Genomic DNA, 72,089 nt, shown 5'->3' on the forward strand with positions numbered 1-72,089 from the left:
TTTTTACATAATGTATAAAACATGAGCTTGATCATTGTAACCCATCACTTTTCAACCTGCCAATGAGATAAGACTTAAAGTGTTTACCACCAGCTCACCGCTTCACATTTTGTTGATGTACCAAAGTTGCACCACGGACTTAAAGGGGAAAACTCAGGTTTGTTTATGTGTTGTTGTTTTGTTTTTTTTTGTTTGTATGGTTTTTAAATTAACCTAACCTGACATATGCCAGAGTATACAAGACAATTGCTTTGTGATATTCTGGTTCCACAATTAAAATAATGCTCACATTTTCATTTGTAAATGTGCTCTCATTTTGTGATATGATGAAGGGTCTTTTTGGTTTTGGTTTTATAGGAGGCCGATTTAAATTACACGCAAAAAACATTCCTGATAATCTGCTTGAATGCCACCTTTTTAACCAAACAGAGACTACCTAGAACAGGGGTGCCAAGCGTACAGCCAGGGTCCAGTCCATACTGCAAGATGAAATTTGCCAGCTGTGAGAAATGTTGACATTAGTCTTTAGTCTGTATTATGTGAAGAATCAGTACAGGTGATAAATGTGTGAACATTGAAGATAATTCATCATATTTTATTCTAGTCCATAATAAGAACTAGCCCACTGTATTGAGTGCCAGCTACATGTGGCTGAAGGTTTTACGCCTTTGAAGATGTAAATAATGTAATTAAAAAAAAAACACACTATGATCTCGAAGTTGTAAAGCACATGGTAAAATGAGGCACAGCATTGTTAAAATTGCTGTTCTTTTTTTTTCAAATTACAGGTTTGTCTTGGGTTGTGAAAGGATTCAATGTGAATTTCTTAATGATATACTAACACTTTTCTGCAGTAAAACAAAGACAGAGACTTAGAGTTCTAGTTATTTACTACCTTTAATACTATCATTTACTGTTCTGGCCAACTTGAGATGAGATTACCCTGAAGAAAAATTAGTTTGACACCCTTGATCAAGAACAATTTAAGAAATTCAGATGATTTAAAAACATATCTGAGAAACAATGTGTTGTTACTTTTAATGGCCTCAATTATGAGGGAATGTATGTGCTGTGCAGTCAGCAAATTACCAATAGATGTGTGTCCAAAAGCACATGCTCAGCTATGTCCGTGGTTCAAAGTCGACCAGAAATGAAGGTTTTGTCTGTAAAGTTTGGCAGCCAGTTATAAACGCAAGAGCTTACAGCTTAAGAGCTTAATGGGTCATCTGATGTGAAATCAACACAGGCCTCCCAACTGCCCATCTTAGATTTGGGCCATACTTTATGTAAACACTTCACATCAACCTGGAGATTAGGGTGCACATTTTCTCGCTTTTGTTTCTGCTATTTTCTGCCATTTAAACATCGGATAGGATCTTGGTCAACATGAAACCACTTGAACAGTATTGAAGGTTGCACATGTTTACATTAAACCACCACAAAATATAAATGTAGCACCCTAAAGTCTTTTTTTTTGGTTTGTTTGGTTTTTTTCGCATTTCGGCTGCTGTCTTCTGGGTAGCTCCAGTGGATCACGTAATCAGCATGTTTGACTTTACGCCCTTTGTGACGCAACCTGAGCAGTTGGGGTTTAAGGGCTTTCATTATGGACCCACAATTGACCGGATCAGGAGTAGGGTTCAAGCCAGTTAACTTCTGGTCACAAACTTGCTTCCCTAACCTCGGGACCACCTCGAAGATGCTACTTCAAACGACATTACTCCAGAGGTCAAAGCTGCCACACCATTCTTGAGTGTTTGACATCATAATCCTGCAAACTTGTTTGAGTATTTCCAATAATTGTTGCATTCTTTAATTAATCTGTAATTAAAATGGAGAGTGTCAGCACTACTTCTTAATGGAAAATAATACGAATGAAATAACATGAATCCATATCAGAGAGCAACATGCCTTTGTAAGACATACACGTGTCCAATAAAGCTCAGTTCCAATATCTGGACACGCGCAAAGCTGAATTTAATTCAAAAGGTGCAGATCAGAGTGTGTCTGGATGTTCGGCTTAATCCTTTAAGTTGATCAAACTAAGTTAAGGCTTCAGTTTCATTGTGTACTTCCATGTTCTGATTTGGCTCAGACAGCCAGTGATGCTCCTCATTTTGACAACTGAAGTCGAGGCAGTATTGATAGTTTTAGGACAGAGCTCCTACTGAAGTAATGGGTTTTGGGAGCATTCTCACAATACATCTTGGCACAACCACATGCTCTAATTTATCAGTAAAACACAGCTGCTTCATTCGTGTATACTTGGTAAAGCTTAAAGTGTGGTTGTGTAACAGCTGCTGCTGCTGCTGCGCGCTTGGCCATGGCAGTGGTGGTGGTGCAGCAGTAAAGGTGAGTGAGCAAGTCTGCTGTTCTCTGAACTTCATTCCCTATGCATGAGTGCAGCTGACTGCTTGCGAGGGCAATTCCCAAAACATCTCTGCTGTTGACAGCAAAGCTACACTTGAGTTGCTAATCCCTCTGTCTGCTGCTTGTCCCCATGCCGCACGGAAAGAAAGAAAGAAAAAGAAAAAAGATTTTTAAGAGGTAGGGCACTAACATGACATATTTTGAAACAATCTTATTTTTTTTGGTAATTGTTTTGATCAATACAAAGCATTTAAAATGATTCATTGAATTGTACAGGCAGAGGTGCTGGAGCAGCTGTAAAGACGAGAAAATGGCTCATTTCAGTTCCAGATTAAAAGGTGCAATGAACGTTCAATTTCAACACTTTAACAGAGGCTTAAGTCAGAAGACCACAACTGTGATTCATGGGTGTGGAGAAGGAGGACATGGAGGATGGAGGGCACAGGACAAAATGGTGGCAGGGGATCCCTCCCTTCTCCCACTGTATGCGTGTTTCATGTATTGTCATTGACGGTTTTTTAAGCGTATGCCACCAACACAGACATAAGTTACTGCATTTCAAAGTTGTGTGACTTAAAGCTTTAAGCTTTTCTTGGCTGTTGGATTAAAATGGTTTGATTTATATGAAATCACTGAAACCTGTTTATATTGTTTTCTACAATACCAGCTTCTTCTCTGGAGGGCTTAGATTAAACAACACCTCCTACTTGAACCACATGAGATTGGAAGCGCATGCTTTATCCCTCACCAGTTGTTGTGGTGTGTTTGTTCTCTTTTATTTTGTTGAATAGCAAAGACTTTTGTTATTATTCAATATAGTTTATTATTGATAATGCCGGGATCCATAGGCAACCGCTCTGTTCCTGTTTGTTAATGCTTTTAATTTGAAATATCTGGCCAGTCTTTGCAGATAACGTCCTGTAATACCTGCCAAAGCTTATATTTGAATTTTAGTGTCTAAATTACACTTACAATAACTTTGTTTCTTAAAAAAAAAAAGGTTTAATGAAGCAATGTATAGTTTTACCCTTCAATTGTTTTGAACAAGAAAAAAAGAAAAAAAACATCCCCTGACCAACAGATGTTTCCTTCGGGTGCGTGCCTTGGAAAACAAAAATCAAGTCTTTCTCAAGGACAATTGATCTGAAAAGATCTCACCTTCTACTTCAGCTGGGCTGTTCTCAAACCTCAGACATGTACATTTTCTCCTTAGTTGAACAGGGCTTTTATAATACAAGAGCATCGCTACCGGTTAAGAAATGTGAAGAGGAGGTCAACTGCAAAGTTTTACAAGCAGTCAGCAAAAAAAACCAAAAAGAAAAACAAACAAACAGCATCTCACACATTATACTGAGAACAGAACCGAAATGAAAGAAATCCTACATTTTCATATTCCAGCATCACAGTGCTGGGAGAATGCATTACACTTTCTCAGGTCTGTTAAACTCAGATGGGATTTTTGAATTAATCATCCACTTTTGCATGACATGGTGTCAAAGCAACACAGTGCATCAGGGCTTTGGTATTCCTGGAAGAATACTCTGTATATTGGTACTCTAAATTTCCCCTGGAAGTAAGTGCTGCGGTAAAAAAAAAAAAAAAAAAAAAAGTCAACACAGATGGCTTAAATAGATGAGATAGTCATCTGTAGCATATAGTATGAATAATTCACATGACAGGGGTCGCTTCTAAAAGCTTGTGTTACAGTGAATAAAGCACTACTGTGTATCCTGATGTAAGAAGGCAGAAAGCTGTACGGAGTAACTGGTGCTCACCAAAAAAAGGTAATTAAAAATGCGAGGCCCCGTCTAGCTTGGTATCTAAAGACAATTGGGATTTTCATTATTTAAAAAAAACAACCTGAAAATTCAAATATCCCAGGATTTTAATCATACAATGCAGATGTTATGAATCAAGGTCATTTTACTGTGTAGTTCCCTGATCAGAGTGTGATTATTAGTGATTATTCTACTTCTTTAATTCATATTTTGAAATAAATTTAAATATTTAATATTGATTTTTACTAGTCATGCCATAAACTGCCAGAAGAGAGCAGCAGCTTCTTTTTCTTTTTGCCTGCTCATAGTACACAGCAAATCAGTTGGAGGGAAATGGAGCATAAATTATTTTTGTTGTTGTTGGTAAGGACAAAACGACTTAATTGCTTGTATGCAAACATACTGATTAGAAAATGTAGAAATAATTTCTTTAAAAAAAGGCGTGAATAATGATTTGAAAAAGAAGCTGATGTAACTAAAAGGATCTGAAATAAAAACGATTAAAGCTTAGCTTTTAAATGCTGTAATTATATCTTCATATGCTTAGAAATGATATAATGAAATCATGATATCGCTGGAGAGTCACTTTCCGCATTTTTGATATAAATCGACTCAAAAAATGTGGGAACATTTGAATAAATTCAAAAAGGTAAAGAAAAAGACACTGTTACAAATAATCTTTGAAATACATAAATTAAATTATATCAAAATGATGGAAAATCAATGTCCTTGTATCATGGATACACTGAATGAATGAAACAAATGTTTGAATAATTCAATAGAGAAATTGAAAATCTCACATGTAATGTAAGAAATGTAACAATGAAAAATTGTGATATTTAATTGGATAGATTGATTGCTTGATCCATAGATGGATTTTTCAATGAGTTGTTGTGCATATCAGGCTAAATATTTACAGACTGAACTGTGTTTTCATGTGCAAATGTGAAATAAACTTCAAAGGTGGAGGAGTTTAAGTGTCTCAATCATGAGGGATACATAAAATATGACAATAATTATCATGACGAAGCCGGTTTCTTTAAGATAAAATAAATAGAAACATTTTTTTTTTATTATTAGAATATAGGTTGTATAATAAATATAGTTACTAAGGTTGTCCAAAGGATAAATACTCAAGAAAAACAAATACTTGACCTTCGTCACCCCAGGTCTGTTTCCCCAGATATACAACTGTGCTAAATACATTACTATTAATAATATCAGTAATGTAATCCACAAACAAAAACACGCAGGCACCATTGCCTCGCAGTAAGGCTGAGCGCATGAAAATGGATCTTTGTCGCCATCTATTGGTTGATAAACGCGACCACTGTGTGGACTCCAGTGGCATCTGCTGGGGAGGTTTCAGATTGAAGAGACTTCAATTCTCACCCCTGTTTCACGATAGTAAAGGTACTCGTACACGTTTCTGAGCTTGGGTTACTTTGAATTACAGGTCCTTCAAAGTCATCAAATAACCCGACCAGGGGATTAATTGATGACATTAGCCATGAGGGCAGCCATTCTGGGGTTACTTGGGTATCAGGACCTTAAACTACCATCGACTTTCATCATTTACTCGCGTGTTAAGAGACAAAACTCTTAGTTAAAAGCGATATCACATGGTTTTCATGAACTCCTAGTCCTGCTCTCATCAGCCAAGTTCTTGTATCTCTATGTTCTTGTGTCTCAATAGCTTTAAGACAATTGGCTGCCGCCTGTCACAACCAGGCTTCCCTTTCTGGTGGGGCCTTTCAATTGCAATGTCTTTGGTCAATCTGCAGCTTTTCCCCACAGGACATTCTTCACGTTCTTTTCTGTATCAGCCCATGTTTCTCCTGCCATCTCAGTGATTTCCTCCATAATCAGATCATTTCTGTGAGACTGCCCTTCCAAATAGTCCAACTTACCCTAGCAGACTGTCAAAGACTACATGGACTTGCAACGTTCTGTCAATGTAACATTGTCTGATTCAAGTCCTCCACTTCATCTGTGCGAATTGTAGACATGTTTTTAATGTCTTGCATTTCCCTGATTAGTTCATTCAAGCCGGTGTTCATAGTTTCCATTATTATTTTTTACAAATCCTTTAAGGTTTTCCTGTTGCTTGTTCAGTTGTGCATTGAAATTTCTTTTTGCTGAACTCGCAAAACAGACACCTGTGTTGTGTATGCATCAGATTTAGCTTCTGGCTTTGCCTTAGGTGACATTCTGTATTGAGACTCTCACTCTGGGAGGAAGAAGAAAAAAAAAAAAAAACCCAGTACCTGTTGACGTTTGTTGAGTTTAGCAGTCACTGATGGTGATGAAGCTTAGGCCTGGGTAGCCGTGATGATGTTGATTTTAGAGCTGTAGCCCACAGGTAAGCCCACGTGCTTGAAGTGCATACACTGCCACCTACAAAATACAGGCGGAGCGGTTGTACTGCAAGCATCACATACACTCACTTTCATTTGAAACATTATTTTTCATGGGTCCCCTGTTCAGGGACAGTAAATAGGCTGCAAACAGGCTGCATGTGGCCTGATGGGCTGGCTCTTAGTGACCAACAAAACACAGACAGTGGGACATTTGGATGTTCTCTGTGTCTACACGGGCTTTGTCCAAGTTCCAATTTCGCCCCACAGTCCAAAGACATATGCTTGAGGCCAAAATTGTGAATTTAATTTGCTGTGTGAATGTATGCTTGTGCCTGTCTGTCTCTGTCTGTGTTTGCCCTGTGATGAACTTATGACCTGCTGTACACAGCCTTTTCCCCATAGTCAGCGAGAATCATCCCGGTGACCCCTTTACAGAACAGGAATGGTTTATTGTAGAATTACATCACAGGAAGTAATGATTGCAACTCCTGCGCAGATGAGTATGACTTTAAAAAATATATAATAATAATCTAATAATTAAAAAATGTATTACTGCATATGTTTAATTTGGACAAAGCACATTAAAGCATAATATCTAAGTTATTTGATTGGTAATTTTTTCCAACACTTGTGATTCATTTAAAATGAATATGCTCTTTTTTTTATCATTACCTTCACCAACAATAGTTGGACGACCAACAGTTCTCAATAAAAAGTGTGTTAGACAGCCGCAACTCATCCAGAGTCAAGAGTCAGCACATTATACCTTATTCCTTCAATCTCTGCACTGGCTGCCTGCGTGTCCAAGGATCTACTTCAAAATCCTAATTCTGTTCTATAAAGCCTTCAATAGTCTCAAGACTAAATACATCTCAGATTCACTAGTAGAATGTGAAACATCCAGTCTCCTGAGGTCGTCAGGGAGAGATTTAGAGTCAGAAGAAATAAAGTGAAGAAGGTTTCAGTTCCAATACTCCTCACCCATGAAACAAACTTCTGCTGACACACTTCTTTTAAATCAGGACTTTAAACAGTATTTGCTTAGGCTAATATATCGGTATTTCCTTTATTTCCCTGTTAAGTCTATTTTGTCTGAACGCCATATAAATAAGTGTATCTTGCATTACATCTAATAGATGTAAACGTTGCGCATGTGTTGGTAAAAGGTAGTGAGAGTGATTTAAGAGATAGTAACCTGTTTCTGGATTAGGAATTACATCTCCAGTAGTATTTCTGATTAGTGTTTTTGATTAACGTGTAACCTAATTAGTTTGTGCGGCGATCATACTAGTGTGTATAGTATAGCATACCTGATAATGGGTGAAGACTACGGGTTTTTTTTTCTCTCAGTTACAGTTTTCTCAATCTAAACTGCGTTAACCACCGTTATCTGCCACTCGTTTTATCATTAAAACATCAAAAGACTTGTGACAGATTCTCATCCTCAACTGACAGGGACTACCGACTTCTCTTCAACACGTGCGGTTCACGCGTGAAGACGACAGCCACTTCTGCTCTCCTCCCCTATCGGCTCACCATTTTAGCCCCGCCTACTAGAAATTCTCTGCGATCCTATTGGTCAGTTCTGGTCTTCTCCTTTCCTAGATCTAGTTGTACTAGATGGTAACACACAAGCGCGACAGTATCACTATGTAGTAATACACTTGTTTCAGTTCCTGGCAGACTGAAGAAGCAGTGTGTGTTTTGAATGTCACAGTTCATAGATACTTCGGCAAAATCTTTTTTGTTGCGGACATAAAACTATCATTATCACTAAGTGAACCTTGTTGCTTTGGTGTTTACTATTCTATGTGCAGTAGTTCTAAAGCGGGAGCGGCAGTCAGAGGTCAATGCCCGGTAGTAACCCGTGTGCGCATCATCGCATCACCCCACTGTCTGCTGGTGGAGCTCCTGATGATGGGATCTTTGTCATCATCAGTGAACCCGGCCGAGATGCCCCACCGACATATTTAATTCATCCATCTGCTTGACTCGAATTCCTTCAGGATTACGTGTCGATTCATCTCCACCGGTGAGTCGCGAGCTGCTAGACGTCTATCTCAATGCGGTTGCCTTGTTCACTGTGCACCGGTGTTTTGCATTGAGTGGTCCCCCAGCTAGCTGGTGACCGTACAGTGCGTATTAGTGCCACTACTGTGTCATGATAATAGTATTATCTGCTGCCCTGGTGAGCTAACGTTATTAGCATCTGCGTCTCAGCTTATCTGTAGCTGCTGTGTCTGGGAAGCTAGCTTTGCCAGGCAACGCTCACATCGGTGCTGTTATGCGGCCAAATCATATTTATCCGGGCGAGGAGAGGTTTGGGTCTGCGCAGAAGGTAAACCAAGCCCATGCGGTGGTTTTGTGATGTCCCCTTGGCTCAGCCTCTCGGCGTGTCTGGCTGTCGTGCTCGGCTTGTTTTTCTGGTCCCACAGGCAGCTCTCTGCAGGTAAAGGTGTGCCTCAGCTGAAACTCAACTCTGCGAACTGTCTCTACAGGTAGTGGACGTCCCTGTTGTTTGCTAATTCAGCATCAGATTTCTCTGCTAACTTGGAGACAAGTGACAGTTTAAGGCAGTGGTAGTGTAAGCTGGGGATGCGCTGGAGATTATTTACTTTGTAAGGTTGCAATCGTGCTTTCTGTCTTTTATGGGTTAATGGTAGACAACACTTTTTGTTTTCCATATGCACGCTTTCATAGAAGTAGAGCTCTAAATGTAAATACCGACAACAAACGTATACATGTAGAATATGTATGCAGATATTCTCCTTCGTGCAGGTAGGAGGCATCTCAGATCAACTGGATTCTGTCATATGTCTATGGAGACGTTTCGTCCCTTATCCAAGTGGCTTCATCACTTCATGACTTATGATCAAGCCCAGCTGACCTGATTCACTTGTTTTGTGAAGTTAGTAGCATGCTTTAGATGCACATCTAAATGCGTTTGCAGATTATTCAATCTAAAAATAGCACAATATGTAATATTAGTTTTACAAATCTTGCACTCAAAAGCCCTGAAGCTCCCAGTGCAGCCTCCAGTTGTGCAATCTCCAATCTGCTTTATCACTACTGTTAATATTTATGCAGTCAAATTTTGCAATACCACAAACAGTATGATGTTCTCGTCAAGCCAATTTTGTCTCACGCTGTACTCTGATATCTGGACTTTGTACGTCGCTTAAAACTGGTGCGTTTTTCTCCCCAGTTTTTGCAGCCTGCTCGTGTCGTCCGGCCATGGCACAGCAGGACGGTGCTGCCAAGAAGTGCCCCGCGGCTGCGGCGCTGCACTCCCACTTCATCGTGGGATCGGTGTCCGAGGAGAACTCGGAGGATGAAATCCAAGGGAAGGCCGACATGCAGCAGGAGGAAAAGGAGAGTCGCTCCGTGTCGCCGTCCTCGGGCAGCTCTGACAGCACCTTCGAAATGGGATTCGACCACATTGACGGCCCGACGCACAATCTGAGGTTAGAATTTGGGTCTTTCTACACAGCAAATTAAAAAAACATTCATTTTCTCTGACAGGCGGGATAAGCAGACATGAATTTTACACAATAGTCCAACTTTTTATTTTGCATTAGTCTCCTCTACTTGCTTTTCTTACATTGCATTGTTATACTATAAACATATTATATGCAGCCTGAAAAACTTTTTTTTTTTTGTAACATGCATGCAAAACGTTGAAGTCTTTCATGGTATAGGTCTGGCATTGAGGTTTGCACGGTGTGTGTTTTTCCTTTCCTCGGTTGCCTCCTTCCTCAGCAAATGTGAAAATATGTGGTTTCTCTAGTTGCACACTGCTGAAGAGTTTCTCTGAGCACTGAGTGTGTGAGGTTGTCCGGGAGAGCAGGTATAGACTGAAAAATACTCAAGCCGACTCTGAAAAGGCGCTATTCAGTACTTATAGCACTTTTTTTAAAGCACTTGGATTTCTTAGTCTGTCGTCCAGCCCTCATGTTTTCATTATGTTTTCTTAAGAAGGAATGATGAACAGAAACTTCTCTGCTTATTAAAAAATACATTTATTTTTTAAATGTGACATCTAAATCTATTTCATCTATTCCAGTGATGTCCCCAGTGCTGCTTCATCTTGCTGACTCACTTTTCTTTCTAGCAGGGACTCCATGAAACTTGCAGTTCTCTGCTCAGCTAGAGTTTAGTTGTGGCTTTGTCCGGTTAATTTTGTGTGATGTGTTGTTCACAGTTTTTAAAACAGTTAATCCTAGATGGGGGGGGGGGGGGGGGGGGGGTCTTCCAATCCGACTCTGGAAATATCCACTCTCACAGGATGGAGCATACTCTCTCAGCTGGATATGAATCAGAGCCTTGATGTAGTAAGAAGAACCTTTCCTCCCGTGCCGGTGATCTAGACAGTGACGCAACGATGCAGCATCAGACCACATACCGGAGCCAAACACGCTCTGTCACGCCCTCTTGTTGAAAATCATCCCTCCCTCGGTGATTTCCACATGGTTTCCACATGGCTCCTTTGTGGAGCTCGAACAATTCAGCTCTGCTGAAAGTACTTGTTCTAACATGTAATTATGCTGGATTGATTCGGAAGAATTTTGTTATATGTGTGTGTGTGTGTGTTAATTTCATCTGCCAACATTCACATTTTTAAAAACAAGTTCTTTGATTAGTTGTGTTCCTCACACTGAAAGTATGACCGACAGTAGCCTCATCTTGTGCTACTGTGACAATAAATGTCTTAGCAATCGGAAGCGCTGTGTCTTTTTTATCTGCTGGCTTACAAACATGAACTCCTGAAAGCTGCGGCCGCTTCGCAAACACTCTCCCGAAATAGCTTAGTATCTATTTTTTTTATTTTCTTAGCTGGAGTAGCTATTGAGGGTTGTGGCATCATATGCATTGATTTTTTTGTTTTGGTTTCTTTCTTGAAGCAGATCAAGCATGTCAGGACTGCACCTGGTGAAACAGGGCAGAGAGCGCAGGCGCATTGATCTCCAGAGAGACTTCACCGTCGCCTCTCCTGCTGAGTTTGTCACCCGGTTTGGTGGAAACAAGGTCATTGAAAAGGTAACTGCTGATTTATAAGCGATCAACAATACAGTCATAAAATGTAGCAATTACTCGAGCATAAGGTTTCACTGCAGGATTTCCCTGTTGTATTGAACACTCCTGCTAATGGTTTTACAATTCCAGTTCAGTGACCTTGCATATATCTCGCTGAATGCAGCATTCCATCACTCTCCTTCTGTGATGTTACGAATTCAACAGTAGTAACTGTAGGCTTTTGTCGATCCAGGTACTGATCGCAAACAATGGCATCGCAGCGGTGAAGTGCATGCGATCCATCCGCCGCTGGGCATATGAGATGTTTCGCAATGAAAGGGCCATTCGCTTTGTCGTCATGGTGGCCCCGGAAGACCTGAAGGCCAATGCAGGTGAGCTTATATGAATAAATAAAACTGCAATGTGAGTGCATTGGCTTATTTGTACCTGTTTTAAATTTTAAAAAAATACTTGCGTTGTTATGAGGACAAATCCCAGTCAAAGCATACGAACGGCTGCTGTCTGTATGAAATGTTGTACTGCTCCTGAAGCTGTGGAGACATTTTCATGTCACAATTGCATTACAATGTCTCCTTTCACTGGAGTACTTCCTATTCTCCCATAAACTGGTACCATTTGGAGCAAATTCCAATTCAGCATCAGCCCGAGAAACATTGTGCATTCATTATTGTTTGTTTGTTTTTTTCCCCTGTTAATCTTTATTAAAGTTAAATAGATGAGTGAATCTGGGTGTTAAGGCTGGGGTGGAAACGCACTGCTGTAAATGAAAACACTGTGCGGGATTTCTAACGCCACAACACGAGTATTGCAAAACTGAGTGCAGAACTCTAATTGATTTTGGTTGGTTTTCCAATTTATTTTCAGTTCACTAAAATCCAAAGATGAGCAAATAATAAATAAATGCACAGTGTTTTCAAAGTCAAAGAGTAAACATTAAATAATCATTCATGATGTCAATTACTAAAGTTGACCCTTTGTTTTGGCAACAGTTTATGGAAGAAATTGCGCCAGGCTTAATTGAAGTGGATACTATTGATTTAACGATAACAAGCTGTCTTTATCCTAATTATAGTATTAAAAATTTAATCCAGCCAAAAAGTGCATTTGGAAAATGTAAATATTTTATGAATGCAGGTTCAAGTAGATGGTATTTTCATTGACAGGGTCCACGATGATTGAAATGATTCACTCGATACCACATATAAATACATATATAAAGAATATACACTGCTGAGTGAGTTGCAGCTCCCTCATGAAGCAGATTTTTACCCGCACATGTTGGCAGGGATTTTCCGCCGCACTGTGTCTTTATGTTTGCAGTGAAATGTTGCAACAGTTCAAAAAGTTTCAACAAACAGGACATTTTTCTCACTCCTGATTGTTGCTTGTTAGTCTGGTCCTGTTTGGCTTCACATGAAAGAATGCAGGTATCTTACTCATGTGTATGTGACATAGCACAGATAATGAACTCATCCCCCTCCACAGAATACATAAAAATGGCAGATCACTACGTACCTGTGCCAGGAGGAACTAATAACAACAACTACGCCAATGTGGAACTTATTCTGGACATCGCTAAACGTATACCTGTTCAGGTACAACAAAGAATTTTCTAGCAGGTTTCAAACATATTTAAACATTCATTTCTTACCTAGTCTTATATGTATGTTTTTGCCATAGGCTGTGTGGGCTGGATGGGGCCACGCATCAGAAAACCCTAAACTCCCGGAGCTTCTTCACAAGAACGGCATTGCTTTCATGGGTAAGACGAGTCTGTGCATTTGTGACTATTGCTGGTATTTTCTCTCTTCACTATCTCTTGCCAGTTCATTTATTTTTGTTTAATTTTTCATATTCTGTAGGTCCTCCAAGTCAAGCTATGTGGGCCCTTGGAGACAAAATTGCTTCGTCAATTGTGGCTCAGACTGCTGGCATTCCGACACTGCCCTGGAGTGGAACTGGTATAAAGAGTCATCTGAATAAGAAAGCTGCAATTTAACAGATTTTATAGGCTTGGCATTAAAGATGTTTGAGCAACGTCTGCTATACACAGTACAGTCTGTCACACAATTGCACAGAAAACTTAAATTCTGGATGTGGTATTTCTTTGTCAGGTCTGACTGTAGAATGGACAGACAACAACCAGAAGAAGAAACTTATCAACGTTCCTCATGAGTTTTATGACCTTGGGTGCATCCAGGATGTAGAGGATGGCATGAAAGTAAGCAAATCAGTACTGACTCCACTTTAATCCGCTTTGTATCTGAATGCATGCTGAGAATCTGTATGTTTTCCCACCAGGCTGCAGAGAAGATTGGTTATCCTGTGATGGTGAAGGCCTCAGAAGGGGGCGGAGGAAAAGGCATCCGTAAAGTCAACTGCGCCGATGACTTCCCAAACCTCTTCAGACAAGTGAGTGCGAGCTCAAGTGGCTGATTTGTCATTGGATTGCACTTCGTTCACATGCGATAAATGCAAGAATTGTTTTTTTTTTTTTCTTTGCTGGTGCAGGTCCAAGCAGAAGTTCCCGGATCACCCATTTTCGTCATGCAGCTCGCCAAGCATGCCCGCCACTTGGAGGTTCAGATTTTAGCCGATCAATACGGGAACGCCATCTCCCTGTTCGGCAGAGATTGTTCGGTGCAGCGGCGTCACCAAAAAATTATTGAGGAGGCTCCCGCTACCATCGCTACCTCGGATGTGTTTGAGGATATGGAAAAGGTTGGTGGTGTGGTTTGGATTGTTGTATTATTAATTTGACAATTCCATCTCCGTCCTATTGCACATCGGTCTAATTTGGGTGAGATGACCCTGCAGAACACACAGCTGGAGATAGCATCATGCATTCGCTCGCCATCTGGGGTGTGTAAAAATGTCCTGTTCTCTAGCTTGAGATTCACATGTGGATTCGGCTTCTATACGATTCAACTGTTATTTTAATGTACTCGCATTAAACATACTAACAAATACCTGCTAATAACAAACATAACTAAGCTCCTGTTTTGTCTTTACTCAGATTACAATTTTGAGTTTTGAATTTATTTAGCCTGTTCTGAACTCTTCTTCTGCTGTGTGTTTTAATTCACCAGAAAGTTGATTAATCCAAACAAGGTGCGTTAAACACACCACCAATGGGCCGAAAATGGTACAGTCCAGTCTAGCCCATGGAAATGCAAAGCAAACGTCACCCTTACTTTATGAATGACTCACTGGTGTTTCTAATTCATTTACGAAGGATTGAACTCTGGCTGTCAGAGTAGCAATTAGAATCAGCGCCATACTGTGGGTGGGAATTTGTTATAATGTGCATGTAAAGCAGCAAAATGCCAATCAGAGCATCGTTACAAAAGGGATTTTTTTGAGATTGCACATACTTTTCTTTAAACTGTTTGACTTGTTTAGGTTCTATGAAGTTGTTGACTTTTTTTCAAAAAAGTCTAACCCTTGGATTAAACTACGTTTGACACCTCTGAGCTAAACTCAGTATACATCACTGCAGTTAAAATGAATGTCATGTCTTCATGCATTCGTTGAAAGGTTATAGGAAAATCCTTGCGCAAACCACATTCCATCTCAACTACACCAGCATTCTTATATGAACACAGAGAAATACATTCTTATTTGACTACAGCTGTTTTTTTTTCTCCTCTTTCTCAGTGTGCAGTGAAGCTGGCTAAGATGGTGGGTTACGTCAGTGCCGGTACAGTCGAGTACCTCTACAGTCAAGATGGCAGCTTCTACTTCTTAGAGCTCAACCCCCGTCTGCAGGTGGAACACCCCTGCACTGAAATGGTGGCTGATGTCAACTTACCTGCTGCCCAACTGCAGGTCAGTCTTGCGCACACACACAGACACACACACACACACACACACACACACACACACACACACACACACACACACACACACACACACACACACACACACGCACACGCACACGCAGAAAACATACAGGAGTGCGGTTTGAATCTCCCTGGCCATCCTGCAGGAGACAAAGTTAGCATGCCTCGCAACCATTACCATTCGAACTGGCCCCCTGTCTCCATGGCAACTGACTACAAAGAAAGAAAGCGAGAGAATGAAACGGAGGAGAGTATGCAGAAACATTGTAGTAGGTTCGGGGGTTGCAGCAGCAACGTGTTCTGCAGAGTTCAGGATTGTGTGTAAATAGGTCAGTGTGAGTCGAGCTGCGAAAGCTTTGTACTCAAGCTGATCGGATGAGACTGTGGGAGTGACATTCACAACAATTATCTTTTTTTCAGAGCTACAACAGCATGGACTATGATGGATTAATGTTCTTGGCTGTTTCTCCAGAAAATACAGTTTTAATCGCGTTGAAATGATCATGACTGTGATACAAATGTAAACACATTTATTTATCTGTTTGTCTTTACTTGTATGTGCAGTTCTTTGGATTCTTCTGTGTTGTTTCAGATTGCTATGGGTATTCCGCTTTACCGAATCAAAGACATCAGGATGCTTTATGGGGTCATGCCCTGGGGCGACTGTCCCATTGACTTTGAGAGTCTTTCCAATACACCTTCACCAAGGGGTCATGTCATCGCAGCACGCATCACCAGTGAAAATCCCGATGAGGTACATTCATGTCTACATAATATTGCAGTCAGGAATAACACAAATGGTATAATGTTTGGTTCTGATGTTGTTGTTTTTTTATTTATCGTGAATTAATCCTGCTTTTGAATGTTTGCGTTTGGTGTCACCATAAAACTAGATGTTTCTGGATTCTGTTCATCCCTTGAGAAGGTCAAATGATTTGTGTGAATGTGTGTGATTGCAGGGTTTCAAGCCGAGCTCTGGTACGGTGCAAGAGCTTAACTTCCGCAGCAACAAGAACGTGTGGGGTTACTTCAGCGTTGCGGCCGCTGGAGGCTTGCATGAGTTTGCAGACTCCCAGTTTGGCCACTGCTTCTCCTGGGGAGAAAATCGTGAAGAAGCCATCTCGTGAGTACTGTCATTATTGTGTGAAAATGACATGTTTGAAAATAAACCCAAGGTATGTGTATTTTCCAAATAATCCTATAACTTCTTTTTTTTTTTTTTTTTTTATGTCTTTTTTGCTAGCAACATGGTGGTGGCTCTCAAGGAGCTTTCTATTCGAGGTGACTTCAGGACCACAGTGGAATACCTCATCAAACTGCTGGAGACTGAAAGTTTCCAGCACAACAGTATTGACACTGGCTGGCTTGACAGGCTTATCTCAGAGAAGATGCAGGTATGTAAAGATGTATTTCTGGACCCTGGATGCTCTTAAAGAAAGCACTGACACACTGACCCATGTTGTAAAGTCATGCAGTCGAGCTGTGTGTCCGCACAGTTTTGTTTTCAGATTTGGATGTCTGATGTTAAGTGTATGTTGCATGCAGGCAGAGCGTCCCGATACCATGTTGGGAATTGTGAGCGGTGCTCTGCATGTGGCAGACGTCAATCTAAGAAACAGTGTGTCCAACTTTCTGCATTCTCTCGAAAGGTAAAATAAGTGCATGTGATACTAACTAATTTTAAGATGTTGCTGAAAAAGGAAAGAGTCTTAATATAAAACACGAAACTCCTTTCCCTCCCTAACCAGAGGCCAGGTGCTGCCAGCACACACACTTCTCAACACTGTGGATGTAGAGCTGATTTACGAAGGGATGAAGTACGTCTTGACGGTGACGCGTCAGTCTCCCAACTCGTATGTGGTCATCATGAACAACTCCTCTGCCGAGGTGGACGTCCATCGGCTCAGTGACGGCGGCCTGCTTCTATCGTATGATGGCAGCAGCTACACAACCTACATGAAGGAGGAAGTAGACAGGTATGATGGAACAATCATTAGTGTTTTATTGACTTTGCCACATAGTTATAAAAGAAATAGGTCACTGAGTGGCAGAGCGGTTAAAAATTCTGTTAATCTACAGGTATCGCATCACCATTGGGAACAAGACTTGTGTTTTTGAAAAGGAGAACGATCCCTCGCTGCTGAGGTCTCCCTCTGCTGGGAAGCTCATTCAGTACACAGTTGAAGATGGCGGCCATGTGTTTTCCGGCCAGTGCTATGCCGAAATAGAGGTACAGCATGTTCAGGCTTTGCCATGTGGTGAAGGAATCGGTACAAAAATACTAATTATGTCAAGCTGCATAGTTGTTAACGTTTTGAATTTCAGGTCATGAAGATGGTCATGACACTCACCGCTGCAGAGTCTGGCTGTATTCACTATGTGAAGAGGCCCGGAGCAGCGTTGGAGCCTGGCTGTGTCATTGCCAAGCTGCAGTTAGATGATCCAAGCAGAGTGCAGCAGGTATTTGCTCTTTTTAAAATGGGCAGGTGTACTTTGTGGGTGTCTGCGTCTACATCTATATCTGAGCTGTCGTTTCAAGTGATCAGATCACATGTGGCGAGCTGTAAAGGAAAGTTTAAACAGGCACCAAAGCCTGTCATGCATTACAAATGCGCTCCAGGATAGTGATGTTGCAGGAAAATGCATCACATGTAATACATATACATCATCAGTGCACACCATGTTTTAAAGAGACTGCGCCGGTCTGAGTTTCAGTCTTTCATAAAAGTATCACGAGTTGTGGGTAAACAAAGCTGATCAAAGCACAACTTTACAATACATTTTTCACAGAAAGTATGTAGTTATAGAGCAGTTTATTTAGTTTAAGATGAGTGCAGATTGGTTTCATAGTTGGTGCTGTCATCTCACTGTCTTTGGCTTTGGCCCTCTGTGATGGACTGGTGAATATGGGTGGATGTTTAGTTGGTGCATTGAGCACTTACGACGTCTGAACAAGTATGCGTGTTTGTCTTGTAGGCCGAGCTGCACACTGGCGCCCTGCCGTCTATCCAGGCAGTAGCTCTGAGAGGGGAGAAGCTGCACAGGGTCTTCCACAACACACTGGATCATCTTGTTCACATAATGAATGGCTTCTGTCTTCCTGAGCCTTTTTTCAGTGTTAAGGTAAGATTTAACGCATCGTCATCTTCTTCATCCATGTATAGGTTTTGTTACCACAGCGCAACCAAACAAATGTTCTCCCGTTGGTGTAGTTGAAAGAGTGGGTGGAAAGGCTAATGAAGACCATGCGAGATCCCTCTCTGCCACTGCTGGAGCTTCAAGACATCATGACGAGTGTGTCGGGTCGTATCCCCCCCGCTGTGGAGAAGGCCATCAAGAAGGAGATGGCTCAGTATGCCAGCAACATCACCTCAGTGCTCTGCCAGTTCCCCAGCCAGCAGGTGCCTGCACAAGCCTTATGTTATAGACACTGTAGCACCTTGGGAACAAAGAAATGTTTCTGTAATTTCCACTATAGCTTGAAACTCTTTCTAAATGGGATCCATTCCTCACTGGAATTCTCCAACGGCTTCTAACATCTTGTTTTCTCTTTCTACATATTACTTAGTGTTACTGTCTTACAAAAATGTTATTAGTCATAGAAATACTGTAAATATTACAATTATCACATGTTGGCAAGTATTTTCTAACTATTATTGTTTGGAAGAATTGTGAAATCTACCAAATATGTCCACTTTCACTTGATGAAGAGTTACTGACGGTCCCAGATAAAAAGAAAAACAATGATATAAAACCGCTTAGATATAGTTGTGTTTGTTTTAGTGATTGATTTTAATTATGAAATGTGACAGTTTGGTGACGGGATACCTCAGCTACTCAGCTCTATCGCTCTTTTCTTTGTGCATGAAGTTTTTATCATAAATTCCACATTCTTTTGGTTTGTATAGACAGTTTGTGTAACATAGTCATATTAAGTGAAGGCACATAACCCATATTGTGACCCGGATTAAAGGCCTCTGAGTCTCGACTGCTTCTGGGATTAAATACTTATATTGATTATCTCCTTTGAACTAGATTGCAAACATCCTGGACAGCCATGCAGCAACTCTAAACAAGAAGTCGGAGAGAGAGGTCTTCTTCATGAACACACAAAGCATCGTTCAGCTGGTGCAAAAGTGAGATCCATAAACACCCCCCTTAATTGAATCATTGTTTTTCCCATTGATCATCTATAAGTTCAACCTGTTTATGTCCTCAACAGGTATCGAAGTGGCATCCGAGGACACATGAAGGCAGTGGTGATGGATTTGCTCAGACAATATCTGAAAGTAGAGATCCAGTTTCAGAATGGTACAGAGCAACAACACCCACACATTAATTGCTGCCAAAGACTCACTGTGTTGACATGTCACCACATTAAGCAGTTTAAAAAAATACTTTCTTTCCTTCCGTGTTCACACTTCTTTAGAAAGATTGCCTTGAGTTTTTCACCTCATTTCCCCTGTGCAATGGCTAACGTCTCTCCCCTGTTCCGCCCTGTTAACAGGACACTATGACAAGTGTGTCTTCACACTGCGTGAAGAAAACAAAGGTGACATGGCCAATGTGCTGAACTATATCTTCTCCCATGCTCAAGTCACCAAGAAGAATCTACTGGTGACGATGCTGATTGTAAGTTTCATTTCCTACCGAGTCAGTGAAGTCAGACAACTTTATTAGAAATGATTAGGACTGCTGTATTCTTTCACGTTAAGTAAAAGAGAGATTCATATTTTACGCTTACGCTGAGGCAAGTTGGTTTGCGTACCAGCAGTGTGTGATTAATTTTGATCACAGGAATCCATCCACACTCTGTAACTTTCCAGAGAATTGATTTACTTACTTACTCGTACAATACTTTACTAGCAAACTGTGATCTATCGTATAAAACTTACAATTTTGTATGTGTGAATAAGATGAGAGTACAGTATATCCTGCTGCTGTTTTGTAATGTCGTGCCTTCTCTTGTGTCCAGGACCAGCTGTGTGTCCCAGATCCTACACTGACAGATGAGCTCATGACCATTTTAACAGAGCTCACCCAACTCAGTAAGACAACCAATGCTAAGGTGGCTCTGCGTGCTCGACAGGTCAGATATAGACTTCTCCTACTGCTGGACAAAAAAACGATTTATCGAATTTGTAGATAAATCGATTTTCATAGTGCAAATTCTAGGTTTTTTTTCCCAATAGTGACAGACACGTGCGCCTATGAAGGGCTGAAATGTTTGATCAGTTTACAATAATAGGAAAAACTTGTGATCATATGAAATATTAAAATATTTTGGGATACTGGATTTCTAATCTTCATGACTTATCAGGGGAAATTATCAAGAATAAAACAAAAAGAAAACCTAACAAATGCTTCTCGTCGGAAATTTCAATATGTTTAATAGTATTGGTCAAATGTACTTTTCCATTTGTGCACCCATATATACCACCAGATGTCACTGTGTACTCTCCACACACACACACACACACTGGTTTTATGTACTACTTCAAACAAAACATATGTGAAAGATATGCTATCAAACCGCTAAACCTCTTTTTTAATGCAGGTGTTAATAGCTTCCCACCTTCCTTCTTATGAGCTACGACACAACCAGGTGGAGTCCATCTTCCTTTCTGCCATCGACATGTATGGGCATCAGTTCTGCATTGAAAACCTGCAGGTATGAAACAAGAACAACACGGGTTCTATCCAAGCATCTGGAAAATATAGATTGTTGACATGGCTGCTTGTCCCTCTTTCCCCAGAAACTGATTCTTTCAGAGACATCCATCTTTGATGTTCTGCCAAACTTCTTCTACCACAGTAATCAAGTAGTTCGAATGGCTGCGCTGGAGGTGAGGGCCGCAATGAGATCAGTCTACCAAACTGTTTTTCTTAAGGGTAAATTTGAAAGAAGTCTTTTCCACATCTGACTCTCTGTGGGTTTGTGTCAAACATTCCCAGGTGTACGTCCGCAGAGCATACATCGCCTACGAGCTCAACAGCGTTCAGCATCGACAGCTGAAGGACAACACGTGTATCGTGGAGTTCCAGTTCATGCTTCCCTCCTCGCATCCCAACAGGTACCATGAACCTGAATGTCTACGCTTCCCCCAAATCTGTGCACCATTTTCCTGCTCCCATTTTCTAATGGCATTGTGGATTCAGCAATTATTATAGTTGCCTGTGTTCTGTTTTTGTCATCAACTGTTACATTCATGATTTTGGCATGTCAACAGTGACATCTTTGTGTTAATATAGCAGCTATCAGGCACACTGCTGCCTCCCTCACAAAGATCAATAGCATTTAGGTGCTTCATGTTCTTGTATTTCATCTTTTCTCATAGACAACTGCATTAACTGATTCAATAAGTGTTTACAGCAAAGATGGAGGTGTGCTGCTGTATCTTAGAATCTTAACGCATCTTAGAAATCACCTGTATTTCATGCAGGTTGTCTGATGATATCAAACACGTGTGTGATAAATGGATTTTAGTCTCAGCTCATCCGTGGTGACACAGTCCCCCCCCGACATGCCAGCTATGTGTGACTGTTTATTGCTGTCCTCCATGTAAATTCCCTTCATCTCCAAAATCTTTCCTCGGTGTGTCAAAAGTATGAGCCATCATCATCAGGAGTCTCGTGTCAAATGCTCTTCCATTTGAGAGACAAAAGGAAAGTTGTGTTTACACCCTGTAAAAGTAAAACAAAAACTGCAAGAAAACCAAAGACAAAGATAGAATTTGTCTTGTGCACACACAGCATTGGAAAATGCTTGTAACGTACCCAATACTGTGGCACTCATTGTGCGATTGTGTTTGATTTGTGCTCGTGCGTGTATATTTTGGTGGATTCGCTTGCTGTCCTGCTGTGATCTTATGGAAATGCCCTTGTATACTTGTTTTATCGCATGACAGTGATGCACTTTGTGTGAATTAACCCGCATGTTTGTCTCGCTGTGAAGACAACATGAGAGCATGAGGTTACCCTTTGTCCTTGTACAGAGTCTATGACGTCTCATGATGCATGTCGTACGGGGAGCAGTCGCAAAGAGGAATGTGTGTTGACTGGTGGATGCACCAATCAGCCGTAACATTATGACCATTTCACTCGTACTGTATCCATCTGTCACTCCTCACACACCAACTGCAACTCATCATGTGCTACAGTTTGTTACAGTAGCTGATCAGTTAAATCATAGGACAGGACTCACTCCCCAGGCGCATCAATTGGTGCACTTCATGTTCTTCCTTGGACCCGTTTTGACAAATACTGAGACCAGTCGCACAAGAGCTGCACCTTTGTCCCAGTTGTCTCGCCATCACAATTTGGTCCCCGTCTCACTCAAATTCTTTTCTCTGCCCATTTTTCCTGCTTCCAACACTTCAACTTAACTGTCTAATTGTAATTCAGACGTCACTGGTCTTAATGTTACAGCATATAGGTGGACATCGCACCTTCCTCTGAATTATTCAGGCTTCAAGATAAACCAAAACAAGCACGCGCATTGCTACACCTTGACTGTCTTCCTCTCCTGATGCCTGACACTAACCACTTGGTAATCACTGTCATTTGATTGCAGAGGGAACATCCCCACTCTAAACAGGTATTGTAAACGTTCTTTCTCTTGCATAGACTTCTAGTGACTGTAGACCAATTAGCTGCACGATCCAAGTCAAGTTGAAGTACCGGTAAATTTCCCACCAAGAAGCTGATTCTGTTGTTTGGTGGAACAGATTTCTCTCCTCGAGTCTTGCTTAATGAAATGCAGTATTTCTTAATTACACTGACCACCTTTGGCATTCAACTTCAGTGTGGGTGCGTGCGTGCGTGTGTGTGTGCGCGCAAGCGTTCTTACTGCCACATGTATGTGCTTCAGCATTGAGCAGGTTTGGAATAAATGTGGGATGTAATATATTGTAACGTGGTCAAATTTAGACTTTGAGGTCAATGCTTTACCACGATGCGAATTCCCAGAACTGAAAACTCTTAACTGTCCTGCCAGGAGATTGTCAGCTCCAGTCGTGGACAGTGTAAGGGCCATGGACAGAAAATTAAAGTCAACAATACCCCAGGACCTAAAAGCACAAGATAGTGAATCTAAGGATGATAATGCTGGAAAGAAAAATGCCTCAGACTTGGATTCTGTGGACAGGTTTGACACACGAACAAATTAAAACCTCTTGAGTGCTCACTCCGGGTGTCATGCTTTTGGTACAACTTCTTGTAATCATGAGACTAACAGCCTGCAGAATGAAACTTAATTCTTCAAAGGTTGTTTCTGGTGGTTTTATGTTGTGAAAATAATTATTTTGTCTTAACTTGACTAACAGGTGATCTTTAAAGAACTCTTTACCTATCCCTGTGTTCATTTTTCACGGTGCAAACCCCATTCAGTTGTTCTACTAAAGGGGAATCATATGAGGCTTTCACATCTTTTCCATACATATTATTATATCCCAACATCTCAAACTGCTGGAGGAAAAAAACAAACCAAACAAAAAAAACCTGGTTACAAGGTTCAATAAGCTGTAATGGGGAAATCCTAACAAAGTCAGTCATGTTGTCCAGCAGACCATGTCGTGATGGTTCTCTCTCCACACTCTAGGATGTCCTTCTCCTCCAACCTGAATCACTACGGCATGGTTCATGTGGCCAGCGTGAGCGATGTTCTGCTCGATACTTCGTTCACGCCACCATGCCAGCGCATGGGAGCCATGGTGGCCTTCCGCTCCTTCCAGGAGTTCACAAGGTCAGCCAAATCCAGACGTTTGTCATAGCTGAAGGTATTTACAAGTGTGACCAACAGGTCCAACAGGTCTTTCTATTTTTTACAGGAACATTCCAGATGTGTTGAGCTGCTTCTCTGACTCGCCGCCCCCGAGTCCCACCTTCCCAGAGGGAGGCAATCCCGTCCTGTACGGCGAAGAAGACAACAAGGTGACGAGGACTTTCCACTGCCGGCCACCAGCTTGTCGTCGATCCATACGAGTGTAACTCAGTAATAAATGTGGCATCATGTTGTCATTTAGAGTATCCTGGACGAGCCCATCCATATCCTGAACGTAGCGATAAAGACTGACAGCGACATTGACGATGACGGCCTGGCCGCGATGTTCCGGGAGTTCACTCAGTCAAAGGTGGCGCATTTATTGTGTCTTGACTCCACAAAAAATGTTGAAAATGATTTAGAAAGCGTGCGCCGTGCTGACGTATCTGCTGTTATTGCAGAAATCCCTCTTGTTTGAGCACGGGATCCGACGGCTGACTTTCCTGGTGGCTCAGAAGGTGAGGCATCTGCTCAACCTCAAACAGCTCAATGTGTTCACAACCCGCTGCTCCGCACGTCACATATTCCGCAGCTCTGACTGACCAAAATGGGATAGATTAACTCAGTGTTGCATTGTTTTTCTGTATTTACTAATTGCTGATTCTAATCTCTGGAATGATTTTTTTGTTTGTTTGTCTGTGCCTCTTTCTGCATGCCTTGCTTGGTTCTTGATGACAGGATTTCAGGAAGCAAGTCAACTGCGAGTTGGATCAAAGGTTTCACGTGAGTAGTAATAGAAATGAAAAAAGAGAAATACGGCCAAGCTTAATGTAAAAACAGGCTGAAAGTGTCATTCAACAGACAACCTGTAGGAGGCAGGTTGACGACATCAAACACATTAAATTTAAAAGTGACTTTTTGATCTTTACCTTAGGGTAGGTTGTATTATGAAACTATGATTTCAACTCTGTTTTGAATAATTAAGTAGTTGTGCTTGTTTTGGTTACTGAACCTAAATAGATCATTCCGGTATACTTTTACTTCCTGTATCTTAACATAAATATAAAATTTACATTCTTAAACGGACTTGTTCTTTATTTTAACTGCCGTGTATAAGCACAATTCAGAGTTTTATTGAAATAATCAAACCAGTTGGTAACAGTTATCGTACTGAAACTGCAGAAGGCCACAAATAAAGATGGTATAAATCAATAATGGTTGAATGCCGTAAGTTTGTTTCTCCTTTAAATGGAATTCATCATGTTTTGTGCACCTGTGTTATCAGTGTTTCTGTCAATACTACCAAAGAGGCTGTAAAACGGTATTATAATAAGTCTTCTGTGTGTGTGTTCGCAAATTTCTAACAAAATCTTCCGGATTTGTGTAGGTATCAAGAGTTTGTATCCAATACATCGATTTGCTTTGATTTATAGTGCGAGAGAGTAGCTCAAAAGAAAAGCCTTTAGGTTTGTAAACGTGACACATCATCTGTAGGAAAGCCACAAACATTCAGATGAGAGCAGTCATGATGAGGATTCAGGGCAGGATTACAGTTTGAGAAAAGCCCACTTCTTTCCTGCTGCTGTCATTTTGACAATAGGCTTTGATTTCTCTCCTGATGGCGCCACAGCCTCCGACGAGAGCTAATCAAGCAAATGTCGCCGCCATCACGCCGCCCCGTTACGTGAAGGGTTGTTTTAGCAGTTTGGCACCATTATGTTCAGCCTAAAAAGACTTTTTTTTTTATTTCCTGAGTTCACTATTATGTGGAGGGTGAATGTGATATGCAATCACAGCATCAAATCACACCCGTGGAGGTTTCCAGTGCGCCTATCAATCCCTCGCTGCTCTCATTGCCACGTAGGCCGTGGGTTGATGAGAGTATCTGCAATCGGTCTGGCATTGTTTTGGCAAGTGGGACACTTCATCTGATAACGTCAAACACGGTTCCCAGGCATTATTCAGATGATCACATGTCTCCGGGGGGGGGGGGGGGGGGGGGATGTTTTATTCATTAGCATAGTGAGGGACGCTTGTATATGTAGCCTATTGCTATTACTATTATTATGTGAGTTTGCCGGTCTGAATGAATACACAGTGATTTCTTGATAGATAAATTGCAGCAGTAAAGGAGGACAAGGCCCACTGCTTGCGGACCAAAACCCCCTGATCATCACTCCTCAATACTCTCATACCTACCTATCAAGCGGTTTAGGCAAATTTTGAAGCAGCGTTTTACCTGCTGAAATTATTGTCGTGCATGTCTGTTGTGTATTTAGTTTTTTTTGTATTTTATTGCTATCCGTGCAGCAAAGCTTTTATTGTATATATTTTCATTTTCTCCTCTTTTCTTTGTGTCGCTGTTGTTTACACAGAGGGAATTCCCCAAGTTCTTTACATTCCGTGCCAGAGATAAGGTATGTCTTTTTATTTTACATGTTCTAATATGACTTCTTTAAACGTGTTTGACTAAAGAGTTGATGCATATTTTTTTTTTCTTATTCCACCCTTAATTCATAATTCAAACTCACTTTTTGAAATCAAAACTGAAAAGAAAAAACTTGACCAGCACCTAGAAATGCTGATTTTCGTTCCGTGACAATCAGTAGTAGCTCTTCATTTCCGCTTCCCCTAATGGTTTCACTGCAATGACACCACTAAAACTCATTAAAGTAATGAACTCCTTAATTATGTCTCCCATTTAAGAGAAATGACACCCATTAGGAGCTTTCTGAGATTGCCCATGATTTCATTTACTTAATACAGTGTGAGTCTCGTAGGCCTCATTGTGCTCTTAAACCAATCGAGTTCTTCCCGAATTGGCTATTTCATCCACTTCAGTGCGTGTAAGAGGTGCTGGAAGGAAAGTCTAACTTGAAAAGTGTCTTGTAAAATTCTTGAAACAATCTAATCTCAAAGCTAAGGGGTGTAGCGTTGCCGTTTTGTGACTTTCCCTCTTCTGTTTGTTTTGTTAGTTTGAAGAAGACAGGATCTATCGGCATCTGGAGCCGGCCTTGGCGTTCCAGTTGGAGCTCAATCGCATGCGCAACTTTGCCTTAACGGCCATCCCATGCGCCAACCACAAGATGCACCTGTACCTCGGTGCAGCCCGTGTGGAGGTGGGCACGGAGGTCACGGACTACCGTTTCTTCGTCCGAGCCATCATCCGCCACTCGGATCTGGTCACAAAGGTAAGAATAGACAAAGAGCTTCTCTGTGGACTTTATGTGTTTTATAGTACATTCACACCAGTTTATCCTTACAAACAAAACACATCCCCTACTTACAGTTTTGTCATTCTGTTCCTTCAACAGGAGGCCTCCTTTGAATACCTTCACAATGAAGCAGAGCGTCTGCTGCTGGAAGCCATGGACGAACTGGAGGTGGCTTTTAACAACACAACAGTTCGAACTGACTGCAACCACATCTTCCTCAACTTCGTCCCCACAGTCATCATGGACCCGTCAAAGGTTTGTGACGCAATTGTGCACATATAAAACATACTGTTATTGGTTTTCCAAAGACAAATTTTTCCCCCTCTGCCCTCAGATTGAAGAGTCCGTGCGCTCTATGGTGATGCGGTACGGCAGCCGCCTGTGGAAGCTGCGCGTCCTGCAGGCCGAGCTGAAGATTAACATTCGGCTGACCCCAACGGGAAAGCAAATTCCAATCCGCCTCTTCCTCACTAATGAATCAGGTTACTACTTGGACATCAGCTTGTACAAGGAGGTCACTGATTCCCGAACGGGACAGGTGGGGCCCAAAGACCGACAGGTGGGATGCTCATACATCTTCCATCTCATCTACTTAATTGTCCAATTAGTGGCAAAGGGTTTAAGCTCCATCCGTTAAATCTCAGCTCTCAGAAATACTGTTGGCCAAATTATCTCTTGTAGAGTCAGATATAGAAATTCCCTTTTGTTATACATAACAAATTGAAAATGCATTGATTTGGGTAGAGATCCCGAATGGAGTGTTTTACTCTTTGCCCCATGGACAATTCTTCAGTAATGTGTTTGTTCTCACAGCGGATCAGGTAAGATAACATTCATCAGGCCATCGATTCATCTAACCATCCTCACTCTTGTTCATTCAGTTAAACGTCAATGCTGAATAAATAAAAGTCTGTATGAAGCAATGAAGACAGGCCAAATTATGTGCTCATTTCTCACATTTGTTCTTTTTTCCTGTTTGCGCAGTCATTTAATTTGTTTCATAACAGCAGAGAATATGAAAGCTGTCTATCTATCTATCACGATAGGCCTTTTTCACCTCTTGGAGTTGTTTTGAAAACATTTTGTTATGAAAGGCATAAATACAGTCTTTGCTGCTTTCACTCACCGGTGTGTCAGTGGCTGTGAGAAACATTCACGATCATCACAAACATCATGCACAAACCCATGCCTTCATTGTGATGCCAAGGTTCTTTGGGGGGGAAGTCAGTTCGACTGTAAAGTAACTCCCCCCATACCTTTCGTCTAGATCATGTTCCAAGCATATGGAGACAAGCAAGGCCCCTTGCATGGCATGCTGATCAATACACCGTACGTCACCAAGGACCTGCTGCAGTCGAAACGCTTCCAGGCACAGTCTCTGGGAACAACCTACGTCTATGACTTCCCAGAAATGTTTCGACAGGTAAAGCTCACAAACGTGCTCCTCAAACACCAAATCGAAATACGGAACCATGACTTCATTTGACTGTTTTGGTTTATTTTCCAGGCTCTGAAAAAGTTGTGGCACTCGACACAGAATTACGCCCTCTTGCCCAAATGCCCGCTGCCTTCTGAGCTGCTAACCTTCACAGAGCTTGTTCTCGACGCCCAAGATCAGCTGGTGCAGATGAACCGTCTGCCAGGGGGCAACGAGGTCAGTGTTCAAAGCATCGTCGTTGCTTTTTCTGTTGTTTATTTACTCACTAGTTTCATGCAGAGAAAAATCTTTTTATCAAGAGACAAAGTATAAAACGCAAAACAAGAAAAGTATCAAAATGAAGAAAATTCCAATAAGACAAGTCCTTCCTTCAGCAGATTCATATTGAAACTTTAAACCTAACAAATGGCTGTTTCTCGCTTGACATATGTTCTGCGTTTTATTCTCAGAACATAGAAAACCTTTTTTTTTTTTTTATATATATATATATATATATATCAAATAAGAGATTACGTTCATTTTTGTGGGCCTTTTTCTGCTCACTTTGTCAAAATATGCAATTTCCTTTTCCCTCTGTAGGTGTCTCTGTTTCTTTGGCTTTTCTCTGGAGTGCTTGTTAAACATTTAGTTTTATGGCAAATTCATCATAGAGAGTGTACCGTGAAAAAAAAAAAAAAAGAAATCACTATTTGTAATGATTTTTAATCATTGAAAGATAAATAGGGCTCATTCTGTATTAACCGGGTTGCATTTAAATATGTCTCACCACTGAGGTTTCAACAGTATCTGTAGAGACTGAAAAGGCTGTTTGTTTTTGTTTTTTTTAACGCTTTTATCCAGATTGGTATGGTGGCATGGCGGATGACCCTGCGAACACCGGAGTATCCAACGGGGCGAGAAATCATCGTCATAAGTAATGACATCACACACAAGATCGGCTCTTTTGGGCCCCAGGAGGACGTGCTGTTCCTGCGAGCCTCTGAAATGGCGCGAGACAGCGGCATCCCCAGAATCTACATCGCAGCCAACAGCGGCGCCCGCATCGGCCTGGCGGAGGAGATCAGACACATGTTCCACGTGGCCTGGCAAGATCCTGCTGACCCTTATAAGGTCAGTCTCAAGCACCACGAGGCTTATTTCATTTTAAATTGGATATTTCCACTCTGCGTTATGGTAACCTAAACACACCAGTGTGTAATTAAGATGGGGATAATTCTGCTTTTTTTTTTTCTTTTCAAATGTAATCACTCCCAGAATAAATTTCTTCAGTCATTTTGATTTAATCCGACACCGACATTACAGCCATTTACAACTATTATTGTGTTAATTAAAAAGCTGCATACGTTCCACTTTTTTGCCTTTCACTGTAGGTGAATACGCTTTTTGTTTTGTGCTTTGTCATTAAATCTTCATTGTTATCTCCCCTGCAGGGCTTCAAGTACCTCTACCTCACGCCTCAGGATTACAAAAAGGTTTCAGCTCTAAACTCGGTGCACTGTGAACACATAGAAGATGAGGGTGAATCCAGGTACTTTTTTTTTATATATATATATATATATATATATATTTTAATGCATATTGATACTGAGATTTGTGTATGATGAAAACCAGTAAGTGAACAGGTATCTCGGTCAAGTGCGGAACCCCGCCGTTCTCATCTTTTCATCTCCAAAGAGCATATGTGACGTATGGAAAGCTACAAATAAGATAGTTTTTTTTTTTTTCATGCAGGTACAGGATCACTGACATCATAGGCAAAGATGAAGGGCTGGGTGTGGAGAATCTGAAAGGGTCGGGTATGATTGCCGGAGAATCCTCTCTGGCTTACGAGGAGATCATCACCATGAATCTGGTGAGACTGAAGTGTCCACTTGTGTAAAAAAAAATCCCATCCACGCATGTGGTCCACTCCTTAGCCTTGAGCTTGTGCGGTGTTTCAAGATCACACAGCTGATGAGATGTCTGCGCGGCCCCTCCTTCCTATTTGAAGTCTTAAGGTGGCTGTATTGTCCTGTAGGTGACCTGCCGAGCCATCGGCATTGGTGCATATCTTGTGAGGCTCGGCCAGAGAACCATTCAAGTGGACAACTCTCACATCATCCTCACTGGAGCCGGAGCCCTCAACAAGGTAACGTGAGCCACTCTATTAATTATTTGTGCTCGCCATCAACACACATATCATTTATTCTACAGAAAACATAATTTCACTGTACGAAGACAAAAGCAGCCTTTATTGTCTTTTGGTTGGCTTTCTCATCCAAAATGTGCAATTGCAATAAAAAAAAAATAATTCACGTGTATGTATTTTGTAATCTATTCTAATGATGTGCTGATTTAGTAAAACTACATTAGTGTGTCATTAATTTTTAGTGTAAATAAATTCAAAACATAGATTCCGAGGAAGTGAATGTGACCTAAATGGTGTGCGCGCGCACATCAAAGAAATAAAATTAGAAAAATGTGCAGTGATTTCAGGACTTGTTCCAACTCGCTGATCGGGCAATTTTGAGGCTCGTTCCTTCTGCCTTGCTCTGTTCTAGCAGGATTCCCTCTGCGATCGCAGCCACGGGCCCGCCTGCCACTCAAAGTGGAATAATTGAAAGTGAACCATGAAGTTGTATTTGCATAGAAATAGAGTGACATGCCAGGGGCTGCAGTGCAGGACACCCATATCATTTGTTTTTAATCAAAATGAAAAGTTTTGCTGATGCAGATTGTTTTTTCTGCGTGCCGTTGATTGGTATGTGGATGTATGTGTGCATGCTCCACTGCCTCCTCTTGTCTCGCTTCCCATTCTCTGTCCTTGTCAGTATATTAAGATGACTTCATTTCAAATTAGATGACAGATTGCAACATGACGAATCATGCAAATGGCCCAGCGATGGCGTATGTAGCTATTTGCTTGAATCTCAATTGTTTTTAGATGGCCTCGCTGTTTAGCTCATTTGTGGGAGCACAACAGAAATAATAGTTAGTGGCAAAATCCACAATATGCAGGTGTGTAGCTATGATGATGTGTGTTCTGGTTGTAATTAATTGTGTGTATATAAAAATGGTGAAAATCTGAATTTAACCAACAACACAGTACTGTGCATGTAGATTTCCTCCCCGCTCGTTTATCATGTGGTTTCCTGGCTATTAACTGAAGCTTAATGGAGAGCAGGAGGCTGCCACCCAGAGATCATCATTTCATTAGCTGCTGGAAATCGCTCATATTTTCATGGGGACTGGATAGTAACTACGAGCACAAATGCCCCAGTGAGCTGTTACTACCAGTTGGCCTCTCGTTTTCTTCCTCCCAGTCGCCTCCCTCTGGTCCTCCTCCTATTTCTCCTCCTCTTTCCCTCTGCTGTGGAATCTTAATGAAGGTGGCGATGGCCGGAGGCTCCGGGGTTTTGTGTATGTCAAGGTGACTGCAATGTTTCTTGGGGCTGCCGGCTTTCCTGACAGCTTTAGGAGAGTGCCCTAGATTTGTAGCCAGATACATAACCATTAATGGTAATAAAGAAAGTAAATGATGGCTGAAAAGGTGAGAGCTGAGGGTAGGGATTGAGCTCCTCTCTGATTTTTATGGAACCATGTCAGGGCCCTGCCACCTGTTCTTGGCTGCTTATGAAAATAGGGTGGGCTGGTAGAGCAATTTTATGGCTTCCGGCTGGCATAGGAGCACCGTGAAGATAAAAAGATTTTGTTGGCTTCCAGTCCATCCTCCTACAATAATCCCTGCTTTCATTGAATGCAGAAATGATTGACCCGACAACAAAATGCATGTGAAAACAAATAAAATTATATTTATTTCTCTAAATCAAATCTGTGTTTTAGGCCACCAACATCCACGCCCAGAGACATTTACACTGGCAGAAAAAGGGGTAGCTTTATTTTAAAGGACCCCACCCACGTGGGACATCACCTGTGACATACAGACTCTTAAAACTTTAACAAATAGGATCCATCCTTTAAATATGATATATGATATTATATGATATTGCTGTTGAGTAACAATGATGATGAATTATCATTCACCTCAAAGGAGGTGAACACAGTTTTTGCCTTAGAGATCACAAAATGGAGGTTTTCGCCGCGATAAATCCGCCTTCAGTCAAATTGTGCAACGAACTGCCGTCCCACTTTTTAAGCTGGTTACATAAGCAAGTGCTTCACGGTTTTCTGGTGTGTGTTGCTCCAATCAAAGCCTTGTTTGCTCTCCTGATGTTTCAGCATAAAAGCGGATATTAAAAAACTTGACTCGCTGCGATTCAACAAAGAATTATATGATTCTTCATTTTTTCCGATGTAAATCCTTCCTCTTGTCTTTTTGTTTTGTTAGGTGCTGGGCAGAGAGGTGTACACGTCAAACAACCAGCTGGGAGGGATTCAGATCATGCACAACAACGGTGTGACGCACTCCACTGTTTGTGACGACTTTGAGGGAGTGTTTGCACTTTTGCAGTGGCTGTCCTACATGCCAAAGGTAAGATGAATTATGTAATTAAAATCCTTTTTTTTTTTATTAATCCAAGCATTTTTATGTCAAAATTAAAATTTGTGTTTACATTGTTTTAGTGGAAATCCAGTCCTGTGCCCATCCTCCATGCCAAGGATCCTATCGATCGTCTCATAGAGTTTGTGCCCACCAAAGCTCCCTATGACCCCCGCTGGATGTTAGCAGGGCGTCCCAGTCAGAGTGAGTGTCGGAGTTAGTTCACACACTGCATTATCGATTGGCCAATAAATAAAGAAAATGTTTTTTCAAAATCATATTGGTACGGCTTCAATGTTTGCAAGTTCTCGCTTTGCCGTGGATCTGTCTTGTGTTTCTCTGAATGCTTTTGAACTGTCAGCATCTGGGAGACTTTTTCCACAATCTGTTATAAATAATAAGTTAAATGTTCAGCGTTGAAGCGTCTATAATCATTCCTTCGATTATTTAATCTTTTAAGAATTGCCCAAAATCAGTCCAAAAGCATTTCTCGCTTTTAGCTTTGAATTACGCTGAAAGATTTTGTATTCTCATACAGGAGCTAACCTTTGACTGTGAAGAAAGTTCATATGCGTTTACTCGACCATTCATCAATAACACTTTATCAGCAGTTGCAAAAAGTCATACCCACGTCTTCATCGTGTTATTTAAAGTAAATATAAAGATTTATTATCGCAGCCTGATATCCCAAGAGTTAAAGGTTGCAGTAATTCATTACAAGGGAGAGGCTATTAAGAAACTAAGAAACAGTGAAGCCTAACATCACGGTGCTGAAGGCAAGATCAGCACCAGAATTGATGCAGCGTGTTTTACACTGCAGGTCAGGACTGAGCAGGTTCCCCATCAGTGTAATTACAGCTCGGGATGGCAAAGAGTTCGGGGGACCGCGCGGGAAGCCAGTCAACATCTCTGGTAGTGATGAGTGGCGAGGCTTAATTGAATGGTAACCTCATAGACTGGGCATGTTTCTCAGAGTGTGCAAGCGGAAAAAGAGCTGAGCAAGCCTGCTTATACAGCCATCCATCACGCTCGCTGCCAAGAATACAGAGACCACACCGCGCAAAGAGGAATGCCAAGGATTTATAAAATGGCACTGGAAGAGAGTATTTTCTGAAAAGAGGCCGAGCTGCATTTTTAATTTGCAATAATTACTACTCTTTCACCTCCTTTTTTTTCTCTCTCTTCACTCTCTTTCTGACCACTGTGCCTTGTTTTTCTCCATAAAGCTCCAAAGGGCTCCTGGCAGAATGGTTTCTTTGACCATGGCTCTTTCATGGAGATTATGCAGCCGTGGGCTCAGAGTGTGGTGGTGGGAAGAGCCAGGTAAGACCACAGATCTCCTCTCTCTCTCTTATCTGCTTCCTCAAAACATTACAGAGCTGCAATTTATAATTCATGATAATGTAAAATCTAATTCTGACAACCTCGGGTTATGTAAAGCATCAGACCTCTGAAATCTGACACCCTCAATGGGGGTGCTGCGCGTCAGGCTTGGAATCACCGACATAGATCATCCTGTGGTATAGTGGAGAGATACTGTTATCTGTAATATATGGTCTCTTTATACAGACTGGGAGGGATCCCTACCGGAGTGGTTGCTGTTGAAACCAGGTCAGTGGAGCTGTCGATCCCAGCTGATCCAGCCAATTTGGACTCAGAAGCAAAGGTATGTGACACTTCAAGTAGATATTTAAGGGAAAACAGTAACCAGTTTGGAGATATTTATTGGCACAGAGGCTGTATTGCTGTATTATTATTTTCTTTTTCTGTAGATCATTCAGCAGGCCGGACAGGTCTGGTTCCCAGATTCAGCTTTCAAAACAGCCCAGGCCATTAAGGACCTTAACCGAGAGGGCTTACCCCTCATAGTGTTCGCCAACTGGAGGGGCTTTTCTGGAGGAATGAAAGGTAACTCTGCTTTCACAGCCGTCAGTGTTGGATTTGAATGTTATTTGTCTCATGCTGTCCTGTCTTTTTTTTTTTTAAAGATATGTACGACCAGGTGTTGAAGTTTGGAGCCTACATCGTGGACGGCCTGCGGGAGTACAAACAGCCAGTTCTGGTTTATATCCCACCTCAGGCTGAGCTGAGGGGAGGCTCCTGGGTGGTGATAGATCCCACCATCAACCCCCGTCACATGGAGATGTACGCTGACAAGGACAGCAGGTGAGTCTGACAAGAAAAAAAGGAAGAAAAAAAAAAAAAAAGAGCATCGGGTGTCATTTTTATGAAACGGCCCTTTGTTCATCTAAATCACTGCCGTCTCCAGAGGTGGTGTGTTGGAGCCTGAAGGAACAGTGGAGATCAAGTTTCGGCGAAAGGACCTGGTGAAGACTATGAGAAGAGTGGATCCGGTTTATATGAGCTTGGCTGAACGACTGGGTGAGCCCGGTGCTTCAATTCTAATTATAGCTCTTTACGGGCGTCTACGTCCCCTTTGGCCTCGTCCTCATTTTAGTGAGGAGCATTATATCAGGTGTGTGAGCCCTCACTGTCTTTCTTTATTTGGTGTTGATTGTGTCGTCTTTGCTGCGCTCCCTGGGGAGACGTGTCAATCAGAGCCTGCTCAGATCAATCACCAGCTCTCCTGCCTCTTCTGTGCAGACTATTGATTTTCCTTTGGCCAAATGCTGCACTGGCTTGGTGCTTTGGGCAAACTGGTGGAATGGAAGGTTTACTGTGGAGCGTTTTAGAGCTTACAGATTGGAATTGAAAGGAATCAGTCTTTGCTGACAGCAGCAAAGGGTTTGGGGGAGCTCCAGGAACCAATTCTCAGCTGCATTCTCTGGTTGAATGTAAAATGATGGTAATGGCTACATAAGGACGGGGCTGCATACCATGTGAGAAGATGATTATCTGTGATGAGTCCTTTAAAGAACACAAATATGGCTGCCAATCAATATTTCAAAATTCCAACAGGAACTCCAGAGCTGAGCCCTACTGATCGCAAAGAGCTGGAAACCAAGCTGAAGGAACGAGAGGAGTTTCTGTTACCCATCTACCATCAGGTGGCTGTGCAGTTTGCGGACCTCCACGACACGCCAGGCCGCATGCAAGAGAAAGGCGTAATCACGGTGAGAACCCGCACGTGTGGCGCGGTATGAATGTGCAGGGTTGGACTAACCTAAAAAAGCCCACAGGGGAGTATCAGTCTGACTGCCATGCACCTGCCTCGTGAATAATGTTTGGTCTCACCAGGCTGCAAGACTCGTCCTCATAATTATCTTCTGATGACCCTGCTCCATCACCTTAGCAACTACAGAGCCGCCTCGGGCAGGCCCCATCTCATTCTGCACCCTCACAGCCCCTTCTTTCTCACGCACGCACACACACACGCACACACGCACACACACACACACACACACACACACACACACACGCACGCTTTGCTCACTTGACCAGAAGGGTGTTTCACAGATGGATAGGTGTTGGGGGTTTGTTTTTTTGGGGGGGGGTTTGTACACACAGTATGCACCGCAGAGGTTTGCTGACTGGACTAGGATTCATTTCTCGCCCCAAGTTCTGCTGCAGGAAAGTCTTTAATAGTAAAGTTCAATTTTAAGTGATCAGTGTATTAAAAAAATAAGGATTTTAAAAGAGAAAGATTTCTTTTTAAACTATCGTGCAACTGAATTCGTCCCAAGTATAACGTGCTCCAGATAAAAATAAAAATAAAAACAAACCTTATGTTAAGCCATAAGTGTAACAATTACAACTCTTACCAACTATATATAAACAAAACTGATTAGTATGAGTCAAGTTATGCTTTTATGTCTTTATGGATCCCATCAGTCAATTATAATAACATCTTGTTGCAAGAAAAACATTCAACAAACAATTCTGTGGTCAAGTTAAACATCAGTTGCGTACAATCATTGTTTCCTTTTCTGTTCCGTCAAAGCTTTACGTTGTAGAAGTGGGTTGGCTGAGGCATAAAATGTACTCGTAAGACATTTGCTCTTTTTTCATCGCAGCTGCTTGTCTTTTGCCTTTTCTCAGGATATCCTGGAGTGGCGGACATCGCGGCTCTTCTTCTACTGGCGTCTGCGGCGCCTGCTGCTGGAGGAAACGGTGAAGCGGAAGATCCAAGCGGCCAACAGCGAGCTGACGGACGGCCAGATCCAGGCGATGCTGCGCCGCTGGTTTGTGGAGGCCGAGGGGGCCGTGAAGGTAAAAGCTCCAGTTAACCGCTGAAACGAATAAAAACCGAGTGGGATGAAAATATAGAGTCACGGAGCCCTGCTGACAAAAACATAGGCAAGTAAGATATACAGTAACTGCTGAACTTCTGAGATGTTTCCTGGTAAAAAGATTCTCGGAACAGTCTCCAGTGTAGTCAATCTGTCCTCACACAGATCGGCTGCCAGCAATCGCCGCTCTCGGCTCCTCCCACATTCTTGCTGCCATTCACAGCATTCAGAGCAGCTTTTTTTAAAGCCTTTTGAAAAGCTTGTTAACAACATCAAGCACCTGTAGCTCGCTCGTCGTCTCCCTGATGATCGCACGCACTCGACGTCTGCCTGGCTCCGCCACATGTCTTCATACCATGATGTAAAAACCTGTCTTCTTCACTGAAACGGCGAAAGTAGGCTTTCTAATGTTCGAAAAAAAACACAAAATATGAATGTAGTTATTTAGTTACATGTTGTTGTTTTTTTTTTTTTTATCCCTTTATTTCTTGCCTCATAATGAGAATTAATGGCGTTTAGTTTAGATGGTGTCTCAAAGAATAAAGAACATGGTCAGACAGAGGGTGGCGTTATGCACATCGTAATGCTTGACAACATATGAAATAAGTTAACAGATTATTAAGAAAGTGAAAGTGATTATGTCTGTAAACTGTTTCAAATATTTCGCTTTTATAAATCTGTGTATCGTCTGAGATTATAGCGTTCACTTGAAGGCACAAATGCGGTTTTCCCTTTATCACATTTTATCCTTTAATTTAGTCTTTGATAGTTTAGCCACTCTTATCCATAGTTGATATCAATTTTTTTTGGGGGGGGGGCTCAAAGTGATTTAGGTTTAATGGGCGGGTTCTCTTACATGCCAGGATCACTTGACTAATTCCAAACTGATATCTGACTTGCACTTGTTCCAGAGAGGCGTGGAGATGCACTAAAGTAAACACACTATTAGCCTCTAGCCCTGGGAATGATTACAGGTTGTGTGTGTGGTTTTTTTGGGGGGGGGGGGGGGTTTAATCCTGAAACTCCTCTCCCTCGTCCACGAGGTGTACCAGATAAAGAAGTAGTAAGCTGTTCTGTTAAATCATTGTGATTAAAAGCAGATGGACTGATTACAGGTAGGTACCAAAAATAAACATCCTCCGAGATGCATCAGCGTGGTTTCTCGGTGAACCCGGTACCGGAGCTCCGAGGAGCAGCCGGAGGGGTGACGGGAGCCCAGCTCAGTGGCGGAGATCTCTTAAGAAGCGGCCCTCTTGTTAGCTAATACATTTCCCCAATCAGGACTGGCCGTCTTAAGCCACAATTAATCACAGCCCTGGCACGTGCTGATAGGAGTGCAACATGCTGTTTCTTAATTAAAAGCAAACAGATTAAAAATGATTAATAAGGGCATTAAATGTTTTTGCGGACCTCAAGCAGGACTGTTCATAGAGAGGCAGGAGCCCATTAAACCTCTCTACCCCCAAATCTGTGCTAAGCCCTCCAGCTTGGCTTTGTTTGGGATCAGAAATGCCAGCACTCATGAATACTAATTTTCCTATCAGGTGCAGTCAACAAAGTGTCAGGCCCTCACTTTGTTGCCTGTCCATCTCGTTTGTTCTTACTCATTTGTATTTGTCTGTACATTATATATTTTTCATCTGCCTGCTAAGTATATGCATTGTTTTCCTCATGGGGGCTTTTAATTCAGTCGCTTTTAATTCATTTGTTTTGAGACCTTTTAGCTCCAAATAATTTCATCTTTCCGTTTTTTGTTTTTTTTTTGTGACGCAGGCCTATCTGTGGGATAACAACGAAGAAGTGGTGGCATGGCTGGAGAGGCAACTGGCCGAAGAAGAAGGCGCGAGGTCCGTCGTCGACGAGAACATCAAGTACATCTGCAGGGATCACATCCTCAAGCAGATTCGCAGGTGAATGTCTTTGATAATGCAGAGACGTGACGTGGAGAATGAAACCAGTTGTTTTTTAACTTGGTCAGAAGGTTTTCAGGGCGACCACACGCAAAGCCTGAATCACTTTCTCTTTTGAGGGCTAATTGTTGTGTCGAATTCCTTGTTGTTTAATTAACATAACGGCTCATAAATGGTAAAAAAAAAAAAAAGCCTAACTTTTCTTACGCTCGGTAGATGCTTTTAATATAAATTCGAGTTGAAATTGCTTGATTATAGGTTGCGACTGTTTTAAATGTAACAATTATGTTTTTGGTTGATTTCAAATACACTTAGAATAAAAATCAGTTGTGGGAATGTGTGTTATAACAACATAATTGATAGTTTTACCCATGACATCTTGCTTTTTATGATGATTTCTTTAATTTGATATACAAAACAAGTTGTGCCAGATTTGCCCTGCTTCTTCTCGAGACTCTCTGGCGCCCCCCTCAGGAGAACCACTCTCTTTGTACACTTTGAACTCATTCATTGTTAAATGTCTTTATCTCCTCCCGTTTGAATCTATTTCCAGCCTCGTCCAGGCAAATCCCGAGGTTGCCATGGATTCCATTGTGCACATGACCCAGCACATCTCGCCGACCCAGAGAACCGAAGTGGTGCGCATCCTGTCCACGATGGAGACGTCGGCCTCCTCCTAGCCGCGGAGCCTGGCCGGAGCACAGGCTCCGGCCACCGCCGCAGCCAAGGGAGCCTCAGTTCAGCCAGATCGGCTCCCGCCCGGCCGCCGGGCTGCTGACTGAGGCCGGAGGAGCCGACATGATGGGTCTTGGCTGCCGCCAGGTTACTGATGAATCGTTGGCAATGATTCACATAGCGAGACTTTAGTAGACTGACATCACTTCTGACATTTTGTAAGTTCTTACGAGTGTGCTAGCATTTAGATGAATCCATGTGTTTTGTATGAAAGTGCAATTAAAGGAAAAACTACCATTTAGAAAGATGTAGTGACTAATATTTAATAGATGTGGAGTTTGCACAGTTGGCCCACGAGGACTAGCTCCTGCTCCCTTGATAATCAGTGGCCTCCGTCCTGCCGACACCCGGAGCGTGGCACAGCAGCCGTTTGTCCTGCGAGAGCGCACCTTGGTTTGTGACATATGCTTGTTAAGATATCACAAGTGTTTTGATGACCAGCTCGACAATGACAACACTTGGCAGGAGGAATTAGCCGGGACGGGGGTTTTACACTCTTAAGTAAGGAGCACTTAGTTACTGAACAAAGACGGGGAGCGCTGTAACAGATTTGGACTGGGGAGCCCAGCAGGGGTCCGGGGACGGGGTCCCTTTTAGACCCCGAGCGTTCCGCGGTTCCCCCGCGGCGAGCAATGGGCAGCTCGCCTCACAACAAAACCACAGCTGTCCCTTCTGTTCTCGGCCACACAGTACATGCTGCTTTCGGGGCACTTTAGTGCTGCTCACTGTTAGATTGCATCCAGACTCAAACCTGCAGACGTCTCACTCGTTGCATCTAACGTCCAAACGTTCGCTGCAATAATGCGTAGAGATGATAATAGTTCACATGAGGATTGATAACGGTACGGCAGACCGAGTGAATAACAGCGTGATGTTAGTTGTTTGGGCACCTGACACTTAATTTTCTAACCAAAGAAAGCTGTTTTGATTGAAATTAGTTAGCCAAATAATCAAATGTATGCTTCTGAAAGAACAAAAGGCCGCCGTACACTGAGTTTTACGTGTTACACGTTGGATAAAATGCCTAATTTTATTCTGTGAACACATAATTTCTTCTGTTTGGAATTTCTATGTCATGTAAATGAATTGTTACTGAGTTTAAATATTGATTTTTCTTTTTTTTTCGTGTTACTTCTCTGCTTGAGTATGTCACCTGCACACAGGCCCATAATGAAAACTGTACCATAACAACAACGAGTACATATTAATAGCAAAAAAAAAAAAAGAAGAAGAAGCTGTGTAATGTTTGAATTCAGGCCTTCATATCATTTGTGTCATGCTCTGCTGAAAACCCAACGTTAGCAATGTGAAGTGGCTTCAGTGCCGTGCCTTTTTGTTGACACGCCGTTCAGTTGCCTCGTAAGCAACGGGATGTTTCCTGCGCCGTGCAAAGACGGAGGAGACTTTCCAACAATGAGCTCCAAGTGTTTCCGCGGATTCAATAAAGCTGACTTAGTTCAAAGTGTGTCTGTGGTGAAACTTCAAAATCTTTGCGTTCTGCTTAAATGGAAGGAAAATGTGTTTTTGACAAAAACTCGAGTTTTCCAGGAATTTGCACGCACTAATTTAATTTGTCAATTTTTTTTACGTATTGATGATCCTGGGGACAGATAATCACATCACGGGAAGCCTCATTAATTTCAGCAGTCAGAACAAAGTCCATTACTCCGGAGAGACGTTTTCTGATTACTTGAAAATGATAGTCTTCCCATTCCTCAATCCACAAATGATTAACGTGGCATTTATTTTCTTGCTGGCTTTCAAACTTCAACAGTATTAAGTGGGATGAAGGAGATCAAGCAAATATTGAGGGATCTTCCTTATCCTTTTCCTTTTATTATTATTTTGTCTCATTCTTTCATATCATCCCCTCGGCTCTGTCAACTCTATTACCATCCTACCAACAAATATGCAAGACAAATTGAGTTGCATGCACCCAATACCCACCACAATTATAGAAGGCCCAATAAGAAAATGAGTCATTTGGCAGCATAATTGGAAATGTGCCTTGCTTGGTCTCTCCGGTCTCCCACAGGGTTTTGCTCATTTGTGGTGACATGCTAGGCTGGCTAATTCTGCCTTTAATCACTGACAAACTGCAGAATCAGGTTGCTCCTCAACAGGGTTGTTCCGATTACTGAAAATTTGTACTCGATTGCGGCTACTTCTCGGGGAAAAGTGCGGAAGTTACCTTGGAAAATATAGTTACTGCTATTTACGTATCTCATTTAGTTGGGATGGTTGAACGCCGTGCAAGTAGTTGTCATCAGTATTGCCGTTCAGGCCACTGGGCTCATGCGTTGCATATTTTGGAGGCAGGCTGAACTGAATTAACAGTGACGGAAGCAGGACCGAGAGAGACGGCAACCGCTGTCATCTACAAGCTCATAGAAAGCTCAGTAACTGTTGATAAGTTAATGATAGTTATAAGTTACTGCCACAGGTCAAAATATAGGGTGATAATTTCAACATATTCGAAGTATGCCTCCTCTGTATTCAGTTATGTGACAAATTTGGGACGCTCATAAATTACTCAACATGCTTTATCACGTCTAAAATAATCCTATAGGAAATTTAGGTCTTTGCATACGTTGCACTGCGCCTCCAACAGACTCCCAAGTTTTTCTTAAGCTTGTGTGGGCAGCAATGATGCCCCGCACCTGCTCTCTCTGGTTGTGGATACATAGAGTCGCCAGGCAAAGTACGGTCGGATACTGTGCAAAGGGTCAAGTGGACAAACAACAAAAACTGGACAAACGAGGACGTTTGATCACAGTAATGCACATTAATTTCCAGAGTGGGAGGACATGGAGAGCTGCCTAATGATTGATTACAAGCTGTGGATATGATGCAATGATTCATATTATAATATACGGAACCATGTCAATACTATTCAGATGTTTTTATGACTGTTTACTGGTCAAAATAAGCCAGGATGTAAAATACAGAAAGAAACAGGCAATTTCCATTTATTTTCCAGCTGCAAGGCTCTTGTGATTGCGGGTTGGAGGCAGAGCTGTGATAGAAACAGAGGGAACAGCAAGAAATATTAATGGAAAAAAAAAAAAAGGGGGGGGAGAAAATCAGAGTCTGTGATGAGACTGAAATGGAGGAATTAAGATAGCGCAGAGGGGAGACTCAATCATGCATCTGAGGCAACCATAATTCCACATTCACGCGTCTCAATGACTTGACAGCACTTGAGAGACAATGCCTGTGACCCAGTTGCAGGATTCCAATTAGCAGGGTGTATGCAACAGTTGAGATGAAAAGGGAACAGGGTCTTTACAGAGCCCCAGGGCTGTCTGATTACTGCCTGAAAACAAGAGTCTTTTGCCCATGACAAAGAGTGGAGCGACACAGAGGGAGAGCCAGGCCCCAGCTGTTCTCCCGCGCTCTCTTCAGACTGAGGATTTTGAAGAGCTCATCTCATCTGTGCCCGTCTGCCTTTTTACATTTCAACCCGATCTGCAAGTGCATCGCAGCCCGGTCACACTAAGATGCTTTTCAGACGTGTCTCATGAGTTGAGGACTTGGTCCCCCCCCCCCCCTGCAAAATGAACTCTGGGCCACAACACTGCTTTTCTTACCTCAGTCACACCGTGGATGCATCTTTCTTTCTCTCTTTTTTTTTTTTTACATTTTTATTGCCTCATTTTGCCTCTAAAAGTACCTAAAATCTCAAAATATTAAATTCTGTTAAAAAAAACAAAAAACTACACCCATTATTATCTAAAACCGGAGAAATAACATAGAAAAGTGTCATAGTAACTTGCACCATAGACTTACCACAGATTTCTTACTAAAGATATAATAATAATAGATAGTCAGGGTTTTTTTTTCAGTTGGGCTAAATTACAATAATAATCTGTCAAATGTAAATAGTTAATTGAACATGCATGTCCGTATTGTATCACCTGGCAATGGAGACGAGAGTGTCAGCTACTACATCACTGTATGGCCATGGATGCTGCAAATGCAAAAAAGAATATGAACTATTCAAATGATCCCAAAAAATGAATCCCCTGATTAGTCACAAATCAGTGAACTTATTTATTAACTTGAGCGAGACAAGACTTGTGCCGAGTCACCTGACTCCCGGGGGAAGTAGGTCTGCACAGTGGCGTAGCACTCTCACCTCATGGAGAAAAGGTTGTGGGTTTGAGTCTTTCTGTTTGGGTTTTTTTCCACAAGTGACTCTGGTTTGTTCCCACAGTCCAAAAACATTCATGTGAGGGTGTTTTGTAACTATAAATTACCGGGAGCTGTGGATGCGAGTGTGTTTGAGACCTGCCCAAGATGCCTTTGACCATTGAACGCCGGGATTGGCTCCAGCAACCTTGAACAGGATAAAGTGACATGATATGATTATCAAGACTTTTAGGTAAATGTGTTGTTTGTTTCATTATTGTTGTACGGCTATTTTACTGGGTGGTTTTTGTTTATTTTTTAATTCTATTGTGCCGTTTTATCAGAGGCTCGTCACATTTCTTTCTGCCTCGATTTGTCTATTGTTCATCATGTAAATAGAGTAATATAATTTTTAAGGTATATTAGGATCAATTTGACTTTTGTTTTCATTTTTACAGTTTACAGTTGAATTTGCATGCTATGTGAGCTGTATTGGGAAACACTCAAAACGAGTACTTGAACTAATATGACATTTCAAGTGTTAAATTAACTCATTAACTTTCAACCCGGGGCATAAAAATTCAAGAATTTAATCAAAAATATTTGATAAACTACTTTTATATATCTCACTGAAAACAATAATACAACACTGATGTTATTATAACGTGAGAAAAAGAAACATTGATCCTAATTCATTGTTGCGGGCTTCAGACAATGTTGATTTACAAACTCACATTTCCAATGCTCATGCTTCGAAAGCAGCTTAATTCTCAAATTGAGGCAATAGTATGGTGGTTATGAAAGCATTAAACTCACACATACATTGTTACCCAGAACAGACCAGACCAAATTGTAGTTGAAGTGAATCTGAACCTCTAACAAGAAGCAAAACATTGTTGTCACACCATTTGGTTTAAATTTACTTATATAATGCTCCTTACTGAGATCCCCCCCCCTATGCAATCCACAATATGATGATTTACAACACTTGATAGACTTATACAATGGAGGGAGTCTTAATGAATGATGTATTGTAGATTTAATGTAAAGGTACAGAGTCGGGAGGAGGTTCTCCCTGGAGCCTGGAAGGAGCCTGTCAGCCAGCCGAGGGGAGCAGAAATTACAGCGTCCGCAATCATCACTTCATAATGCATACATTTTAATCCTGACAGAGCACGGTAAACATTGGCTGAGGACTTTGACGCCACGGAAGATGCAAGCAGACAAATCATCTGCAGGCGAGTAAGGGGGCATCAGATCAAAGCATCTGGAAAGTTGTTGGTACCTCAACATCACTAAGAACAACGTCTCGAGATCCATATTCTAGCGGAGAACACGGCCTGTGTTTTCCTAAAACACCTTCACTCATGCATTTAACATTTGCCACGGTTATTAAAATGTGCTAAACACAACCTTACAGAATATGCAAATAGTTTCTTGTAGCTGTGCATTGCAGACCAGGTGAAGCTGCTCACTTCCTCCTCCTCCTCCTCCTCCTCCTCCTCCTCCTCCTCCTCCTCCTCCTCCTCCTCCTCCTCCGGCCCACCCCCCCCTTTATCCCCAGCATTAACATTCATGGAGCCACTGGAGTGTGGCGGGCTGCGTACGTCGAGCCAACTACAAGACGGGGGATGAGGGTGAGGGGGAGGAGAGGGAGGGTGGAGGGAGGGAGGATGGAGGGCCCTGTCGAAGAAGGCTGCTGGGGGAGGGAGTGTGGGTGGTGGTGTGTGGGGTGGGGGGGACGGGGGGGGGGGGGGGGGGGGTCGGATGTGATGGTAAAGGTTGCCCAGCGCGGGACGGTGGAAAGGTCAGCGACCAAGGTGCCACACTCCTCGGTCATACATCACAATTATCACTGTAGGTCACTGACTGGTATAGAAATTACAGGAGTGGGGAAAGGTCCTCGTGGCACGCTGAGTGAGGAGGCATGACCACGTTAGCAAGAAGCCACCGTCTGTTGGGAAAGCAGCTCTCTGTGAATGTCAGTAAAAGTGTAATTGTCAAAATGGTCAACAATGGAAGCTTCAGGAAACACTGACAAATCTGACAAACGGCTGGATTCAAACAGAAGAGAGTTTGCTCAGACGTTCAGTAAATAAATTATGTGAATCTGCTTTTTCTTCAATAGTAAACAAAAGAGGGGGGGGGGGGGGGGGGGGGGGGGGCATAAAAGCAAAAGATGCATCCTAACACTCCGTACAGTATGTTTGAAGAAATCACCGTAAATTCCTCATAACAAAAAGGAAAAACTCTCAATTAATCACAAGTGCATGTGTTAGGACTGTGAGAGGAATCAGCAGTATTTATTCCCGGACGTTACACCGTTTTAATAGACTGAATGACATTACCTGATTCAGAGCCACAATATGTCAAACCGTTGAGCTGCATTCATCACCAAGATACATTGCAGCAGTCTTTTTTTTATAATACAAAATTTGGTGCTTTCAGATTAAACTGGCTTACATCTTCTGTTGTCTTATTTCATAACTGTGGTAGAAAACAATATCTTTAACTTGTTTCACACCTTCTTATGCAACTGTACGGTAATGTTTTGTTTCCTTTAAATTCTACACACCAGCTGAAGTTTACGTTCAGGCAGATGATTAAGAAACTAAAAACTCCCACTTCCTTGGATCAAGTTTAAGGTTTCACGTCCACATGATCCCAACTTATGAAACAGAAGTTTTGAAAAATTATATATCAGCCGAACTTCTGCTTATCTATCAATTTTTGCTTATTGTCCTGGTTGTTTTTAATGTGATTCTGCATCAGCATTAAGGATTTACTTGTTATCGGCGCTCCACAATGACCCATTCTTCTCCATATACAGATATTACAGTATCTTATAACAACATCCCAAAGAACCTGTGTGCAGTAATGAGGTACAGCCTTGTAAGGATTCTCCTGTCAATGTACAAAACCAGGGCAACAATTGTGATTGATGGATGATATCATCAGAACCTTTCCCGACACTGAAGAGGTTTCCAGCCTGCATTATGAGCAATGCAGAGATGTTTACCACAAGAACGCAAACATCCGTCCAGCCGTGTATCACTGGCATATCAATGAAGCGTGAAGCGCTGAGTCCACATGGAACCGTTGGTTTACTGCTTCTCAAAGTGCCTGTGAAACGGCTGGATTTGTGACCAGTGTCCTCTGGCTCTGAAGGACAAAGGCAGCGAACCGGAGGAATCACTGTGCTTGACAACGTGACTCATAGTCACCCACCAGCGCTGGATTTACAACATCTAGATCAGACTGATTAAAGGTTTTTGGGTTTCCTGGGATCTTTTCTACAAGGATGGTCAAAGAAGCGAAAACATGACTCATGATATAGTAATGGCAAAGTATTGCATCTAAAGAAGCTCTCACACATGTTTCGAATCAATAAAGAAACCGCGGTCAATGTTTAGTTTTTTCCCTCATTTAGCGCCATTGACGCTCACAAACCCAAACAAGCTGAAGGCACTTTGACACTGTGGCGAACAGCTTTTTGTCCACAACACTCGATTAAACACAGGATCAGAATCAGGTGTATTAATTGCAGGGCCACAAAGAAGCAGATCAGTGGAGTACAAAGCAGAGGAGGAGTGGAGCACAGCTGATGAACCTCCACCCTGCCCGCGCTCCCCATTACACACATGTATGCACACATACATTCTGCAGCGGTGGGCTTTTTCCACACTTGAACATGACATGCTTGACTGCGAGTGGGAGAAGCACCAACCCTCTGCGAGTCATCATGTCTTTGTCTCAGCGTTCCTCGTACAACTATGATATATAACAAGGAACTTGATGTGAAAATTAGGCCGCTTCTTTATGAAAACGGGGCGTGAAAATCTTCATTATACGTAGAAGATCATTATTTATGCTGCCTATTCAATCCGTCAATCGATCAAACCTAATTTGTTAAGCACTTTTTAAGCAGGTGGGTACACTTCATAGTGTTTCATATGAAGTTAATAGAACAGAATTTAATAGAATGGAATAGAATGGTCTTATGAATCCAAGAGGGAAGTTCTTTACAGCATTGCTCCACACCGAATAGAATGTAATATATAGAATAGAATCTTAAGATATCAAATTAGATAGAATCAAAATTAAACAAGTATACCAATATGTACAAATTGCTAATGATATGTATTTAACACAATGATAGGACAATACAAGGAAGGATAAACGGTGAATATACAGAGCAAGAATTAAAAAAGGTTTATTAGTAGGGAGAAACAGAGAAAGAAAATACATTGAAAAAAAAGATTGAAAAAAGATAGTAAAATGGCAAAAGCAAAAATAGTGATGGAAACCAGATAAAACTGAATTTAAATATATAGAAATAAACGCTATCAGGAGGAATACATCTAAATAAAATACAAAAAAATACAATGAAATGACTAAATGAAAACTCAAAATGAAATACTACAAGTAAATATTACTTGTATTTCATCTTGAGTTGAGAAATCTTGAGTAAAGAAATTAAATCTAAGCATTCCAATTATTCATTATTAAGCTTAATGGACCAAACCAAGATTCTAAACTGCATTCATCCATTTAATTCCTTTATGTGTCATCATACATTACAGTTACAACCCAAACAACTGAAAATATAGATACAAAAAAATAAAGAAAAAAAGAAAAGTTATCCAAGATTGAAAATGGAAAACACGAAACATGTTATGCTTGTTGTTCCTCACCAATCATTTACAGTAAAGTGATTATGGTCTTAACAAGTGAATCTGCCTTTTGTATCTAAACGAATGACTTCTTGGTATTTAGAATAATCGGAGGCCTCACAGATTAAGCACTGAAGGAAAAGAAAGTAGGTGGGTAACACTCATGATTCTGTCCTCTTCAACTTTAATCAAAAGTACACTGACGTGCAGCAGCCCCCCCTCCATGTCTCTCATAATAATAGGCCGCTAAAAATTCAGGAGGCAGGCTCCACATCAATCACCCACCAGATTTGAGTCCAATGCAATAAATATGTAAATGAGGGGGAGCCAATGTCTCGTAGCTTTGAGATCAGCATGGGGAGGAAGGGGAGGGAAAAAAAAGGAGGTGGGGGTGGGTGGGGGGGGAGTGTAACTGTATTAATTGCCCATGGCCAGAGGAATCCTATTACTGTGGGCATTGATTATAAAATTGTATGTGTGAATGATTTTCATGCAGAAAGTGGACTGTACCAAGCCTGGAGCAAAAAAAAAAAAAAAAAAAAAAAAAACAGTGAAGAAAGAGTCAAATTAGGGAACTGGGCTATAGATTGAGCAGAGGACTGAAAGGAAACAGCGACTACACAAAGGCCAAATCTGAGTTCAAATAAGATTTAGATTAGAAATTGAAAAGGGGCTATCTGGAATCACATTAAAGTATTAATCAGTCATATTTGTCCCATTGTTGTTGTTTTTTTCCCTTCTCGAAGATGTATGAATCGTGAGGGAAAGTATAGGAGAATGGCCCAGATGTTTTATTTTTTTAGATTTGTCCACAGTTATAGTGCATTCAAATCAAACAAAGGAAATAATGTTTGTTTGTTTTTAAAAGCTGTTTTCATATAGTTTTTGACTTTATATACGCAGAGTCTTAGTGTGGTTTTGTGAAGAAATGTAAAGGGACCAAATGCAGGCATCTAACCAACAAGCTCTTATCTTAGAACTGGTATAAGCATCTGTTTCGACTAGTTTTCTAAATCTCACATCCTGGAAAGTCATTACTCTGCATGTTTAGCCCTAAATAATAATAAATAAATCCAGTCAAAACTGTAGAGTTCCATTGAGATTTTATTGACGTCAGTCTTTAAGAATATCTGTTTCACCAAGTACTTCTAGATTTGTGCTTGTTAGCTGTGAAACAAAGTCTTTCTCATATTTGCTGTTCAAAATTTTTCACTTTGTCATGGACTGTCCGACAGTTGTCGTAACAACTGTCAGATTTAAATTGATTTCCTGCCCTCGTGTTTGCCTTGCAAATCCCTGTCTTCATTAATGCATTTTGTCTAGATAAACAGGGATTACATGACCGGCATAACATTATCTACCGCCACATTTAAAGGTTTATATTAAGAGTTTTATAACTCTTGGGGGGGGGGGGGGGGTGTCAGAGAGCTCCCAGTTGAGAGGGCAAGAGTGAAAAGGTAGGGGTCAGGGGGATGCCTTTTCTTTGAAAAAAAATTTTTTTTAGATGAAATTATAATAAAAACAAATTAGTGATTTGTAAAGCTGTTTTTATTTGTTTATTTGTATTGGAAATGAATTGAAACTATAACATAAACCATAACTGTAACAGCCATGCAATTGCACACTATATATTGTATAATCTGGATTATTGCATCTGAGTATGAATCGGGTTTTTTTTAACATTGCATTAGAACATTTTCTATGGTTAAATTATAAAGTCCAGGTTTGGGCATTTTGGAACACATTGAATGGAAATGCTCAAGTTTAGGTTTCATGCCGTGTGGCACAGTCCTGCAGTGGTTTGGAGACGTGGACTGCAAGCAAGAACAGGATTTTAATATCCAGCATATATGATGGCAGTTTAATGCCAAACGGAGTAACACTCAATGTCATCAAGACAGTCTTCTTCAGCGAAAACTTTATTTATCTTGGCAGAGAACAGCCAGACCTAATTCTGCTGCATACATTAAAAAAAAAAGACAGGTCCTTATTAAAAAGTGCTGAAATGGCCTGCGTGCTGTCGTACAGATGTTTGGTGAAAAGTGAAGTGAGAAAATGTGACCAAAGTGACACCGTGTTCTATCCTCCGTTCATACGGCTGGATAATGGAATGTTTACCAGTTTACCGTGTTCACATCACATGATAATAACAAACAAGCAACATGGAGACCTCCAGCTGCTCGGCTTTACTGCGACGTTCACAGCCGGGAAGCAAGTTTATCATCGCGTATATCAGCCGTGACAGGACAGATACAAAGATCCGGATGTACAATTATTCCCACACAACATTCATGAACATTTGCTTCACAATCATTATTTCATTTTGATGCTGCTATATCTAATAATCATAGTAAGTATTTACTATAAAGTTCTATAATTGTAAATGGCATGTGTATTTCACTGAAGTGGCAAGAAGGAGTGTTGCTATTTATGCCTGTGAGCACCAGTAAAACATAAGTGATAATAATAAGGTGATGCTCTCCCAAACCAAACATTTCCAGCAGGAGGCTCTCAGTTTGACTGGTTCAGGTGGATTTCTCCCATTTTTATGAATGCACTGTTAAATATCTCACACACATCTGATCGTAAAAGTGCAGAGATGAGTGATTTGACTTATATTTTCATTTATTTGTGCTGAAGGCCATTGGAAACATGATAAAACAGTGTATAGAATAGCCACCACTGTTTAAAATCAGAGGAGGCAAAGCATTAAAACAAAACAGAAGTTTTCCAAATAGTTTGTGGCATCAGTTCCAAAATGGCAATAATCAGTTAATCAACTTCATCATTTTTACTGTTTTCTTTATTTATCAAACATAGAAAATGAATCATCATGCACATCATTGTATTCGGTTCCTCGTTACACAATGTCCAAACATCAGAAAATCAATATCTCAAAGCCACAATTAAATTCAATTATATTTATATGGCGCCAAATACAACACAGTCGTCTCGAGGCACTTTTACAGAGAGACAACCCAACCGTTCAGCTGACACGTACAAGCGTTGGCGACGGTGGAAAAGAAAAATTCCCTTTTAACAGGAAGAAATCTGCAGAAGCAACACTTGTACCAGATTGTGACCAGCACATCGATCAAAAGCTGGTACATAGAGTTAGCTTGTTGTAAAATCCCTTCCGAGTCATTTTTAACATTGATTTTTACTGAGAAGTGTTAAAAAGGCAATTGATGTTATTGGGTGATTTTATCTTTAATTGCTTGAATCGAAGCAAATAAAGTTAAATAGCCTTGACTACTCTGAAATGAATATTATTCCCACCATAGCTCCAGACACCTTTTCTTTTTTTTCTTTGATCTCAGCTTCATTCAGTTGGACAGTATACTGGAAATTTGTATTCAAGTACAACTCATGTGAGGATAATTAAATTGTACTTCCTTTTGTGGTGTATTTGACAATGGTGCAAATATTATTTAGGGAAACAGCCAAGACGTGAGTGCCCCATCGTTTGGAAACAATGGGCTCATGCAGGATGTCCAACTCCCTCCCCCTTCCAAAGCCCTAGGTGTCTATAATGCAATTAAAATTATACCCCTCAAACAGTGTAAAGTGGAATGGGGTATAAAGGGACGTCGTGAGACAGTCAAGAGAAAGTGGCTTTACCAGCCCAGCGGACAGGAATGAGCACTCAAAGGCAGCTGCAGGAGACACAAGTGGGGGGGGGGGGACCACCTCCTGCAGGCAGTGGTCAGGAGGGCACAGTCCTCCACATGGACGGAAAGCCTCCTGCCGAGTCCCAAAGGCCGGCACCTCACAGATCCCAACAACACCTTGAAAGACTTCCTGAACAGCCATAAGCTTTCAGTTTTGGGGAGAGTCAAATGAAGAAATTGTGAGGCAATCATATAAATAGTAAAAATACTTCTCATTTTCCGTCACTTATTTGTAATTTGTAACTTCCAGCCCCATCAGATATGATAACCAGCCAACATGATGTTCAGTCTTAGATAGCTGAATCCTGCATGCCTCCAGTTACCTTGAGGAAGATTTGAGGATCCACATAAATGTTTTGCTGCAGTTTATGATTTGTGACCCTCCTCCCCCCACCCACCCCACCCCCCGCCTCCCCCGGGCGCCACCGATCTGCTCCCTCGTTCTCCTGCTTCACTGCTCAGTGATCCGATATTTAGCATTTGTCCTGTCCCCTTTAATGCTGCTCTCACCTTTCCCTGACTCTGAAACGGTCACACTGTCATTAACCTCTTCTCCTCTACTTACAGAGATGCCTCAACACATGACTTAGCTGACATCACACAGCGCGGCTTATTGTCTGCACATTCAAAACTCTTCAGGAAATACCCAGCAAATAGACACTTTCCAAATAGACTGAGAATCCCCTTTTGTGAAGGCGAGACACGGGCTCACAAAATATGTCAAATGCACTGATGACTTTCCAATTAAACAAGCTGTCTGTGGAATGAATGCTTGTTGAACATTACTATGGAATTATCGAATGAATAAGCCCAGATGAATCCACTGTGAGGGTTTTTGCATGTAACCGGTATAAATTTAAGCAAAAATGTTGGCCTGTATTTCTAAGATTCTAAGATTTAGTTTGAAGCGTCAGACAGAAAAGTATTTGCAAAGAGATCCTGCAAACGTGGGATTACATTTATCATCTCTATCCTGAGCAACCTGGAGGTTTCAGTAATACAAGAGTGAAAAACATTAACGGAACCTTTTTATGATTATAGTGATACAATAAGCATATACTAGTGGTTATAGTTTTACTCCCATGTTTGCTTAACACATTTTTCTAAGACGAAAACGTAAAATTCATCTTAAAAATGCTGCTACTGGTTTCAATTACAATTACAAAAGATGCTTACGAGGGCAGTAACCTTCAAAGTACAAGTACATTTATTTTCTCAAGGAAAATCCTACATTAATATATCGATCGGGTAAAAATTTACATATGTACTTTAGCTTTATTCAGATTAAATGCCATTATACAGTTCACTGTAACCACAGAAGTCCGCAAAATGTCTTTTATGACTCAACAAAAAAACGAAAACAAACCTGGTGTCTCTGAAAAATGAATTTCTGGCTCATCACTGCTACATTTGCAAATAATGCTTAAAACAAAAACAAAAAACAGTCAAAACAATCAACCACAAGTGCAGAATGCAATCTGTTCTTACATTTGGCAACAGTTTATTACTTTTAATGAGGACAAAATACAAACTATCACAGTGAGTGACCACATAAATATAACTACTACAAAAATTTGGCTTCTTTGCATTGAATGTTTTGTCCATGTGGATGAAGACGTTTTTGTACAGTGGAAGTTTAAACTCCCTGAACGCTGGAGTTTTAGGTAAACAATCGACTGCTCTGCACATTATTGTCCATTAATACATAGAAGATCGAACTTGTGCTGAAGTCAAATCAGTCTTTTATAAAATTCTCAGACTTATAAAGATACTGTTTTGAAGGCAAATGTGTTAGACAGCAAATAATAAAGTCAAAGTTTAACACAAGGAAGAAAAACAAACAAAAAAACCAACCAATGTTTCCACAGTCCTGAGAGGCGTTTTTGGTCATATGTGTTGAACATCACCACAATCATAATCTGCTTTCAAATGATGGACTCTTGTATCGCACATTAAATCATAAAGGTGCCAGCATATGTGAAAAGAAAACACGACAAGGTGACAAAAAGACTTCAATTCATCAAAATTGAAAGAACAATAAAGACGCATGCACTGATGTGCAAAAACGTAAACGTAATAAAATTACACAAAATATTGTCAATTATTCAAATGTCATACAAAGTGCATAAATGAAAGAAAATTTGTTTGAGGACACATTTTTTTTCCCAATCAACTTAATTTGACACATTTATCTGTCTGTCAGTGTAATATAATACTGGGAGGATCTAAGGGGCTTCAACTATTTGTTGCAAAACACCTTAAAGATACTTGTTAGTGTTAATGCAGCAAGAATTTGGAACAAATCAGCTTTCTGATGGCACAACATGCATTCAAATATATATTTCTGTAAAAAGTGCTTACTCTGCACAGTACTGTATGTGGCAAAAAACTGGGTTGTATTAAAAAAAAAGGGAAAAAAAAGAAGAAAATAAACCTAATTTAGTTTAATCTATTATTTTATTGCTTGATCATTGAGGCCCAGTACTGTGGCTATATAGAAATTAATTAGTAATGAGTGAGTAGTCAGACATACAAATATAAAGATTTATAGATAAATAGATGGATAAATAAATAGATGGATAGATGGATAGATAAATAAATAAATAAATAAATAAATAAATAAATAAATAAATAAATAAATAAATAAATAAATAAATAAATAAATAAACACAAAGCATCAGTTTGCCTTCACAATCCAAGAGCTCTGAATCACCAGACAGTGCCTTCGCTCATCTCTGAGGAGGGCTGTGACAGCTGGTTGGTGTATCCGTTGTCACTGAGGGACACGCTGGTGAAAGGTGTGCTGGGGCCACACATTTCGCTGGAGATGCTGTGGATGGAGCCCGGCCCGCCCGGCTCGGGGCTCGGTGAGTCCGCAGGGTGATGGGACACTGTATCGGAGAAGCACTGCATCTCACCGGGACAGTGGTGGCCTGGATGGTGGTGGTGCTCCATGGCTCCTAATGGGGTGCCGGCGGGGACCGTGGTAGGGACAAAGCCCAGGTCTGCTGGGGTCTGAGCCTGGGAGGGCGGTGGGCCTTGGTAGTACTCATAATTCCCTCCTGAGCCATAGTATTCACCAGGATAATCTGCATCCATATAAACACTTGGATTAGGACGCTGCATCACAACTGAACACTAAGCATCTTAATTCTTTGTGTTATTTGTTTATTGATTTGTGCAAATCACCTCATGATGAAACAATTATAACTGTGACAAAGAAGAATCAAATCCGGCATGGTGGAAAATATGCTGAACATCATAGTCCAGTACAACTAGTTACATTGCTTAAATTGCTCTGTTGTTAAACCTCCCCAGTAAAAGTATAAACTAGCTACTTTTCACAGAAACTACCCAAGTATCAGTTATCTTTTAACCACATCATTTGCAGGTATTTGACTCAGTTAGTCTAAAAAGTACACTCTACTTTTATATATTGGTATTGAGAAATTTGATCGCACTATGATAATTATTCTTTGACAGTGTGATGAGAGAAGGCAGTTGAAGAAGAGCTAAATGTTAATTTGAATGAAATATATTGAGATATACCTTAATATAGTAACTAACAAAGTAAAAGTAAATGACATGGTGAAAATTATGAGGACATTCTCATGCAATGTACTGCTTTATAACACCACTGAGAGTATTTGTATATTCCTAACATATCTCACCTCCATAATAGGAGAAGTGTCCAAGCTCTCCTGGTTCTAGTCTCTCTCCCAGGGCTCTCATCCTCCTCGGGCCGCGGAAGAACACGTGTCTCCGCCCGCCTAGAGCGCTCAGCTGCTTCATGCGCCTTTCTTTGGATCTCCGATTTTGGAACCAAACCTGAAGCACAAAATATTCAAAGCACATTTGTAAGCATGAGCACCGTGGATGGCACAAAAAATGTCATCCAGTTCATTACATGCCAATATTAGTATTTTAAACAGATGCTTTTTGGATAAGTAATCTTTTTTTCCCCTGATTTGAAAAATAATAATTCGGCGCATGCATGCACAATAAGAGGATTTTATCTTTAATACATTACAAGTCACAGAGGACGCCATGATTTATTTATTTTTTTTAAATCAAGGGAGCTTTTCTAACAAAAAAAGGCGTTAAGTGAGCTCGCTTTTAGCGTTATTAGGTGCGCAGTGGGAATAAAGATTAAAGAAAATCCAGAATTCCACAAAGGAATAGAGGGTGAATAAAAAATAAAAATAAATACAATCTACAGGCCAAGGGCACTAAACTCTATCGTGTATTTTTGGTATATAAAAGCTTGTGGAGAGTTTGGGTATATGATTTACGCACACTACATTCTTCGCTGTTTGGCACCGTGCGTAAAACAAGGAAAACGGGTCTATTTTCTTTTACTACCTGGATGACCCTCATGTTGAGGCCGGTTTCCCGTGACAGCTGCTCTCTGATGTGTCTGGTGGGCTTCGGCGTGGCCGCGAAAGCCGCTTTCAGGGTCTCCAGCTGCTTGGCTTTGATGGTGGTCCGAGGCCCGCGTCGTTTTCCGACCGCGCTCTGCTCGTCGTTCTCGTTGCTGCACGCGTCTTTATCGGATAAATGTCCGTTTTCAGAGTCCTTTCCATCGTCCTGTGGGTCCTGGGAGTCCGGAGACAGGCTTGGCTCGCTGCACGTCGTGACTATTATGGAAAAGGGGGGGATATATTGAGTGGCACATACATTTTTATCAACATATCCTGATAATTGAACACACCGATCAGGAGCTTTCAGTCACCTGCAAGGAGGATTGTGTCTTTCCCGTTGTTGTTTTGATAGTCCTCTTTACAGACAAACTTGAATTCGTCCAGGATGTACAGTTCCTCTCCGGTGGAGAGCTGCTTGTTACACATCATACAGGTGAAACAGTTCAGGTGAAACACTTTGCTTTTGGCTCTGCGCACCAAGTCGCTGGGTAAAATCCCCTGTGCGCAACCTCCACACTTGGTCCCAAATCTCCTGTGCGAATAGGAAAACAACAGGCAGGGGTTTTAACACAGTTAGGATATTACAGTTCTAGGCTTTTAGACTTGGGCAATACTATTTCTCATGATATTGAAATATATTAAAAGTGGCTGACCGTGGTTCAGCTGTTTTAGGAATACAACTGGGCATAAATCATGAAATTAATTGCATTTGCATCTAACATGTAAAGGGGTTTGCAATGCAGTCTCACTAAAACTATCGCAATTTAGGAACCCATTAGTCTAAAAGGAGCTGCTGCATGTGATTTCTTTAAAAAAAATGAGAGAGAGAGAGAGAGAGAAGGAGTACACTTATTTGACAATTTACTTGAATAACAAGTGCATTGTTTTGTTTTGATTTTTGTTTTGTTCCCCCCATATTTTTCATAAAATGTAAACGTAGGTTCATAGTGTAAACAAAGACTTTAACCTAATAAACCAATACTCATCAGGCTGGGCAGCTTTTAGATTTTACAATCAATAAATTAGACTTAATGAATATAGACATTTTCAAGGTGACACATTGAAAAAAAAATTAAAGGCGTGTCTGTTAATAATCGCAATGTTTTTAAATAAATACCTCTCGATGCTTACCTAAAAAAGTCATTTTTACAGTACAGCCTCCCTTCCCGTGAAAAGCACTTCTCAGTCAAACTACATTTGCACTCGCAGCACTGGACACATTTGATGTGCCATGGTCTGTCCAAAACTTTGAGCAGGAACCTATCGAGAATAGGCTTTTCACAGCCGGCACAGTGAATCATCGTCTGGACCTTATCCCAGGCCAACGAGAGAGAAATGCACTCTTGTTTCAGTCTGTCTCCCACGCCGGTGTCTCGATTGGATGCTCGAATAAAAGATCCGTGAAATCCGAAATCTGTGTATCCAAATGGTTTTGAGAGATCACATCGCCTTCCGTCACAATGCAGGTGTATCTTCCCCTCCGCGGGATAAAAATCCAGATCCGAGCTCCAAAATGCAGATTGCTTGTAGAAAAAAACTATCAAGCAGCATTTCCGAAACAAAATTATTAACTTGAGATGAAAGCGGGCCGGTTAAAATGATCATTTCGCGAGGGGGAAAAAAAAAACAAGGCCGTAAATAAATCTTACATGTGTTGCCTTAAGTAGCCTAAAGTAAAAATAAAAAGGCTATCAGTGCGCTCAATACTGTCATACGTGCCACATTTTCCCTGTGACGAGCTCTCGGACTGAGAGAAACGCAGTAATGAGCGCACCTTGCACAGCTCAGCCTATAAGAAGCGCGTCAGCTCGGCAGGAACCAATGAGCGGGGCGCACCGCGCTCCCACCGCACGCGCTTCTGGTACGAGGGTAATAACACCTCCTGATGTTACGAAATGACAAAATAAAGAGAAATAAATCTGAAATAATACGTGCATATTATTGGAAAGTAAAATTTCAGTAAAGTTGATGTATACAGTCTGCAATGAGCTGTTTCTTTAAATAAGATTGAATAAAAAGCAAACAGCAGTTGGAGAGTTATGATAATACTGGCATATTTGTTTTGAGTGGATAAAGATTTTTGTTTTTATTTTTTTTCGTCTTCGTCCGGTTCACTTCTGCTTCATGAATGTCCTGCAGAGAGTGGATGTTGATGATGATGTTGTTTTGGAGAAGGCCGCAGAATAAGACCGAATCAGTGGCAGGTGACAAATGATCAGCAGGTCCCTCCTGCAGTCTGCGCAGAGAGGACAGGCTTTCCACACAGATTAATGCTGTGGTCCGGCGTTATTCTTCATTTCTTTGAAAGGACAAGGATCACTAATGGTTATAATCTGCGGCGATAGGCGGCCTCTTGGAGATGTTATCGCAGCGTGTTGGCGCACTGGGGAGGGAGATAGCGCACTTTCCCATGCAGGCTCCCAGCTCTGTTAGTCCCTGATATCTAAAGTCCCGACAGTATAAAATTAAACGTGATCTTGCGTCTTGATCCCCCCCCCCACACACACACATAATTTTTTAGGCCATATGACAAGCTTCCACTGAATATTAACAGAAAAACACCTGAAGGTACTTTCACATTTATAATCATTTTCTTAAAAAAATAAAATAAAAAATCCTATAAAGAACAAGACTGCCAATGCGTGGTCTATTCTCGTTTTCTTGAAGTCATTTCTCTCTGTATGTGTTAACTCTTGAACAGCCTAGAGGATCTCAATTATTCACAACAAATCAATCTGTGTAACAGAATCGTTGAAGGAGGATGAATGCTTATTGATTCATTGAAACTCCTGAGTCCTATCTAAACAATTTCTGCCATGTTTAGTTTGTAACTGAATATTCATGCCAGAGATTCAAACACATTGTATGCGCGATTAATAGAAATTAAGCAAATGATGAAATTAGTCGACCACCAAAATAGAAACTAATACAACAAAACTCAATGCTGGGGGGTGGGGGTGGAATCTGAGCTGAACTAATCAAATCCTATCTTACTGCGTGCAAATGTAAGAAAAAAAAAAAAGAGGCACAATTAATGACTTAGCCCGTATATTTTATTTGAAACGAAACTATTGAATTGGCCTCTTTTTTTTTTGCAAGTTTTGCCATTAAATGATTGTTCTTGTTATTTTTTCCATTTTGTACATTGAAGCTGCTCTTATAATAGCTTTGATAACGCATCATGCACTCGGGCCTTTTCTGTTGTCAGTATGCATGGTGGACAATTGTTTTTCAGTATTAGCTAGTTATAATAGAACTGGGTGACTCCAACTCTATAAACATGCCTAAACCAAGAGCATGCATTCATTTGAAAAACTTTATTCATTTATCCATATTGTAGAGTGATCCATTAAGGCTTCAGTCACTCATAAATCAAAGGCAGCTTTGGATTGAGATCAAGTAGATCAGATGAAGAAATATGCAAAGAAATTATTTGCAAAAACCAGGATTAACTATTCAATTATTATTATTTTTCTGCAAAGTTTGGTCATTTGAACAGAAAGAGCATTGACTTTTGTCTATGTTTACCACTCACACCACTAAGGATTCTGTTGATTTGCTTAATAGTAGACAGTAAAAGACCAATATACCTAAGAGGAAAAATAGACAGTAGAAAACAGTTGTTTAAACTATTTTTTAAAATGTGAAAGATTTAAGTTGCTTTAAAACAAGCATGAAAAACTCAACGATAAATGTTTACTTCCACTTAGTGGTAAATTATTAACAGTGGCAGCTTTCATTTTAAAACTTTATACTCTCTAATATTCAAATGTTTGTACCTCCTATAGATTGTAATCATTCGTGGGAGAAAGACTACAATGATCACGTTCTGGGCTACAATGTCAGTCATTTCACTTTCTTTATTGTTTCATATTGTTTACCAACAGAAAGGTGGAGAATGTGTGTTGCACAAAACCCCAAAGAATCAGACCTCTGACTATTGCCCACCAACAATAACCACAATAAGGACCCCTCCTCGAAGAATTAAGGGTTGGGTGACAATGAAAAGGCCAGGGGGGAAAGCAATTATCTCCAAAGTAGGCTATACTAAATGTAAGCTGGATAAGCGTCTCCTTGGTGAGTTTGTGTTTCTCCATGAGAGGTGTTGATTAGAAGCCTGGCCCACTGAGTTGGCCCCCAGCAGCACTCACACACACAAGCGGTCTCTGTGCAGCACTGGAATCTGGCAGGGTGCACACTGTTTGTTTTGGAATGGAGGAAAAAAAAAAGAAAAGAAAAAAAGCATGTCATTAGTGTTTGTTAATTGCAGCTAATTGGCCCTAACGAGATGAACAAGACCACCCACCGGGACCATTCATACAAATAATTTGCAGAAAACAAAATTAATTACTAGATGCTAATTAAAGTCAATTAAAACTGATTAGGCTGTGGTGGAATTGGAAAGTTATAGAGAGTTGGTATGGGCAGCAACACACATCGGTGGCATGACAAGCATATCTGGCAGTGTAAAGAGGTTCCCACTGTGAAACAGGATGACTCCTCAGCCCCTGTATGCTGAATGCAGCTTAGCAGCCTCCATTGTTCTGTCACAATAACACCTTGGAGAAGTGATAACCCGATAGCTGTAATCAGCAGGAAGAAGATTTTACTTGGCTAAAGTTCAGTGAAGAGAACTCAGACTATTTGCAAGCCAATTTTTATCTTTTCAGTTCAGAATAAACATGCTATTTGCCCCTCGTTTCTTTTCTTCTGGCGTACCCGATTGTTTTGTCGGGTACAATTTACTCTGAAATATTTATTCTTATTATCAATGAATCAATTGTACTTAGCTCAGCAGCCTAATTGGCCAACTTTATGCAACCACAATTTGTTGACAGTCATTTGAATATGTGGCATCTGTGTTCTTTGATTTGCTTTGGCAATGGCATTGTTAGGTTTGGAGTGATTTAAAAAAAAAAAAGGGCTGAACACAATAACACAGAAACTTTTCATTGCATTCTGTGTTATTTAGTAATTCAATAAGTCAGAAGTAGTTTGTACAACATCAAAGAAACATGAAAGATGAGGTCTGATCAAGCTCTGCACAGTTCCAAAGTTCACTATTTCCTTTATTTTCTTCAGTGCATGAGAAAAATACAATATATTTGTTAATGCAAAATGATTCCAGAGTCAATTAACTTTTTTTTCTGCCTTCAACAACTAAGTAATTTTTTGATTACTTTTTATATTTTCTTTAAGATGCGTTCAGTAAAATGACCTTAAAACGGATCCGCTTTGTTGAAGGCTGCATTTGACCGGGAGCTACTGTTTCACACAACATGTATGTTCCGATAAACCTCTCCAATGAACTATTTAGACATGGTAGACTTCCTAAAACCAGTTTTAAACTGGGTTTATTATCCATTTCTGGCAAAGGAGCACACCATCTGTACTTTCTCTGCTGTGAGCCAAGTGACCCCAAAGCTTTGATATTTTTTAAAGCTGAGAAGTGGAACAGCTTGCAATGACATTTGCAGCTCCCACAAACACATAACCACAGTATTTGAACACCCTGCGTCTAAATGAACCGGCTTTATGGCAGCAGCAGAGAGGAAAAACTAGGAAAGTGCAGTATATTAACAATGTCGGCTGGTTATTTGCAACAAAAGGTGATTGAAATGGTCAACAAAAATACCAATCAGGAAATGTGAAATCGTCATCAATCTCATCGCAACTGCAGTGTAAACTAATATTACTGCTGATTTCATCTTACAACTCCACATTTGAACTGAATCCACAATAACAGTGGACAAGACAATGAGGAAAAACAGTGTGGAGCCACTTATTAGTCATTAATTTGATATAAAAACTCCCATGTGTTTTATCAAAATATGTGAAGCACAGAAAGATCTCTGGATATGCTTTTCTCCCAAAGTGGTGTCATTTTGTCTCTCTGCGTTAAAGCAGCGATGCGTGGAATGACCAACGTCAGCTAGGGTTGGCTCCAGCATCCTGCAAACAAAAGTTGGATAAAGCTTTGTCGAACCTGGATGCATCCGTTCATCTTTGATAAAGGATGATGGTTATTTTATGCATTTCATATACTTCAAAGTGAAAGAGACGAGGCAGAGATGGTTTTTGTCTTGTGCGTGAGAGGGAGTCAAGGATGCTGAGGATGGAGGGGTCAAGCAAGAACAGCAGAGGCAGATCAGTGAGGAAGTACATGCATATGATATAAGAGGGAAGATGATATTAGGAGAAAAGGATCTCCTTTGGCATCTATTAACGAGAAAATGCTGAAAGAAAGAAGGCTTGCTCATCAAAATTATTGTGTTAAATTGGTAAGTGGCAAAGTTCAAGTAATTTCACATTGTTTGCATCGATGAGTGCAACTGCGAGGAATCATAAGAAGACACAGAGATGAAGGGAGAGCGAGAGAGAGCGAGAGAGAGAACAATCTGCCTGAGGGCCGGTCCAGTGAGAGGGCCCATGGGACGGGGTGCCCACAGCCGTGGTGATGATGGTGATTGATGCAGGCACAATTCAGACACCCCAGACACTGAAGCAAATTAAAAGGCTATTTTGTAAAGTTGTAAAGGAGCAGAATGGCTTCCCCCCCCCCTTAGCTTCTCTGTCATACCATCAGCTTCTGTTTGGTTTCCTTGGTGTCATCAGTCCCCCAGGGAAGGGAGCTATTACAAGCCTTTCATGGTCAATCATATGGGATACACCGCTGATATGGGCACGTGTGGCAGGAGGCTAAATGGCCAAAATTTAAAATTCCAGCCGTGTTTATTTCTATTTATTGAGTGTATTATTTTAGAGCATGTCACTTTAAATTTGTTTCAATGTTGGACCATTCCATGAAATTCTTTTTAAACTTAACTGTTGTACTGTGTATTGCAAAGGTCCGACTCCAGGCTTGAAAAGCAGTGCAGTAATGGGTAAATGCATGAAAGTCAGCAAGCAATGATGATAAGACTCGATATCTCTGGATTTTTGTTGAATATTTTCCGATGATGCGAATTAAAAAACAAAAAGAGCGGCTTCTTTGCATCATCACCTTATTTGTACACGATGCGCAAATAATTCAACCACGGTTTGAATTTGATTGACCCGACTGACCTCGGGATGCACCCGTTGCTGAGTGAGCGTCCTGCTTGAGAGCCGCGCATGTGTGTGTGTGTGTGTGTGTGTGTGTGTGTGTGTGTGTGTGTGTGTGTGTGTGTGTGTGTGTGTGTGTGTGTGTGTGTGTGTGTGTGTGTGGAGAGGCGATAGGCGACACAGACTGTGTCGGGCCATCGGCAGAGTCACATGCCAGAGGTCAAGCCAGAGTCAAGTGGGGAGCGAGGCCAGCTGAGCTGCACGGGCCCACGCATTGTGCTCATCAATGCAGCTGCTGTCAGTTATCAGCAGTGTGCGGCAGGGGCGGGGGCGGGGGCGGGGGGAAGCAGGCCGCTGTGATGAAGGAGCGTACTTGTGTAATTGTGTGTGTGTGTGTGTGCGCATAAGTTTAAGCGGGGGGGGGGGGGGGGGGGGGGGGCGCTGTAGCTTGGAGGCATATGGACCTTCGGGGTAAAAATGACTTTTTTCCACGCAACACATGCCGACTCTCTCACAAGCAGGTCACCTGCTTCACATGAAGAAAGACAATATTTTATTTTCTCTGACAAAAAAGGCAGTGAAGCGGAAACTGAAACTTTTCTGAAAACATTAATGCCGCAGTGCATTTTAGATTTGCTTTTTGCATTTCAGCTGCTTCTTTCCGGAGTCGCCGCAGCACATCAGATTGCTTGATTTTTGGTTTTACATCAAACTCCCCTCCTGACACAAGTTCGGCAAGTTTGGAGTTCAGGGCCTTCCTGAATTTGAACCAGCAAACGTCCGGTCACAAGTTTGCTTCAGTAGCATCTATGCTACCACTGGCCTTAACATTAACGCTTTAGGAAAATTTGTGATAAAATAACATCAAAAGTATGTTAAAATTGAAAAATAATAACAGAATGCTTTGTAACAGGGGTACCAAGCTCATCAGGGGGCCGGCCAGTATAATTATTACATACAACTAACAACAAATCTAATCGCCTCCTTCATATGGAAACCATGCAATCTATAAACATATTTGCAACAGCGTGTTTCTTTTCCATTCTTTTGGAAAAAGCATGTTTGAAGAAGCATCTCACCTACAACTTCACACAATTTCTGCTGCCTTCAGGGTGGATGCTTTCAAACACACTCTCTCCTCCACAGTGCAGATTTGATGATAACGTAATGTCACTAGCAAAAGCTGGGCCGTGGTGTTGCTAATCTTAGTAAAACAGTTTCACCCACTGTGGAAAGATTACTCACTGAGGTTACTTTCAAAGAAAACTGACGTTAATGTCTTTGTGAGTTTTAGATTTCGCAAGCATCTAATTTTGGCCCTGCAGGCTGCGTGTTTAAATTGACACCATGTCTGCTGAATAATCACATTTTACCAACAAAGAAGAATTTAGGGTGGAAAAAAATCCAGAAGTGGCTATGCATGCCATTAAATTAAACACCTTGTACTTCTGTACACAGACTTGACAACTGTGATTTTATCGATAAGGTTTCCTCTCGTTATGATCGTCTCTTATATGCTGCGCTGGGATCTGTCAGGGGTGATACGTCTCAGGGTGAAGTACAGAGGCTTGATTCCCACACTAATGGCAGCTCCCAGGAAAAAGATATAATCAGCTGTACTGCAGTAGGGTCACGACTCTTGCAGGAATGGCTTATCACCTGCTCCCATGCCGCCACCGCCCAACTGCCAAACACTGACACCGGGGATTGGGGAGGGGTGGTGCACTGTATGAATCGATTTGCACTCACGCAGATATGTCCCGCCAAGAGGTCACCGAGGCTGCGTAATATGTACACTGTCAAGTCAATAAGAAAATATTAGCTAAACGGCTTAACAGAGAGGGGGAGAACGCAGACAACTGCTTGCATGAAAGGATGGATCCATGCGTGTGTCAGACGTCCCAGTCTGCTGTCCCCGGTGCATCTGTCAGTCTCTGATCTCCCAGTTGTATGCAGGCAGGGGAGTCATAGAGGCTGAATTAGAATGAGAGTGGACTGCCCGAGTGCTTGAGACAGACTGTGTCCTGATGCGGCCGCCCACCCTTGTCTTTTCAGCTGGGCCTTCTCATACGCGTCCCTTTCATTCCAGCAGCTCTGTGGGACCGAGCTCGTCCCAATGCACTAAACAGATGGGCGGCTCACAAAGGGCCGCGCTTCTTGGCAAGCTGGTGTCCTACATGGCTGATTACACCTAAATACAAAACCCGGAATTGATACAGTGGCCCGTGATCACATTATGCAATGAGTGCGCAGAGCAGACAGAAAAAAAATAGAAAGATAAGGTTGGTTGAAACCTGCCTGTATTGTTCTAAAGAGACAAATTCTGTTCCTGCTGGCTCAGATAAACAGGAAGTGGCTGGGTGCCCATGAAGTATACATTAAATATGGAAACAAGACTACAGCACGCATAAACAATTTAAATAAATGTCATAATTCCTATAATCAATAAAAAATTCTTGTCAATATTATTGTTTTCTTACAAAATGATGCAGATTTGAGTATTTATATGCCGAGATTGACATGTGACAAGATTCACATCTTCCACCTTGTTTTGTACATCTGACACTGTGTGTGTGTACAATAGTGTAAGTTTAAAAAGTAAAAAAAAAAGCAATTATGTCTCAGATGATAAACTGCATTTTGTTCAAATCTTGAGATCCGTGGTTCATTTCCGGCTCCTAAACAAGCGTCGATGAGCAAGAGGCTGAACTCCACCTTCCCATTGTTTGTTAATATAACTGGCCATGTAAAGCCCTGAGACTTTCTATAACCTGTGAAAATGTGCCAAATAAAATCGCATTCATAGACATAATGTGTTAAAAATGTAACGTGGAAAGCAACATTGTGTTTTTGTGAAAAGACGGCAGCAACTTCTCTGTTATGGAGCTACCATTCAGCATGATTTATCTACCACGCTATTGACCAAGAATCACTGCATCTTGAAATAACTTATAGCCTCTTTGTTCCTTCATAACATACGTGTAAGTCTCAAGTAAAGCAACAGCATTTATTATGGATTAGACCACACTGCATAGTCACATTAAACTAAGATTTCAAACAATCAGTGAGCCGTTCTTCAGGCTTTAGTGTCTCTCATCATGATGTTACAGGCGACTCCATGTGGCGTGTGTGTTGTCAGTATGTGTGTGCGTGTGTCTTTGTACATCCATGTGTCCATATTCATATGATGCTGTGTATGTGCACATAAGATAGAGCAAAACAGAAAAAAAGGGGGGAGTGAGTACATGCCTGTAGCCAGACTATCCTCAATTCTCATCGACCTTTAAAAAAATCTGGGGCTCCTTATCAGCAGCCGTGTCCTTTCCTTCCTCTCAGACTGCCCTCCCATCCCTGTCTGGCCTTCCAGATATGCTAATCGCTATGTAAGAATATCCTGTTGGATAATTACCATACATTACCCTGTGCTCATCTCCGGATTAATTCTTCATGTGCATAATCGCATTTGGGCTTCTTTTCCAGCCCAGTGTTAAAGGTGAAACGTGGGTAAATACAATTTACACCGGTCGAACGTTATTGTTTGGAATGTGTTAGCGATTCTCATACCTCCAGGATATTGTCTGCAGACTGAGATGGCTGAATGAAGGAGATTATCTCTATAGTCATAAACTGTCCAGGCTCCTGGATCTTAGAGAGTTGTAATACCACCACCCCGGGCTGTTTTCAGTGGTGAATATCCTTGCATTATCCATGTTGTTGTGCTGATGGTTTTGTGTGAATGTCTATATCCATGGCTTTGTATTGATCTTTTGCTATCCAACTGTGCAGGGAAAAAACAAATATTGCATGAATTAAGCTTTTTTTTTAGTTTATGTCTGGTTCGGCAGTGCACACAAATGAAAACAATTGAATTTACACTAACTTTAGTTCCATGAGATAAGAGTCAGCTGCTCATGAACTTATTTTGATAAAAAAAAAAGATATTTAATTATATTTCCCCCCCAAAAAAACAACAGAAGACTAAAAGATACCTTCAAGGTGATGTTTTGGGATCTCATTCATTCTCTCATGGGGATGAAACAAATTGAAATACTACTTGAATATAGCAAAGTAGTTCTGAGTCAATTGTGTTTAAATGCACATTTTGCCACACTTAAGTTGACTTTTTATTCGCACTACAACTATGTATGTCTGTAGTTAGTGTTTTCCTCTAAATAAAGAAAAATACTGTATTATATCAACATCTGTATGAATAGGAGTCCAATTGAAGTAATGTAACTACTTGAATACAAATGTTCGGTCCTCTTTTCACAACTGTACATCACAGATCACAACCAAATCTGAAAGTTCTTATATAACATTTCAATGTGGGACTTTAAAAAAAGAAAAAAGTCACATACAACATTTATTCATGAAATCAGGAACTGGTTGGTGTCTGGTTTGCAGGCTGATCAATGCTTTTCTCTCCTTATACTGATGGCTCCTCCCCTATTTTTATATCCTATTTGAATATATTGAGTGGGCCATCTGTAAGCCATTTATCTACATCAAAAAGCCGTTAGGATTGCCTTCTCCTCCCCCTGGCTCTGCCTCCAGCTTTGTCGACACATACAAATCAACAGAGGCATGCATGTTGCTGAATGCAGACAGAGACGCAGCCAAATGCACACACTGTTTGTGACACTGCCACAAAGTGGCAACACAGTGACAAATATCTCCTCCACATCAGAGTTTAATTCATCTCTTGCAGTCATTTTTACCACCTCTGTCTATGAATCAGCCGTCTTTTGCCTTCTGCAACAGGCTCTGGAGACGTCTGCCTGACAGTCACCATTAGCTTTATCCACCGACACAGGAAGCTGTTTTAATATGATCCTCCTGACAACTGATGCCTACGTCTCTGTCTGCAGACCTTTCAACAAAGCTCTGCTGTGGCGGCTGCACACATGACCCTTGTGAACAAACCATAAAAGCACTATTACAAGAGTAATGACCAAATTTAACAGTTTGCTTCTGCACACCTGGGTTCCAGACAAGGACTGTATATTTCCTCTGACAGTCCCAACATCTCTGCAGGGCGCAGCCAACCAGAACGTAACTGGCAAGGTCAATATCCGAGAGAGAGAGAGAGAGAGAGAGAGAGAGAGATGAGAGAGAGAGATGAGAGAGAGAGGAGAGAGAGAGAGAGAGAGAGAGGAGAGAGGAGAGGAGAGATGAGAGAGAGAGAGAGAGAGAAGGAGAGAGAGACGAGAGAGAGAGAGAGAGAGAGAATTTGTGAATTCTCATTTGTGGCCGCAAAAAAGGCCCAGAGAGCACTTTGCACAGCTCTCTCAGCTTCTTCCTGCTATGGCTGGAAGTCCTACAATCCTCAAATGAGACAGCAGTGAGATTATGTGTTTATCCATCTGGTTCAAGCAAGGTGGAAGGTTTTCTCTTGGAGGTTGTTGGTACTTTTACCAAATGCAGTCCAGAAAGCCTAGAAGACTTCTGTGCATCATTATGCATTAAGTTGCATAATGATATGCAAATGAGGCAACAGTTAAAAAGAACTGGCTATACGTCTGCTTTAAATCACCTTGAGGCAAAAAACCAATGTCTTGATTCACACTTTCCGACGGTGATGTGATAATCTTTTTTTTCCCCAGCATGCCCTCGGGGGTAAGCCACAAAAATATCCTTTTCTTTAAATTAGTGGTCACATGATGAGTAGAGATGTAAAATTAAAGCTCAACTCATTATAGCATGAGATAAATATAAAAATCAAAACTATATATATTATATTCTAAAGATTCAAATTATATATAGTCACTCTGACCTGCTCGAGCTTGAGGGACAGTTGGTGGTGGGAGTCAGGGGAGCACACAGAGCAAAGGCTAATGGACTGACACGGCAGAACATCTGACTCACAGCTCTGTGCCTTCGCCAGTCCACTGCTTCATGCCTCCTGACTTTGACATATGCTCATACGCAAAATACATCTGATAGACTGCACCTTCAGGCTCTGGCACCCTCTCGGCTCTTTATTCAATTACCCACAGCCTCCAGAACTCAATCCCACACACCTATTGCACACCTCGTTCCTGACAGCACAGCACTTGTATCTCGCAGGTGACGGGGGGGGGGGGGGGGGGGGGGGGGGAATTCATCCCTCCGCCCCCGCTTGGATAAGCCTCAGATAACATAACACGGAGCTGGTATCTGATCCTAGGAAAAAAACACCTGTCAATCCATTTTTTTTTTTTTTTTTTTTTTTTTTTTTTGCCAAACCTGAATACAATGTGCATTGTCATGATGTTATAAGGTTTAGTATAAATTCAACACGAATTAACAACAATTAATCATATGTTTTGTGGGAATTGTAACATTTATGCAGATTTTTATTTTTATTTGGTCATTTGACTCATATTTAAAGCAATTAACACCATCTTTAGAAATATTAATTGCCACTCAGTGGCATCCACAATATGAATAAACACCCAAACCTTTTGATCTGCGTTTTTGCCACTAATACTTTCATTGCTACAGCGACGTTTGCTCACGAAACACATAACAGTTTTGTACTTTTTTCATGCACTATGATTGTTTGAGAAATGCACTTTCAACATAGATATTGCTTTCATGTCATTTGTACTGTACTTTTACATGCAAGTACAATTTACTCAGGCAGCCACATTTATTTCTGTGGCCCCTTAAAACTCGACGATAGGTTCATTGAAAATGGGTGCTGTACATTAAAGGTAGATATATAGCTTGTGCAGGAGTTTAGAAATGAAGAATCTGCTTCACACTTCTCATCATGACAAACAAACATGGTGCCCCTTTGACATATTTGATGACACGTACTTTGTGCATTCACACCTGTCAATTTTTTAAACGATGCCTAACCTATACGCATAACCTTTTCCACACACTTTGTAAAGTCAGGAAAATATTTCATATCATTTGTGTTTCAAAGTTTCAAAACATCCTACAAAGCTTAAATCTTCATATAATTTCTACAAGTGGGTTCAATTTAGAATTATTTCAATTCCTAGAACATAGAAAAGTTGGAATTGTAATTACAGCAAATACTACAGGAAACAAGCGGGTGTTCTAGAAATTCAAACATCATATAATAAGATGCAAGATTTACAAGATAATTTCTTGTGGGGGAAAGCACGTTTGGTTACTCAGCTGTGGAGTGAAATGTTCATCCTTTAATTTGCCGTACCACAAATAAAAACTTTTCTTTCTAAAGCAACTATTTGTTGAAAGAGCCTTCATGAATGCAGATGTAACGGTTTGTCATGTCAATAAAGCTATTTGCAGGCAATTGATCAGCTGCAGCCTCCCGGTTCCCATGAGGGCTCAGTGAGAATTAAGTCCAAAGACAGGGAGGAGTGTGACACTCGCTGATTCTTCACATCTGACCTCAGATAATAACAGGAGACCTGTGATCAGCTCCTCGAAGTGCTTTGCTGTGGCATGCCTATTGGGTCTGCTCTCCGGAGAGAGAGCAAGAGATAAAAGAAGCATGACACTGTACCCCCACCCCCCCATCAGCACTTGTCAGGGATCAGCATAGAAACCACCCTGCAGATAGTCAGGGGACAAACCAAAGATGGTTTGCATTCTGTCTCAGACCAGGAGGATGTGGATTTATGTCGTTACGTGAGTGATTTCCTGTGGTACCCAAAATGCCCTTTAGGGCGTCCTCACCGGAAAGATTTGGAAGTCATATCTTTCAGCTGGACAAACCGTTCTTGATTTTTTTTAAGGAAGAGGAAAGATCAATGACTATCTTGGGTTTGTGGAGGCACAATCAATCCTGTGTATGTTCTGTCCACTCAATGAAGATGAAGAAAGAATAACATAATATGGTCAGCAGAGGGTTACAACCGATTTGAAAAGAGAACCTTTGAGGTGTTTTCTTTCGATTCCTTAGTGTGGTGTATTGATTTTTCTTTCTTTGACTCTTTCTAAAAAAAACCTAAAAGAAATCTCTGTTTTTGGCCCTCGCTATGAAATGACTCACACACATGAATCGGGGGAGGGGGGGGGGGGGGGGGGGGCACTGCAGTTAGCTGTTTATTTTGGCC

General features: G+C 41.2%; 3 protein-coding genes across 4 annotated transcripts in view; 2 read left to right on the forward strand and 1 right to left on the reverse strand.

Moving 5' to 3' along the window:
* Positions 1-301, forward strand: part of LOC308121792 (T-box transcription factor TBX2b-like) — a 6,968-nt gene extending 6,667 nt beyond the window's left edge. Inside the window, exon 7 of the mRNA XM_080483271.1 lies at positions 1-301. This exon is cut by the window's left edge and continues 1,388 nt beyond it. The gene's annotated coding sequence lies outside the window, so the exon portion shown is untranslated.
* An 8,533-nt stretch (positions 302-8,834) lies between these two features.
* Positions 8,835-41,579, forward strand: acaca (acetyl-CoA carboxylase alpha). 2 transcript variants are annotated; one of them, XM_080483060.1, is made up of 55 exons: positions 8,835-8,957; positions 9,714-9,972; positions 11,410-11,545; positions 11,775-11,913; positions 13,028-13,137; positions 13,223-13,304; positions 13,405-13,503; positions 13,657-13,763; positions 13,844-13,954; positions 14,054-14,263; positions 15,200-15,370; positions 15,977-16,138; positions 16,344-16,507; positions 16,628-16,778; positions 16,930-17,033; positions 17,133-17,360; positions 17,464-17,614; positions 17,710-17,844; positions 18,361-18,507; positions 18,597-18,785; positions 19,420-19,520; positions 19,607-19,695; positions 19,892-20,016; positions 20,360-20,473; positions 20,942-21,055; positions 21,141-21,230; positions 21,340-21,458; positions 22,958-22,981; positions 23,381-23,530; positions 23,984-24,127; positions 24,213-24,315; positions 24,408-24,515; positions 24,607-24,663; positions 24,884-24,928; positions 26,521-26,562; positions 27,121-27,336; positions 27,460-27,615; positions 27,695-27,919; positions 28,628-28,783; positions 28,868-29,014; positions 29,639-29,908; positions 30,229-30,326; positions 30,530-30,650; positions 30,816-30,926; positions 33,126-33,269; positions 33,362-33,482; positions 34,505-34,601; positions 34,848-34,944; positions 35,051-35,186; positions 35,267-35,444; positions 35,548-35,660; positions 36,198-36,352; positions 37,278-37,448; positions 39,242-39,378; positions 39,932-41,579. In XM_080483060.1, the coding sequence occupies exons 1-55, from the start codon at positions 8,876-8,878 to the stop codon at positions 40,056-40,058; spliced, it is 7,338 nt and encodes a 2,445-aa protein (XP_080339186.1). In that variant the 5' UTR covers positions 8,835-8,875; the 3' UTR covers positions 40,059-41,579. The 2 variants fall into 2 exon arrangements, with proteins under 2 accessions (XP_080339186.1, XP_080339187.1); XM_080483061.1 differs by having other exon boundaries at positions 11,413-11,545.
* Positions 41,580-55,297: 13,718 nt separating this feature from the next.
* Positions 55,298-58,310, reverse strand: LOC308122143 (LIM/homeobox protein Lhx1-like; the record flags this gene model as incomplete). Its single annotated transcript, XM_080483811.1, has 5 exons — positions 55,298-55,677; positions 56,260-56,416; positions 56,951-57,225; positions 57,321-57,541; positions 58,141-58,310. The coding sequence occupies 5 exons, from the start codon at positions 58,308-58,310 to the stop codon at positions 55,298-55,300; spliced, it is 1,203 nt and encodes a 400-aa protein (XP_080339937.1).
* Between the last annotated feature and the right edge of the window lie 13,779 nt (positions 58,311-72,089).

Source organism: Lipophrys pholis (genome assembly GCF_963383615.2).
Source record: "Lipophrys pholis genome assembly, chromosome: 16".
NCBI classification, from domain to species: Eukaryota; Metazoa; Chordata; class Actinopteri; order Blenniiformes; family Blenniidae; genus Lipophrys; species Lipophrys pholis.

What these genes read in the sequence shown, in the direction of transcription:
- acaca (XM_080483060.1), top strand. Translation starts at nt 8,876, where the DNA reads ATGTCCCCTTGGCTCAGCCTCTCGGCGTGTCTGGCTGTCGTGCTCGGC. An exon ending in ACTGCCCTGGAGTGGAACTG is followed by an intron (nt 13,504 to 13,656) that starts GTATAAAGAGTC and finishes TTTCTTTGTCAG; the next exon opens with GTCTGACTGTAGAATGGACA. An exon ending in TTATCTCAGAGAAGATGCAG is followed by an intron (nt 16,779 to 16,929) that starts GTATGTAAAGAT and finishes TGTTGCATGCAG; the next exon opens with GCAGAGCGTCCCGATACCAT.